The sequence below is a fragment of the Clupea harengus genome, chromosome 24 (assembly GCF_900700415.2).
Source record: "Clupea harengus chromosome 24, Ch_v2.0.2, whole genome shotgun sequence".
NCBI classification, from domain to species: domain Eukaryota; kingdom Metazoa; phylum Chordata; class Actinopteri; order Clupeiformes; family Clupeidae; genus Clupea; species Clupea harengus.
The window spans coordinates 12581204-12643403 of NC_045175.1; the positions used below are offsets into that span (position 1 = coordinate 12581204).

Here is a 62200-nt window from a genome sequence, read left to right on the forward strand (position 1 = left end):
TTTCTCCATCTACGAACATCTTCATCTCTTCTCTGCCTCATAAACATCGGATCCGCCAGCACAACCCCTTTTTCCAAAGGACTGGTAAATTAACTGGGTATTTAGCTATCGTAGCTTACTCACAACCTGGCTAAGCATAAGACTGTTTACATGTCATTGTTCATGTGTTTCATCTGTTTTGTTTACTGAACGTAACTATTTATATATTTTCATGGTTAGTTGGTAGTTTGCTTCGCCACACCTTCTAAGGGTTATTGTTAGGATTGCTTATCAGACACACAGGGTATTGCATGCATCACTAACCATTTCCTTTTTCTAACATGGCACCGTAACCACACACGATAAAATATACATTGGCCTTTACATAGCCACACACGCAAAGGGAATACTCGAACTTAGCCCGGCACATAGGCTCCTTTTTCCAAAGGACTGGTAAATTAACTGGGTATTTAGCTATCGTAGCTTACTCACAACCTGGCTAAGCATAAGACTGTTTACATGTCATTGTTCATGTGTTTCATCTGTTTTGTTTACTGAACGTAACTATTTATATATTTTCATGGTTAGTTGGTAGTTTGCTTCGCCACACCTTCTAAGGGTTATTGTTAGGATTGCTTATCAGACACACAGGGTATTGCATGCATCACTAACCATTTCCTTTTTCTAACATGGCACCGTAACCACACACGATAAAATATACATTGGCCTTTACATAGCCACACACGCAAAGGGAATACTCGAACTTAGCCCGGCACATAGGCTCCTTTTTCCAAAGGACTGGTAAATTAACTGGGTATTTAGCTATCGTAGCTTACTCACAACCTGGCTAAGCATAAGACTGTTTACATGTCATTGTTCATGTGTTTCATCTGTTTTGTTTACTGAACATAACTATTTATATATTTTCATGGTTAGTTGGTAGTTGGCTTCGCCACACCTTCTAAGGGTTATTGTTAGGATTGCTTATCAAACACACAGGGTATTGCATGCATCACTAACCATTTCCTTTTTCTAACATGGCACCGTAACCACACACGATAAAATATACATTGGCCTTTACATAGCCACACACGCGAAGGGAATACTCGAACTTCGCCCGGCACATAGGCTCCTTTTTCCAAAGGACTGGTAAATTAACTGGGCATTTAGCTATCATAGCTTACTCACAACCTGGCTAAGCATAAGACTGTTTACATGTCATTGTTCATGTGTTTCATCTGTTTTGTTTACCGAACGTAACTATTAATATATTTTCATGGTTAGTTGGTAGTTGGCTTCGCCACACCTTCTAAGGGTTATTGTTAGGATTGCTTATCAGACACACAGGGTCTTGCATGCATCACTAACCATTTCCTTTTTCTAACATGGCACCGTAACCACACACGATAAAATATACATTGGCCTTCACATAGCCACACACTCGAACTTCGCCCGGCACATAGGCTCGTCCTTGCCCCCATCACATGTATGTTCATGAACGTGCACACACATGCACGTGGAACTGCCGTGATCGGACAAAGGAACACACACACATTTCTTCTGGCGCGCTCCTAACAGCGCAATCCCGAGCCCACAAGCTCACACACACACACACTCCCTCTCTCTTACACATCCCCACACTCCTTCAATTCATTAGTTAGTTACATTTAGCTAGATTACATATTGTGTGTTATTTCTTATCATTGTGTAAATAAATACTTTGAATATATACGCTGGTCTATTTAATGTTACACAAGAATAGACGTTGCCAACCTCATCTATTCAGAATTCTAATGACCTTCAACCTTGCTATTAATAAGGGAACTTTGTTTGTAGATATCAATTTAATTATAATTCAGAGTTCCAAATTGATAGTTGTATATATTTTATGAGACTGTTATTTTTAATGAGACTGATTTGTGGATTATCTTTATTTTGACCACCGTGGTGGATACTACACTTTGTGTGGCGCCCCCTAGGTGTTCAACTTAATTGATCTGACCTTGTGTTGAATGGTTGATGCCTGTCCAATCTGGTGAGATTACCAACATATTGTTGCTGTTGCAAGGACAGCACCAGTGTGTCTTGGGGGCCCTCGCTAAAACGGTATCACAATTTACACACAATTGCACCCACATTTACCCGGCGCCTGCTCACAGGGTAAGGTACCTACATAGTCTTGTACTCCGATGTGAGGCTGGTACCAATTTCACCTACATACCTTTGTTTGTGTGTGTGTGTATGGCATTGAGTTTTATTTGACACGATGACATAACACTGCAGTTGTATTGAAATGCAGGGACTATGTATGGAAATTGCTGCAATTCCAATTCCAATTATGATGTAAATACAATCACACAGAGCTCTAAATAGTTCAGCAATACAAAGAAAAAAAACTCTGGTGCTGTAAGAGGTTTAGTAATGGATTAACAGTTTTCAGATTTACGGAGAAGCAAGTTGTAAAAGAAATAAAGCAATGCAACTTCAGTGTGCTTCTCAGTGTTGGCACAATCACACACAGAACTGTCCACTTAAAAGAAGGCACTCCTTCACGTCAACACACACACCTTCCCCACATGCACACGGACTGGTCAGATGTCAAACATGTTTCGCGATGAGCATCCCCGCTCAAACTGTACATTGTCCAAATCTGTTCAACATTAGTTTGCAGGTTTTGTTTTCCATGTGTGTTTGTTAATGATTAAAAGCAGTTACCTCACTGTGACCGCACTCACTTCTATAGCCTAATTACATCATATAAAACACCTGTCACAAACTCCAACCACTCACATCAAAATCACATCAAAAATGCACTTCATAGCACAGCACATTTATTTAGAGTAATCTCGACATGGATAAATAGTTGAAGAGTCCGTGTCTAAAACAGGTGTCTCAGTTGCTGAGCTGACAGCACACAGATTAAGGCATGACAGCTGTATGTTTCCTGTGGTGAGAGTAGACCAGGGGGCCTAATCAGGCAACACCCTTGGCGTTATTTCTACATGCATTTAACATCAGCCATTTTGCAAGCTTGAGCATTAACAGGAAAACTGTGAAGAAGCATGACACAAAATGGTGGCCAAGAACCCTCTATTAGTTTTTGTTGCCAGAGTAGACTACACCAAACATGAACACATCCCACACAGACCCAACCTGCACTAACTCATTCTGGGGCCACAGGAATGTACGGGAAATTATCCAATGTGTTTAACTGTGCAGCCTGTGGGCAAACTTGGATTAACTGGTGCAGACAAAAGAAGGCCCATCTGTAGATCTAAAAGGGTTCAGTTCCCTTATGGGATCCAAAGTGTGGATCCCTTGTGGTTTCACTTTTCAGCCCAGTACAGGTTGCCCAAAATGGGAACTACTGCTAATATGGCCATACTGCAAAGTAAAAGTAAGTGGAGCTGTTGTAGTTCCGCAGTTTGTCTGTATGAATAATAAAGTCTGCATACATATATATATATATATATATATATATATACAGTACCAGTCAAAAATGTGGACACACCTTTCATTTTTAAAGTGTTTTCTTTACTTTTATTATTTTCTACATTGTAGATTAATACTGAAGACATTTAAACTATGAAAGAACACATATGGAATGATGTACTAAACAAAAAAAAGTGTTATCTACCATGTAGAAAAATGTAAAAGTAAAGAAAGAACTTCTCAAAAAATGACATTCATAGCACAGAAATATTCATAAACAAAGAGATGGAAAAGATATCTCTTACCATCAGATTCATTTTCTTGACTGGTATACTTTATCCTGAGCAGTGTGTTTTTATCTAAGATGAACATAGTCATTTCAACACCAATTGTTGTGTCAGAGAGAAGAAAGCCTCTGTTAAAAAGAAGATCTTATAGAACATAAAAACCACAGCAACACCCTTGTCTCTCACCCACATAACTGGCCAATCAGATCATGCTCTGAATGAAAGAAACCTACAATCATCAAGTTATATGAAATGCAATGCTCAGTTTGACACCGTTAGCCTAAAGAATCAGGCAGCTAGCTTGCCTGCCAGACAACCAGCCCGTTATCACATGCTAATTTTTTGGTAGGACAACTAAGCTACATGTCTGCTGATGGTTAGTTTCCAACATTTCGTTTTAACAAGAAGAAGAAATGATGGAAGTAGTTCATCACATGAACTATTTCATTCAAAATGGTTAAATGCCTAAATTCTATCACTGTTTTGGGTGTTGTTAAGTGTTGAGTGCGGTAGAGAGTAGAATGCCCATGGAAAAGAGAAGGATTCAGAAGAGAGAGAAGCAGCTAAAGGAGGCAGCAAAGGGGAGCACATGTTTGCAGAGTTGGTTACAAACCAGCAGGTGAGACAGAGACATTGCATTGTGATAAAGATGACAATGTGTAGGCTAATTAATTAATGTGAAACAGGCTCATATTTTCAGATTAATACTTAAGCCTACTAATGGCAATTCATTATAATTACATTACATTTAAGATGAGGAGCAACCACAAGCCTCCAGACCAGACCAGGAGACACAAAGGACAGGTAGACCTAAGTGGTGATCACCAAATATGAGATGAAGGACCATGCTAGAAAGTACAGGGATAAAGAGCCATAAGCTAAATAATTGTGATCTTAAAAAAAGTATAGGCTATTTTAGAGATCCTTTCAAAGATCTTGCCTGAGCAGAACAGAAAATAACATACCACTGCTTCTAGTGGGCCTTGTTAGAGTAGTGATAATGGTAAAAACAATAATATATAATATATAATGAGCCAAGTACATCAACTGCAGACAAAGTCAAAGAGCCAGAGCCAGACCCAGATGAGAACAGAACAGACTTGGAAAACAGGGAAAGGAGAGACGACACAGAAAGTCAGGACAGGATGCCAACAAGGGCGGATATTGAGATGGAGAGTGAGGCAGAATCCATGAATACAGATTTCGATTTTTTGCTGAGATTGTTGGATTACTCAGAGCCAGCTCATGTACAGAGCAATAATCTTAAATTCAATCAGGCCTTTATCAAATTGCCACATTCAGTCGGGCCTTGCGGCCCTATTGTGAAGTTCCCAAAAAATGCAGAAGGGCACTCTTTTCAAGCCAAAGGACACCTATGCGTACAGCATGTGTACAGGACATTGAAAATATATCATCATGTTAATTTCGTGATTACACAGTTGTCCCCATTAAATTAGGAAAAGTAATTTAATATGAAGCAAAACAAATTATGTCAATCTACTCAATACCCGATAATGACAAAGCTACACTGTGAAAGGAGGGTTGTTCTACACGTAGACATTGTATGTGTAACGCGGCGGCTATAGCTGAACCCAAATGCACGACTCAAAACATTCAGATTCAAAGGAAGGATTCTTTACTTACGACTGCGGACAACCAGGAAAACTCCAGAGCAGACTGGACTACTGCAGCAAAACAGCGTGAACACGACACGAACAACGTGTTAGAAAAACACAAAGGTTTAAATACAGTACCAGTCAGAAGTTTGGACACACCTTCCCATGGGTTTATTACCCTAAAACACGCCCATTACATGCCGTCTTGGTTTAATCGTCATCCATACGCGCATTTCAAGTTGAGATATTATGCGATAAGACAACGACCCACAGCAGAATAAGTGCAGAAAACAAATGTAATGGTACTGAAGTAGCTGTCCGCTGTTTCACACACACACAGACACACACACACACACACACACAGACATACACACACACACACACACAGAGACACACACACACACACACACACACACAGACACATACACACAGACACACACACACAAACACGCGCGCGCATCTAAAAAAGGACATAATGGCGCTGTGCTGTGACTGATAACAAGAGTAGACCACATGTTAACTGTCAGAAGTTACCCGAACAGAAAAGAGGCCGTGCTTAAGGCGTCAGAAGACAAAGGGGATATGGTGACAGTCCTGTGTCATTACCCCTCCTATTATGTTCAAATTTTACTCACATCTATTATGCTTGGGGTCAATTTGACCCCAGCAATTTAAACCTCCAAAAAATGATTATAATATTTTGTTTTACCCAAGTTTATGTGTCAGGTACTTTAGGTTTGTTTGTTGACTACCTAAATAGCCCTTAAAAATAAAACAATACCCCCACCCACCCCCCTTATACATCCAGAATACATGTTACGCTATTATGGAGAAATATGCAGATCACCATCAAATCTCACTGATTGACTTGTAATTGGAAAGAGATATCCTTCTGGTGTTTTATGGCTTTATATTGTTGATATCTACATTACATATGTAATAGAAAACTATTTCTGTTATCAAGAATAGTAACAATGTGATGAAAAATGTTGATATTTCTTATATATTTTATACAATTAAAACAGCCAGTTTAGACCAGACCTTGTATGTAGAAGATGAAACAGTCTGTCTTGAAACCTAATTGTGACAACAGTTTAGTGGGAGAGGCTTCGCTAGCGTGAACAACAGGAAACACCTGCGGTATAAGGCCACTGGGGTGAAGCCGACACGGCTCTGTGCAGACTAATCGATGCAGACATGTCAGTCAGTGTTTTATCTTCTTTTAACTGACTGCAATAAATATGGTTGTGGAATTATGAGAGGGTGGCTGGTTTTCGCCGCGACATAAGTAATAAAATATGTGCTACTGTGGGTTACTTTAAAAATGTTTTTTCATAACTGATGTTCTTTTAGCATGAGCACCTGCCAACAATGTCTGTGCACGGCCCTGGATGTATGTGAGCGAGACAAACTTGCTGGTTGCTGTGTGCGTGTGGGGGTGGGTTGTGGGGGTGTGCCTCTGTGTGTGTGTGAAAAAGATATGGGTAGGCTGAAGTTGTTATCTTCGCTCCTGCAAGAAGAAAGAGAAAAACAAAAACAAAAGAGAGAGAGAGAGGCAGAGGGAAAACAACAGAGTGAAAAGAAAAAGAAAAGAAAACAGATGGAGAAAAAAAATATTGTTGTTCAGGAAGGAACTTGAGGTGAAATGCTAGCAATAAGACAACGACCCACAGCAGAATAAGTGCAGAAAACAAATGTAATGGTACTGAAGTAGCTGTCCGCTGTTTCACTCACACACAGACACACACACACACACACACACAGACATACACACACACACACACACAGAGACACACACACACACACACACACACACACACACAGACACATACACACAGACACACACACACAAACACGCGCGCGCATCTAAAAAAGGACATAATGGCGCTGTGCTGTGACTGATAACAAGAGTAGACCACATGTTAACTGTCAGAAGTTACCCGAACAGAAAAGAGGCCGTGCTTAAGGCGTCAGAAGACAAAGGGGATATGGTGACAGTCCTGTGTCATTACCCCTCCTATTATGTTCAAATTTTACTCACATCTATTATGCTTGGGGTCAATTTGACCCCAGCAATTTAAACCTCCAAAAAATGATTATAATATTTTGTTTTACCCAAGTTTATGTGTCAGGTACTTTAGGTTTGTTTGTTGACTACCTAAATAGCCCTTAAAAATAAAACAATACCCCCACCCACCCCCCTTATACATCCAGAATACATGTTACGCTATTATGGAGAAATATGCAGATCACCATCAAATCTCACTGATTGACTTAAAATTGGAAAGAGATATCCTTCTGGTGTTTTATGGCTTCATATTGTTGTTATCTACATTACATATGTAATAGAAAACTATTTCTGTTATCAAGAATAGTAACAATGTGATGAAAAATGTTGATATTTCTTATATATTTTATACAATTAAAACAGCCAGTTTAGACCAGACCTTGTATGTAGAAGATGAAACAGTCTGTCTTGAAACCTACGTGTGACAACAGTTTAGTGGGAGAGGCTTCGCTAGCGTGAACAACAGGAAACACCTGCGGTATAAGGCCACTGGGGTGAATTCGACACGGCTCTGTGCAGACTAATCGATGCAGACATGTCAGTCAGTGTTTTATCTTCTTTTAACTGACTGCAATAAATATGGTTGTGGAATTATGAGAGGGTGGCTGGTTTTCGCCGCGACATAAGTAATAAAATATGTGCTACTGTGGGTTACTTTAAAAATGTTTTTTCATAACTGATGTTCTTTTAGCATGAGCACCTGCCAACAATGTCTGTGCACGGCCCTGGATGTATGTGAGCGAGACAAACTTGCTGGTTGCTGTGTGCGTGTGGGGGTGGGTTGTGGGGGTGTGCCTCTGTGTGTGTGTGAAAAAGATATGGGTAGGCTGAAGTTGCTATCTTCGCTCCTGCAAGAAGAAAGAGAAAAACAAAAACAAAAGAGAGAGAGGCAGAGGGAAAACAACAGAGTGAAAAGAAAAAGAAAAGAAAACAGATGGAGAAAAAAAATATTGTTGTTCAGGAAGGAGCTTGAGGTGAAATGCTAGCGATAAGACAACGACCCACAGCAGAATAAGTGCAGAAAACAAATGTAATGGTACTGAAGTAGCTGTCCGCTGTTTCACACACACACAGACACACACACACACACAGACATACACACACACACACACACACAGAGACACACACACACACACACACACACACACACACAGACACATACACACAGACACACACACACAAACACGCGCGCGCATCTAAAAAAGGACATAATGGCGCTGTGCTGTGACTGATAACAAGAGTAGACCACATGTTAACTGTCAGAAGTTACCCGAACAGAAAAGAGGCCGTGCTTAAGGCGTCAGAAGACAAAGGGGATATGGTGACAGTCCTGTGTCATTACCCCTCCTATTATGTTCAAATTTTACTCACATCTATTATGCTTGGGGTCAATTTGACCCCAGCAATTTAAACCTCCAAAAAATGATTATAATATTTTGTTTTACCCAAGTTTATGTGTCAGGTACTTTAGGTTTGTTTGTTGACTACCTAAATAGCCCTTAAAAATAAAACAATACCCCACCCACCCCCCTTATACATCCAGAATACATGTTACGCTATTATGGAGAAATATGCAGATCACCATCAAATCTCACTGATTGACTTAAAATTGGAAAGAGATATCCTTCTGGTGTTTTATGGCTTCATATTGTTGTTATCTACATTACATATGTAATAGAAAACTATTTCTGTTATCAAGAATAGTAACAATGTGATGAAAAATGTTGATATTTCTTATATATTTTATACAATTAAAACAGCCTGGGGTCAAATTGACCCCAAACAACACCTATGCGTAAAGCATGTGTATAGGACATTGAAAACATATCATCATGTTAATTTTGTGTTTACCAAGTTGTCCCAATTAAATTAGGAAAAGTGATTTAATATGAAGCAAAACAAATTATGTCAATCATTTATTTAGAGACATTAAACATTGAATGGGGTCAAATTGACCCCAAAGATAATAGGAGGGTTAAACAAGTTCAAATGAACTTTTCCCCTCAACAATCTACTCAATACCCCATAATGACAAAGCTACACAAACATACAGACAAACACATAGACAGAAAGACTGAATGTTAACAGTAAGAGAGGAAGATTCTTTTTTTTTAACAGCTAAAGAGGTTACATCTTCTCTGAGAAATTAAGTGCTGAATGTACTGTATGCGAGGGAGAGCAAGATACATGCTCGTTGCTCTGTGTGTGTGTGTTTGTGTGTGAGAGAGAGAGAGTGTGTGTGTGTGCACAAAACAGAGAGAGAGAGAGAGAGAGAGAGAGAGAGAGAGAGAGAGAAAGAGGAAAGAGAAGAGAGCAAACAGAGAAGAGAAAGACAGAAGAGAGAAGACAGATACAAGACAGAGAGCGAGAGAGAGAGAGAACAGACAGATAGAAAGAGACAGAGTGAGATAGAAGAGAACAGACAGAGAGAGAGAAAGAGAGAGAGAAGAGAACAGACAGAGAAAGAGGAGAATCAACAGAGAGAGAGAGTTAGAGAATGACAACATCAGGCAGACATCTAAATGACACACACTGATTCACAGTACAAACAAACAAACAAACAAACAAATAGATCAACAGCACACATAAACACACACATACACACACAAACACACGCGCGCATCTAAAAAAGGACATAATGGCGCTGTGCTGTGACTGATAACAAGAGTAAACCACATGTTAACTGTCAGAAGTTACCCGAACAGAAAAGAGGCCGTGGTTAAGGCGTCAGAAGATAAAGGGGATATGGTGACAGTTCTGTGTTGTTGAGAACTGTGGACAACTGGCTTCAGTTGTCATTCGTTTTTTGGGAAGGAAGGAGGGGGAAAGAGTAGCCAAATATTTGGGTTCAGATGTTTAATAGTCTACTGTCTAGATGCATAAGCATAGTCTGCTTTGTATGTAGCTAGCTTGCTAGGTTTAGACCAGACCTTGTATGTAGAAGATGAAACAGTCTGTCTTGAAACCTAATTGTGACAACAGTTTAGTGGGAGAGGCTTCGCTAGCGTGAACAACAGGAAACACCTGCGGTATAATGCCACTGGGGTGAAGCCGACACGGCTCTGTGCAGACTAATCGATGCAGACATGTCAGTCAGTGTTTTATCTTCTTTTAACTGACTGCAATAAACTTCATATCTACACGTGGCCTTTTGACTCTTGGTTGTGGAATTATGAGAGGGTGGCTGGTTTTCGCCGCGACATAAGTAATAAAATATGTGCTACTGTGGGTTACTTTACATTTTTTTTTTCATAACTCATGTTCTTTTAGCATGAGCACCTGCCAACAATGTCTGTGCACGGCCCTGGATGTATGTGAGCGAGACAAACATGCTGGTTGCTGTGTGCGTGTGGGGGTGGGTTGTGGGGTAGTGCCTGTGTGTGTGAAAAAGATATGGGTAGGCTGAAGTTGTTATCTTCGCTCCTGCAAGAAGAAAGAGAAAAACAAAAACAAAAGAGAGAGAGAGAGGCAGAGGGAAAACAACAGAGTGAAAAGAAAAAGAAAAGAAAACAGATGGAGAAAAAAAATATTGTTGTTCAGGAAGGAGCTTGAGGTGAAATGCTATGGGGGTGGGCAACTTGACATATGTCATGCAGGTATCTAAAAGACACACACACACACACACACAAACACACCCAAACACACCCAAACATTCCTTTGACCAGCAATTAGAACAGGCCACGTGTCAACCATCAGAAGTTGTCATTAAAGATAAGAGCCTGGGAAATTCGTCAGAAGAACAAAAGGATATGACAACAATTATGTCTTGTTGAGAACTGTGGACACTTGACTTTGGTTGCTATTGCTATTAGTAGGAAGGAGTTGTTGAAAAATGGTTATTGGGGCGGGTCGATTTCTGTAGGCGGGCATTATCAAAAATGCCCAACGCCAAAATACAGCATATCTGCAAACATGAAGGCGGATCCGCCCAAGTGTCGATTGGTATCTGGGGAGCAGCCTAATATTTGTGTTAGAAAAATAATGTGGAGAAAGAGACATCAAGAGTAAGTGTGTGTGTGTGTGAGAGAGAGAGAGGTAGAGAGACATTGATACGTCTCCTGTCAGGGCCTGGTGTTTGGTGACGGAAACTCAGGCGAGTTGTCTTAAACTCCAACGATAAATTCCAACTTCTACCAAGGCATGAATTTTAGATATACAGTGCATTCAGAAAGTATCCAGTCCTCTTCATTTTTTTACAGTTTGTTATGCCATATATTAAACAACCTGAAAAGAAGGAACAACCAGACCATAAGCACCACATCACACTGAAATAATGGAACTCAAAATGAGGCGCATAACTATGTTTAACTATGCTGAAATAGGCTGGATAATTTGAGGTCTATTTCTGAATCTGCAAGTTCATTTGAGATAAGGAAATAAGACTTTTAAGCTTCATACTATGTTTAACTTTGAAGTTAAATCTTCAAAGTTGTTCAGTCTCTGTGTGTTGTGTTCTTGCTACACTCCCCCTCCAGTAAACCAGGAGCCAGAACAGTAGTTCCATCTAGTGGTGAAAGGAAGTCATTCAGACACAGTGATGATGAACGGAGAGAGAGAGAGAGAGACAGATTTTTCTTTTAGAAAATGTTTTAATGAGTACCACAAAAAGACCCGTCTCATAGACCATCCATTATTATTATCCAAGAAGCAACAAGTATTTCATAATTTAACACAGAAAAAAGAGCACCATGACAACACCACTGATCCCCAAAGATATCAACTGCACTCATTAACTTATAAAAACGAAAATCAATTCTTGACTTAATTAAATTCTTGAAAATTGGTATAACATATCCTTATTTCTGCAGTATCTTATTTTCCGTGCTGATGTAAACTGCGAGCTTGGCTTGACTAATAATTAAATTAATAAGTTTACATTTTGATTTCTCTCTCTGATTTGACATGAAACCAAGAATGATATGCTAAGCCAATAAACACTTAGCATATTAAATACAGGACAAAGTTTAAAACAATCTAAAACAGTGATTAATTGTTCCTCTTTCAGGGCAGATTGGACTCCTGTTGCTTATTGTGGGATTTAATACAGAGGTTAGGGCATTAACAGCAATGATTAGATTTACCAAGATTTACAACCCCAGACAACTTTCAAAGAAACCTTTCCACATTCTTTTGTGGATTTTACCCGTAAGAAAGAGGCTACTGCCTGAGCATTTTGTAAAATACAACCCGCCTTGTCAACAATACGACGCAGTTGCAAGACTTTTTTGGTGCAGAGCAAACCTGTTAGACCAGGCGTGCCAATGCCAAACACGTCAAATCGAGCCCCAAACACAATAGGCTCTTCAAGCAGCCAATGAAGGGATGATAATGCATCACGCCACCGATGACTTAACAGTCCCCAGGCTTTAAAAAAAGCTTTTGTAAAGAGATGGCACTCCCCTATAATCCCATTAGAAAAAAATCTTCTTGGTGTACATCTTTTAGCACTTCATTAACTTTATTGTCTTCTAAAAGGCACTAAATGTTGTAGACGGTTTTTACAACCCAGCGGGATTTTCCTGATGGATGAAACCAGCCGACCATACCGTTGCAGTTCCCTTATAATTAGTTCATCCTTAATGAACGGTGGTATGTTTGAAATTATGATTTTCTTTGAGGGGGTACTAAGTGGTATTACCTTACAAAAGTGCCTTACAAAATGGAGGAGGCTTACTGGAACTCAAAATTCTGCATACCAATCCGAAATGGCCCCCATTATGGAGTTTGACGTTGACTAAGGGCCCCCCCCCCCCCCCCCCCCCCCCCAGTAAACGCTCAATTCTGCCCAACCAGAATTAAACAGATCTTTAACGACCAATCACAAGTCACTGACATTGCTGGTATCTAGGCAGACAAGGACTCAAGAGGTTAGATTCATTTTAAACAGCAGTTTCAGTTTACAGTGCATTGAAAACAATAAACTCATAACTTTTCAACCATGTATGCTATTATATACATAGGAGTTTCAGGTATATTCATACAGCACAATATGAAAAATAACTTTTAACTGTTACACACACATGAAATCACACAACAGAGAAAAGAGGCTCCGCTGAGATAGAACAAGAAAACAAACAGCTGGTCGACCCACATAATCATCCAGAGAAAAGCTATCAAACATAAAGATGAGGAAAGTGAACGTGACATTTGTCAGGTCAATTATGACTATTGATCAGTCTGATCACCATCCTTTCATTTGTAGAATACACATCTGTGGAACAGAGACAACCACACACACACACACACACACACACACACACACACACACACACACACACAACTATATAGACAGATTTGGAAACAACTGCCTTAACCTACTCTAAACCCCTACACTGTCCCCTGGGGGGTGATAGAGTGAGCATCTATATCAATAAAACCACCACTGGAATATTGGGAGCTATCGCCCTCTTGTGGGTGTTATACAGTTCAACTATGAGATAAGAAAACAAGCAAACAAAACAAAAAATAATAATACAAAAAACTAAGCTATTTGTGCCAATATGAAAACCTTTTTTTCCTTAAGAGGACAGTCAGAGTGTTTCTTTTTTTTTAGCAACCCACAGACTTTTGCACACAGCAGCAACACAGACTTGCCTTTGCTCACAGCACCAACACAGACAGCCTACGATGTGATACAGCTTCATGATGCACCTTTCTATTACCCAAACTCCACATGTAGAAAAGAGGGGATTAGTTATGAATGTGAGAGTATTTATACTTATGTTAGTAAGAGAGTATTTTACTATTGTGATGAACCTTTAGTTATGTTAGTTAGTAAGAGAGTATTTTACTAGTGTGGCTGAGAGATGCCTGTAGCCTGTGAGTAAGATGTTGAGATGTCTGTTGAGATAAATCATGGGGGACACAGAGGCATCAATCTCTGTTTTCAAACATTTATTCAATGTTTTATTACATTTGGACACACATTTTCAGTGATATCATTCTCTTCAGTCATTGGTATGTACTATACATTTCCACTCTGTGGTCGACAAATTATATATACTGTATATATATTTTTTTTACATTTGCAATGAGTAACAGTTCTGGGAGGAGACAGAAAAGTAAATAACCAGTGTTGTATAATAATGTGATATGTCTCATAATAGTTCCAAACGTCTCCAAATTTCATCATATTTACACATCCAGTGTTTACACAAAATAAGACCATGTGACTAATGTGTCGCTTCCATTTGTCTGCGGAGCAGAAGGCTATTTGACAAGACGAGCTGCATCGATATTTACTATTTACAAATCTACTATTTACAAATCTACTCTGTAACATGAGTGCTTGACTTTATTACTTTACTTGTCGAGCTCTCTCATGGATTATGTACAAGGAATCCACTTTAACACATGCTCCATTATTTATCTTAAATGTGGTATTTCAATTATCCAAGCACCACAATGATTTTTGTAAATCAGTACTCATATAAAAGATAAAGAGCCTATAAAGAATCATGAGATGTTTTACACATTTAACAACACAACATCAGAGAGTGGTGTTTCTTTTTTTTACAGGGGTGTCTGACTCTTCTGCAAATGCTACTGTCCCTGCACCTAGTTAAGAAGGACTACACTTTGTTCTTTGCCACCTAGTTAAGAAGGACTAGGTCTCTTTCTTTGCCACCTAGTTAAGAAGGACTAGGTCTCTTTCTTTGCCACCTAGTTAAGAAGGACTAGGTCTCTTTCTTTGCCACCTAGTTAAGAAGGACTAGGTCTCTTTCTTTGCCACCTAGTTAAGAAGGACTAGGTCTCTTTCTTTGCCACCTAGTTAAGAAGGACTAGGTCTCTTTCTTTGCCACCTAGTAAAGAAGGACTAGGTCTCTTTCTTTGCCACCTAGTTAAGAAGGACTAGGTCTCTTTCTTTGCCACCTAGTTAAGAAGGACTAGGTCTCTTTCTTTGCCACCTAGTTAAGAAGGACTAGGTCTCTTTCTTTGCCACCTAGTTAAGAAGGACTAGGTCTCTTTCTTTGCCACCTAGTTAAGTAGGACTAGGTCTCTTTCTTTGCCACCTAGTTAAGAAGGACTAGGTCTCTTTCTTTGCCACCTAGTTAAGAAGGACTAGGTCTCTTTCTTTGCCACCTAGTTAAGAAGGACTAGGTCTCTTTCTTTGCCACCTAGTTAAGTAGGACTAGGTCTCTTTCTTTGCCACCTAGTTAAGAAGGACTAGGTCTCTTTCTTTGCCACCTAGTTAAGAAGGACTAGGTCTCTTTCTTTGCCACCTAGTTAAGTAGGACTAGGTCTCTTTCTTTGCCACCTAGTTAAGTAGGACTAGGTCTCTTTCTTTGCCACCTAGTTAAGAAGGACTAGGTCTCTTTCTTTGCCACCTAGTTAAGAAGGACTAGGTCTCTTTCTTTGCCACCTAGTTAAGAAGGACTAGATCTCTTTCTTTGCCACCTAGTTAAGAAGGACTAGGTATCTTTCTTTGCCACCTAGTTAAGAAGGACTAGGTCTCTTTCTTTGCCACCTAGTTAAGAAGGACTAGGTCTCTTTCTTTGCCACCTAGTTAAGAAGGACTAGGTCTCTTTCTTTGCCACCTAGTTAAGAAGGACTAGGCCTCTTTCTTTGTGAGTGTTAAACTGAAGTCTGGCATCAGAAACATAAACCCAGGATAGACAGGATCAGTGAAGGTTGCGTAGATTGTGTGCAGGTGGGTGCGTTTATCAGGGAAGATACTGAAGAAGGACAATGTGCCTGCTGGCCAGTCCAGGTACACCCCCAGCCTTTTGGAGCGGATAGACTTGGGAGAAACTACCTTTGAACCGAAGATGTTAAAACCATCCATACCACCATCACCATCACCATCACCATCATCACCAATATAACCTATACACAGGCTCCAGGACATGTCGTTAAGTCCAAGCATGGTGCTTGTAGATATCCCTTTCCTTTGTAAGCATTTATATGCCACACCTATAGCTCCACGAACATCCTCAATTGTATTACAATCACTCCAATTAACTTCCCAATAACAGCGTCCACACAGGCCATCTGTGCACAACACTTGAGGAACATGCTGAAATCTCTCTGGGTGTTCAGGGTACGGCATCTTCTTCCTCGCTGCTGTCACCTTTCTGTTTCCTTCAGAAAGAGAGAGACCAACGTGGGCTGTGTTTGGGTCCAGCGTGAGTTCACGGGCGTCTGAAACATGACAAGAGCAGAAAACAGACAGAGATGAGAAAATATCATAGTCTTTTCTACACTAAACAGAGAGATGAGCAGTGGTGGAATGTAACGAAGTATTTTTACTTCGTTACTGTACTTAAGTCAATTTTTACGTATCTGTACTTTACTTAAGTAAAAATAATAGTGCATACTTTTTACTTTTACTCCATTAAATTTTTTAGCTATTATCTATACTATACTTTTACTAAACTTCAGTACTTCCTCCACCACTGGAGATGTGGTAATATCCTAGTCTTTTTTACAAAGCAAAGCCAACAGCAAAGTGGGTGTAGACTAGCTATGATGCCCAAGGTAGTTTCGGATCATGTCATCAGGTTAGACTAGCTATGATGCCCAGGGTATCTATGGAGCACGTCATCAGGTAAGACTAGCTATGATGCCCAGGGTATATATGGAGCATGTCATCAGGTAAGACTAGCTATGATGCCCACACCCAGGGTAGCTAAGAATAATTTCTGGTACATTTCCGGAAAACTTTCCATGGGAATTTAAGCTCTGGAATTTTGGATATTTTGACAATTTTTTTGGCAAAGCCTATAACAGGGAGTTTAAATGTAGTTGAAAACAACACTATGCAAGCCTAGATCAGCTGGACCCTGGATGCAACTAGTTGGGAACATTGGGCCGCATTCTCAAAACATTTTCGGAAGTTTCTTCTGAAATGTTTCTTACAGACTTCGGAAAACCAACGTAAGAAAAACATTTCTGCCAGATTCATGGACGCCTAAAAATGTGTTCTTGCGCAGCAGAAGTGTTCTGAGCTGTGCTCCCCCGGAAGAGGTTTCTTAAATTGAAAGCGTGTTCTCGTGCACCTGAATTTGCATACATACATGCCCCAACAGCTCCTTATAAGGGCACGCAACCGTTGTGACGTGTGCAGTCGGAATCGACCGAATCCACGCGAAGACAACTCGAAAGCGAGTCATGTCAAAGCGGAAAGCGAGCACCGGTCGAGTAAACACAGAACTAACTTCACTGGTGCAGAGGTGGAGGTACTGTTGCAGGATGTAGATGTATCCATTCTATTCCACAATGGCAGTATCAACGCGATTGAGTTAAATGCTTATTTATTCACTTACATTTGCAGTGTTTGTGTAGTCCTTTTATTTATTTTAGGACATCACGATGCCTCGTAGAATCATTTACATTTACACATTTAGCAGACGCTTTTATCCAAAGCGACTTACAAGGATGTATACACATTTTTACATTTACATTGATGGCACACTGCACATCAGGAGCAATTAGGGATTCAGTGTCTTGCTCAAGGACGCTTCGACAGGGAATCGAACTAGCAACCTTCTGATTACTAAACGACTTCTCTACCTCCTGTACCACTGCCGCACATGACTATAAATGTGAAACGTAATTGTTAATGATATAAATATTCTCGTATTTATTATTATTATAATCCGAGGATGTCTGTAGAGTTGATGTGAACGCAATCACCAACGATTTCTCACAAATTCAGCCCTAAACACTTCTAACACGGAGCCGCCCAGTGGGGCATCTTGTGGTTTTTTGAGGAATCGCATTTGACAAAACTCATTTTTTACACGTTCTGAAAGTCTTCTGAAGTTCAGAACAAATCCCAGATGAGAAAACTTTCATGAATGCCAAATTTGTTCGTAAATCCACCGGAAGTGGAGTTTAGAAGAAATTCCTTCTTAAATTCTTCTCAACTGTGTTCGAGAATGAGGCCCATTGTCTGCCAGAAACGTAAACCTAGCATATTGATTACTTGTTACACTGAAGCCATGTTCATTTTAATACCAAGTTTATTTGTATACAGTTGGTTAACTTTTTACAGCAGTGAGAGTAGGATGTATTTATGCCCACACAAAAGTACACCATCACCTCGATTACTGGCAGCTGTTGGGGTCCATCAAAAAAGCGTGATTTAGGCGACTTATCGGAAACACAAGTAATTACTGCAAATTAAAGGGGTGAGCAATAAAAACCTCATTCAAAACTCTATTTTAAAGATGTATGGAATGCAGCACACGCTGTGTTTCTTTGCAAAGGATGTAGCTAGCTATTATAAACCAAATGGACAAAATCAATGGATTAATTAATTTTTCTCCCAACCCGACATGATGAAAGTCTGAAGTCCTCTTGTCCGAGAAAGTACGCTGTATCCATTATCGATTGACAATGCAAACAGGTGACTGTATTTATAGTCCACAGGAACAAAATTGTCTAGCTGGCAAGTGGCTAACGTTAGCAATCTTAGATCTTGCTGCATGATCTTGGTTAAAACAATGAATTGAATTTCAACCCTGCGCTGTCCACTACAGGACACTGGGAATTGTCATATATTGTCATATATGACAAGGTAAATACAGTTTGTATAAATTACCCCCAAATTTCCAGTTTATTCCCGTTAATTCCAACTTTGAATATTCCCGGAATTTTGCAACCCTAATCATGTCTTCAGGTTAGACTAGCTATGATCAGGGGCGGAGATCCCATTTCATTGTAGGGGGGGACAATACATGGTAACATTTCGGAGAGTAATTCCGGGGGGGGGGGGGGGGGGGGACATGAAAAAATTGCTTTCAGGAGAGCTAGCATAACTCAGCTGCTAAATACCGAATTCTCAATAACAAACAATACAAATTTACAAACAGAAATTCGAAGTCATTTTTTAAATCCTCTAACCGGCATTAAATGTACTAACTCAAAATATCTACTCACAGACAAATAATGTCCAAAGTTCAAGAGAACTTGATGCTCAAAATAAGTTCTAAAAAAGTTCAATTTGACCTATCAATAAGCCCCACCACCAATATTTACTGTTCCTAACTCGGACAAGTTATCAGAGCTGACTAGAGTTTACAATGGCAGCTGTCAAAATGATATCCCAAGAGGCTCTAGACAACTTTTGGAGACAAAATAACCTGATTTCGCCTAGAAGCCATCAAAAGGGCCTTCATACTGCAATGGAGGGATATGCATAACATTTAAAACTAGATATGGTGGATAACAAGCTTACATTTTCGGCGAGAATTTACAGATTACCCGCCCGTTGGAAACAGCATGTGAACCAAACCACTTTGAGGAATAGGGGGATCATGATTTTTCAACACTTAAAAAAACACATTGTTTTACGTTTATAATTAGCACCGCTTGTGTCGTCATGCATTTATTTCATATTACTATATTTTTCAAAAAAAATTGTTTTGTTTCCAATGATTGTTGGGGGGGACAACTTTATGGTAGGAGGGGACACGTCCCCCCCGGGATCTCCGCCTATGGCTATGATGCCCACACCCAAGATTGTTATGGATCCCACTGGCCAATGTTTCTGCTCTCAAGTGCTTCATGGCCCCTCCTCTTATATAAAAAGTAAACCGATTTCAGTGGCGGCCATGGTATACGAATTAGAAAGATAACCCCAAACAGGACTCACACACACACAGATAGACAGACAGGTGGAGGCCATAGTACAGACACACACGCACACACACGCACACACGCACACGCACACGCACACGCACACGCACACCAGCACCTAGTGAATAAACAGAAGAGGACACATTTTATGGTCTTCTTACATTTCTGTGGGCCAGTTTTCAGCATGTCTGGTCCATTATAGGCAAAGCTACAGGAACAATATAAAATATAAAACATTTAAAGACAGACATGGAGAGCCTAAATGCTATTCATATATGCATTATAAAATGGTAAATAGTCCCTACAGTTCAGTACAATTCTGACATTTCTCAAAGTTTAACCCATCCACACTGAAAATGTGTTTACAATCTTTAATTTACATCTGCCTTTGATTTGGAACGTAACTATCAAATGTCATCAACGCATTTCATAATTTTTCTTTCTAGATTACCGAAATAATTTTTCAGAGATGAATTATTTTCACTGTACTGGACACTGTTAATGTTTCATTAAAATATTTGTGTGCATACATGTATAACAAACATGATTATTAAGAGGGTAGGATCATTTAAACCTAGGCAGCAATGAGAACTTGAACGACTTGTCCACTTGAAGATTCTAGATTCAACTCTTTAACTAAATGTGTTCCCAAGTGGTTCCAAATTCCCCAAATTCCCCAAATAGTTTCCACAATGTAAGGAGAAACAATACAAATATAATTATATTACTTTGTGTATGTAAATGGAGTCTGTCTACACAAACACACATGTGACAGTCAGTGACTCCAATATCAAAACCAGGGTTTGAATTAAAGGTACAGTTTTGAAATCAAGTACACCTTACCTGAGTCTTTTCAGTTTGTACTTTTTGAGTAGGTCCATGCTTTTGTCTCCTGAATGGTTGTAGGACAGATCCAGCTCCTTCAGTGTGCAGGAGGGTGAAGTGAGCGCCGAGGCCAGAGCCTCACAGCCTTCATCTGATATGCAACACCCAGAGAGCCTACAAGGAAGGAGAGGAGGAGAGAATGAGAAATGGAGAGAGAGAGATTGAGAGGGAGAGAGAGAGAGGGTGAGTAAAAATGTTTTTTTTTTTTTTCCTTGGGATGACAACTATAGGGACCACACTAAGACACTTCTCATAAACCATCGGTTATGAAACGAGCATCAACTATTCCAGAAAAGGAACAAAGAGTATTTCATCATTTAATGCAAATGCAAACATGTTTAATGCAAAGAACATCACAATGGTCAGAGAAAGCAGTCTGCAAGATTGTTTAATGCAACATCACAATGGTTGTAAGATGTGGCAAGACAGTCTTAAGATTTTAAAAGGTTAAAATGACGCTTGAAAACATATATCCTGTCTAGCCACGATAAAGCGATGTAATTATCTCTAATGTGAGAGGTGGGTTTCCATTCAGCTCGTTCGCATTAGCTATGCGCATTCACAGTGATTCGCACAAACCAAATGCGCATCAGCGACCGTTTCTAATCACTTAAGTCCTTAGTCTAATTTGGAGGAAGAGTTTTGTGTAGGCTATAATGTAAGCCCTCCTCTCCGCAGTCAGAATCATCAATGCTGTAGCTATTGAGCTATTTACTTTAATAGCTGCTAGAAGGAGAAGGCGTAGAATGATTTTACATATTTTACGCTCTCAGATAGCAGCGAATTCCATACCCACACAAACCTGTACATCTGGGAACGAGCGCGGTCTAGGGAGTTTTTTAATTTGGTGAAGGCCCACTTCACTGATCAGCTGTGGGTCGAAAACTTCAGGCTAACCAGGTCAGGATTCAAAGAATTGTGCCAACTGATAGGCCCTGCTGTGTCGCCTGCAAGTGTTTGCTGCCGAAAGCCTGTCCCCACAGACGAGCGCATTGCTATAGCGCTTTATAAACTCGCAAACATGCGCAGAATACCGTGTTGTGGGAGAAACTTTTGGCGTAAGCAAGACTACTGGCCATAGATGTGTGTATGCAGTATGCTTTGCCATCCGTGAACAAGCCAAACAACATAAAGTTACCCGACCTTGGCGAGGCCCAAGAGATTGCTGACAACTCTTCAAGCCCTTGTTGATGATTAATTGATATTTAGAGATCTCTGTGTTGGAACACCAGGTAGCGCGCACGATGCTGTGTTCGCCTCCTCCTGAATTCTCAGGTAGGCTAAAGGTTTTTGAACCATTTGTTTAATTTGATATGATAGTAGTAGTAATAATAATAATAATAATAATGATAGCCTAATAATAAAGGTGGGCTACAGTTAAACAATATCCCTTTAAAGTTTGCACGTAAATCAAGTTTATCGGTTAACCTACAATAAACTAGGTGTCCATGGGCAATGAGGGGAAACAACACACAGAAACCATAGATATATTATACTAGTATATAACAGCAACTGCATATGCTGCATGAGGTGTGGTGTATTAGCTGGCAGTCTGAGAAGCAGTAGGAACTTCACATTCGGGGCAGCCAGCAGCACGCTTGTCTCTCACTGCAACAGGACGTAGTCTACAGTCCAACTCCGAACATAAACATAAACACAAATGACGCGAATCGCTCAAATAAACTGTTTCCATCTACGTTGAGCGCATTAACTAATTTCGAATAGCTAGTTAAACCACCTCCCTCTGGCGAATCGAATTTCTATGCGCATTGGGGACGTTAATGCGCATCGCATGCGTTTCCAACTAGGATTAAATATTCGCATAGAGAAAATGCGCATAGAAATACGATGCAACTAGTGGAGGCAGCAAGGTGCTCAGTGTTGCCAGATTGGAAATGGCGTATCGTATCAAAGACTCAAAATGATTGTATTTGGAGGATAATTATCATATCTGGCAACACTGGGAAGGTGGTTGACCAATGACAGTTCTCTCTACAGTCAGAGCTCGCGCAAGAAGGTGGAACGTAAGGGAGATACCCTTTCCAAAACTTGTAAGGACGTAATAACTAGTTTGTGAAAGACCCAGAGAAACACAAATATCCGACGTCTGGTCACCCTAGTAAAAGTGACTTTAGGGGAGTCAGTAGCAAAATATAGCAAATCTCACATAATGGGGCTTTGAGTTTTGGTCTACAACTGCTGCGCGAACTACCTAAAAGGCAAGCAAAAACCTTAACACAAACATTAGAACAGTTGGCTGTATACTGTTTCCTTAACACTAACCTGTTTGGTTCCTTTTAACTTTTTTAGGGGGAATACAACATTAAGCATGGTGATCCTACAGCACTACAGTAAGTCAATGTGGGCCAAACATTATAATAAAAAAATACCTCAGTGTTTCAAGTTTGCAGTGTCCTAAAGCTACTGACAACAACTTCACTCCAAAATCCTTCAGGTCATTATTGGAGAGGTCCAAAACCCTCAGCTGAGAGTGCCTTGACTGAAGAACTGATGCAAACCTTCCACATGATTCTCCTGTGATGTTACAGCTCACGAGTCTGCAATCAAAGCAAGAGGCAACAGACATACACTCATTTGTACCAATTTAAATACTTAAAAATGAACATTGTGTCATGTCCATCAAAGAGCAACAAAAAAACAATTACAATAACAACAACTACAAATAATAATAATAATAATAATGTGTGTAATACCATATTTTGTTGATGACAATGGTTATGAGACAAATAAGTCAAAGACAGTGGGAGTATCTACATAATAGCATGATGCACATCATGTAACAGTTTCATTTTTTGATGTGCAAATATTTTTTGCACTTTGTACACAGACAAACAGCACACAAACAAGTTGAAGCCCCATTGAATTTAAGGAAAAAGATACTTCACTAATTCCTTGTAAAAAAAAGCATTCCTTACTGAAGGAGCTAGCTCTTTTGGTTTCCATACTTTCTATGTTACTAACCTCAGTGTTTTTAGTTTGCAATTTGGGTGGTCCAATCCATCAGACAGCATCATAACTCCTGAATCCAGAAGGTCATTGAAACTTAAGTCCAGCTCTTTTAGGATCGAGTTCTCTGACTGGAGAGTAGATTTGATAGTCTTATATGATCTGCTGGTGAGACGAACAGCTAGCTAGTCTGCAAAGACAAGCATGAATGTGCCAGGTGAGTGTTTAAGCTTTTGAACATTTCTTTTTTCAAAATAATAATAGTGGATGAAAAGCAGAATGAAGGTCAACCTCAGTATCTCCAGTTTGCAGTTTATGTGTGTCAACCACTTAGACAGAGTCTTCATTCCAGAGTCCAGGTCATTACAGCTGAGGTCAAGATCCCTCACGCATGAAGGTTTGTAAACAGCTAATGGCACACAGGAGTCAGCTGTGAAACAGCTGCTGACGAGTCTGCAACATATGGGGCAGGCACATTTGACAAATGATGAAAAAGCAGTAAGAAAGTATAGACCTTGCCAGTTCTCAGTTGATGATATGTCAACATTCTTCATGGACAAATCTGCCTCATTCACATCAATCCCTGGATCGAATACAGTGAAGTACACCTCACAGAGAGACATACAAAAATGTACTGTTCCTCAAACATCACTAACCTCAGTGTCTCCACTTTGCAGTCTCTGTGGTATAGCGCTCGAAACAAATTACAAAAGTCAAAATATTTCAAATTAATATAACTTAAGTCCAGCTCTCTCAAGTATGAGTTTTTTGACTGAAGTGCAAAGGTCACACTCTCAAATCCATCAGATGAAAGCAAACAGCCAGAGAGTCTGTAATTCAGAAAACAATTACATGGTTAACAATATACAATATGCAAACACACACACACACACACACACACGTGTGTAGCTTTGAAAAGATTCTGAGTTTGGTGGCCCCTTACTTAGCTTTTCTGCATCCTCTCACTGCAGTGACAAGTCTGTTATTGCCCTCCAGAGTTGTGTTGTACTTATTCAGGTCGAACTCATCCTGTATGTCCTCTGATGCCAGCAGAATATAGGCAAGTGTGGAGCATTGTTCAGGTGAGAGTTTTTGTCCCGATCTCATATACTGTTCCATGTCTTTTTGAAGTGAGCTGTCTTTTAATTCAAGCAGGCAGAGCAAAAGATTAAGGCATCTCTTGGTGGATCTGTGTTGTTTGCTTAAAGTCTTCTTGATGTACTGGATTGTCTTTTCAATGCTCTCTGAGCTACACACGGTCTGTCCCAGGAGGCCTTCTAGAAGTTTCTGGTTGGATTCCAGAGAAATGCCCAAAAGAAAGCGAAGGAAAAGGTCAAGTTTTCCGTTTTTACAAAGCATGGATTCTTTCACTGCCCTCTTCAGCAGGTGATTCAACTTTCCCGCTTTGAAAGGTTGGTCTAGGTTTCCTACGACTTCATCTTCATCCTCAGATACGTCCTCATCCTCAGATGTATCTTCGTACTCATCCTCAGATGTAGCTTCATCCTCAGACGTATCTTCATCCTCGGGTGGCTCTTCATCCTCAGATGCTTTGTCCTCAGATGCTTTGTCCTCAACACCAGACATGTCCTCATTTTCAGACCCTTCATCACTCGAATCATCCTCAAACATGAACCCAAAGAAAAAGGCCCAATGGGTATCGATATCGTCAGAGTCTTCCTCGTCTTCAGAATCCTCGTCCTCTTGTGTTTCCTCTTCCTCAGAGTTTTCTTCATCGTGAGATGATTCTTCATCCTCACTTTCAAATTCCTCTTGATTTACAAATGAGTGAAACACAAAATAAGCGGCCAAGAACTCCTGAATGCTCAGATGCACAAAACAGTATATTTTTTTCTGGTTGATGACCAGTTCCTCTTTAAAAATATCTGTGCATATTCCTGAGTACACAGAAGCCTCTCTGACCTTAATGCCACACTCTTCCAGGTCTTTCTCATAGAACAAAATATTGCCTTTCATTAGCTGGGTAAATGCAAGTTTAGCCAATTTCACAATGATATCTTGAGGGTCCCATTGTGTGCCCTGACTTTCTGGAGGGTATTTCTGGCGCTGAAAGTTTGTAAGTATGAGCAGGAAATGGGAGAACATTTCAGTCATTGTTTTAGGAATTTCCTCAACGCCACGAAGAAGTAAGTCTTGAAGCACAGTGGCTGTGATCCAGCAGAAAAGTGGTATATGACACATGATGAAGAGACTTTTTGATGTCCTAATGTGTGTGATGATACTCCTCGCTTGGTCGGGATCTGGGATTTTCTTCTTGAAGTACTCTTCTTTCTGTTCGTCATTGAAGCCTCTTATCTCGGTCATCTGGTTGATGTACTTTGCCGGAATCTGACCTGCCACGGCTGGACGTGAAGTGATCCATACAAGAGCAGAAGGTAGAAGTTTCCCCCAAATGAGGTTTTCAATCAACTTGCCCACTGGTGCTTTTGTGGACACGTCAAATGGTTCTTCGTCATCAGATGAGAAATCAACTTCGAGTCTGCTTTCATCCAAACCATCTAAGATGAACAAAACCGTACAATTCTCATACATATGTGGGTCTTCCAGCTCAGGATAGAAAGCTTCCAAAACCATGTGGAATGAATACTTTGTATGTTGCACCAAGTTTAGTTCTCGAAAGGGAAGCACAAATATGAAGTCTATATCTTGATTGGCCTTTCCATCAGCCCAGTCGAGAATGAATTTCTGCACAGACACCGTTTTCCCAATCCCAGCAATACCTTTAGTCATGACAGTTTTGATGTGGCGTCTTTGTCCATCTGAGGATTTAAATATGTCATTGACACTGATTGGAGTGTCATGGCTCTGTCTTTGATGTGACTTTGCCAACTGCTGAACCTCATGTTCCCGGTTTACATCTTCACTCTGTCCTTCTGTGATGTAGAGCTCTGTGTATATTTTGTTGAATAAGACTTTTTCTTTTGCTTCAACATGACCTTCATTTACTCCATCAAACCTCCTTTTCATTGCAGCTTTATGACTCTTAATGGCATTCAACAGGTCTTCATCCTCTGTGGAACAAAAGAGTTAGTGAGACAGGGTTATAGGTGTGGTGGTGAGACAGTAAGGGTTATAAGTGTGGTGGTGAGACAGTTAGGGTTATAGGTGTGGTGGTGAGACAGTTAGCGTTATAAGTGTGGTGGTGAGACAGTTAGGGTTATAGGTGTGTTAGTGAGACAGTTAGGGTTATAGGTGTGGTAGTGAGACAGTTAGGGTTATAGGTGTGGTGGTGAGACAGTTAGGGTTATAGGTGTGGTGGTGAGACAGTTAGGGTTATAAGTGTGGTGGTGACACAGTTAGCGTTATAAGTGTGTTAGTGAGACAGTTAGGGTTATAAGTGTGTTAGTGAGACAGTTAGGGTTATAAGTGTGTTAGTGAGACAGTTAGGTTTATAAGTGTGTTAGTGAGACAGTTAGGTTTATAAGTGTGTTAGTGAGACAGTTAGCGTTATAAGTGTGTTAGTGAGACAGTTAGGGTTATAAGTGTGTTAGTGAGACAGTTAGGTTTATAAGTGTGTTAGTGAGACAGTTAGGTTTATAAGTGTGTTAGTGAGACAGTTAGGTTTATAAGTGTGGTGGTGAGACAGTTAGGGTTATAAGTGTGGTGGTGAGACAGTTAGGGTTATAAGTGTGTTAGTGAGACAGTAAGGGTTATAAGTGTGTTAGTGAGACAGTTAGGGTTATAGGTGTGGTGGTGAGACAGTTAGGGTTATAGGTGTGGTGGTGAGACAGTTAGGGTTATAGGTGTGGTGGTGAGACAGTTAGGGTTATAAGTGTGGTGGTGACACAGTTAGGGTTATAGGTGTGGTGGTGAGACAGTTAGGGTTATAAGTGAGACAGTTAGGGTTATAAGTGAGACAGTTAGGGTTATAAGTGTGTTAGTGAGACAGTTAGGGTTATAGGTGTGGTGGTGAGACAGTTAGGGTTATTAGTGTGGTGGTGAGACAGTTAGGGTTATAAGTGTGGTGGTGACACAGTTAGGGTTATAGGTGTGGTGGTGGTGGAGAGTCAGGAGTAGATCACAGATGTAATTTCCTGTTTGACAGAGTTGCTGCTACCTGCCATGCATTCTAGCCTCGGACCGCTGCTAACTGCTTCTGAACTCAAGTATCTTAGTGACTGCGTTCACAACATCGACTCTGGGAATACCTCCCTAACTGAATTCTCTATCTATTCTCTGTCATTCCCCACTAAGTAGCTGGCTAGCTGCTCCTAATTGTCTTCCAGTGTGTGCCATGGTTTCTCTGCTAGCTCTGTCTATTGCCTGGCATGTTATACGTTTGGCAACTCCCCATCCTCCTTAAGCGGTCACAATACTTGTAACAAATGTATGGTTGAACAAATTAACAAATACTTGAATCTCATCTCCTCGATGTAGACCGTATTAGCTTGTTAGCTCTAACTAGCGAAACCTACGCAGTGGATGTGGTAAAGTGCACTGCTAACCCGAGTTGTATCTCACATGAAATATCAAGCACCTCAAGGCTTAGTGCTTAGTCCCCCATCCTACCTGCTCAGGTAAGATTATCTGATAGCATGGATTCTCTGACCATTATTCAGTCCACTCAGCTGCTTGCATTAAAGTAATTAATACGTCTTTATAGAGCACACACTATTCGATCCAGACTTGTCTGTATTAAAAGTTGAGAAAATTTGTACTGATCCATTTTGATATCAAATTTCTGTCAGTTTTTCTCCTCAGCAATTGCACATTATATTTATCTGTGTCAGAAGGTTCAAAGGCTAAATTTGTAAATGTTTTCCATGTCATCCAACAGAACTTGGAATGCAATCATGAGAGACTTCTGAGGGAAAGATAACTAGTTTAAATTCCTCCCCTAGATTATCCATCAGGAAAAACCAAGCCCCTTCCGGACTCACTTGTCATGCCGACCAGCTGAGAATGTTTACTGAAAGCATGCTTGTAAAACCACCATAGTAACGAGGAGAGACAAGGATGAATATAATATTAAATAATAAATATTCTAGTCATCAAATTTTTCACTAGTACTACATTGCACGGCCTTCAACTTTTTCCACCACCATTTTCAATTTCAGACTTCAATTTCATGACAGCCTAGTCTGTTCATAGTGTACACAAAGGAAAGGAACATTTTCATTACCAGACCCACTTGTCATGCCGAACGGCTGAGAATGGAGTTGTTGGCGGACTGGATTTGGAATGCTCAACTGCTCACTACCACTGGACGTTGTGTTTTCGTGTGGACTCTGAGTTTGTGTGAACCCACTGTAGAACATCAAAATAACAAGTATGTAGGGCACATTCCTTTGTAAACACAAGCAGGTTACATTTAGCATATCTCTTGCATCTCCCATAGGTTTCAATGGCACATTATGAATCCTGAATTATGTAAAAAAAAAGGTTAGTTCATCTTTAGAAAACAATACAAAACTAGCCTTCTATGGGCTACTGGTGTATATGGAACCTCAGCACCTGTGGATGTGATTATGGTCAACACCAAATAGTCAGAGAGAACAGTACTATGCAGGGTAGAAAGAAGAGTGGGAGGACCCAGTGTTGTTCATACTCTTTGGTTTCAGTTTCAGTTTCACTGGTAGCATAATGGTGATGCCCACAAAGCATGAGTCTTATCTAGAAAGAAGCCAATTTGGTATAGAGTCACTTTCATCTTACAACAGGACAATGGCCCAGAGCGCTGCTCCAAATTGTGCAAGACCTGTTTAGGGAAGCACCTGTCACACTGTCATTTTGTTAAGTTTGTAATTGTTGCAAATGGGTGATTCTTTGATGAAAGTACATTTTAAAGGGACAATATGTAATGAATGAACTGTACTGAATCATAACATGAACATGACATCAGAGATTAAGGAAACATGCTAAACTGAAATACTGGCTTCTCCGACAACAATGCTACAGCCAGTATGTTCCTTTTAAAATTTCTGTTCCGAAGCAGAACGTCTGTTTGTGTTTTGGCCAGTGTGATTCCACCCCTGCCCATTTATCCAGTACAATTTTGACACCTTGGGTTGCCAGATAAGAATGCAAACACAGCGCGCGACCGCCATGAAGGTAAGCAAATGAACTGGACCAACAGAGATAACATTTGAATCTACCTGCCCGCCTCAGCATCCTTCTAAAAAGTTACATGACCAGACACGTAGTAAAATGCTGATAAATATTGGAGAAGCATTTGAAAGATGGAGACAGCTAAGAGCCCTGAAGGATTTTATGAAGGATGTCAAATTGGCAAATTTTCTCCTGAACAGGTAAGCAATGAGCTTCAGCTAAAGTTAGCTAACGGCTACTAGTAGGGATGGACATTTAAAGTAATTGCACATTCATACTCTGTGTAGGCTCTCTGCGCAGCTGGGTTATCAAGGCAGCGAGTATTTGAGACACAGCTGGTGAAGTGATCCCAAGCTGATGCTAACACACGCTAATGTGTATCATATCATTCAAATGCTATCAGTCCAGAGGAGTGACATGTCACGGCTGTGACAGTGTGACAGAAATATACGACAGAAACGGCAAGTTCGGCTCTAAATTGACTCAATTTACAAACGCAATTACTCTATTCATTGAACGAATACTGATGTCCAAACAGAGTAGCGCTACTCATGCCTATCCCTAGCTATCAGCTATTGATCTATCTCATTGAATAGAAACCATATGCCCGTTTTAGAAGAGTTTATTCCGGTTTGTGACAATCAATGGATGTGGTATAACTTCGCTAGCTTTAGACACTCTCTCTGTACTCTGGGTCTTGGACCAGGATGTTTTCAACATTTCTCAAGTCTCATGTTTTTCACTCCCAATAGCACAGAATAATAACTACAAACCCATTAGACTGCTGAGTGTCAGACTGCCATGTTTGCACTGTGCGGCAGACCAAGACTATGTCTGTGTATCAGTTTTAGGCTATTAGTAAACAAAGTTTCATGCTTCGCCGTACCTTGATCTCATTATTTACCCACCTCTTCTTTTGCCACTACACACTGGTTGTTCCTTTTTCTTCCACAAGGGGCATTAAGTGTATGCCAGGGGGCAAAATAAGTTTTTTCTTTTAGTACCCTCCATCTGATGGCTATTTTAGATCATTCCGGAGCTTCTGGTGTGCACTGATTGTACCTGATCATTTACCCACAGGCCTTATCCCAAATGATCCCAATTATCCCAATTATCCCAATTATCCGAGTTTTGAGTGGCAATCTCACAGGGCTCAGTCATGACTTCTGTAGTGTGATAAAGAGTTCACCATCTGGAGACAGCGTGGCAAAAACTGCAAACTAGAATCATGAAAAAATCGGGAAGGCTGATCTCTAAATTTAGCATTTTGGCCAAATGCTCTCATTCCTCTATCATGTCCTGGGAACAGGATACATTTTTAGTCAGTTTAGAAAACTCAAATGCCATTAACTCTGCAATTGTTTCAGATAACATTTTTCCACATATTACCTTAGTTATTTGTGCATGGACATTTTACAGTAATATACTGCAGCACTATGTTTTGTGTATGTTTCATGAATAATTGTTCCTTTATGTTCTATAGTTTAGCATTACCCATGTCATCAACCATCATTAGACAATGAAATTAGTCTCTGACCTTGGATCAGAGGGGACATGTCCTCTCATGTTTGGACGGCCTCCAGTGGAGTGATCGCTCTTCATGGACACACCGCTGGGCACTGGAGATGGTGGTCTGTCTGACTTCAATCTGAAAAGAAGGAACAACCTGACCTTAATCACCACATCACACTGAAATAAAGGATCTCAAAATCATAAGTATGTCTAACTATGCTGAAATAGGCTGGAGAATTTGAGGTCTATTTCAAGTGAATCTGCAAGTACATTTGAGAAATTAGAGTTTGAAGCTTCACAGTCTGTTGCTGAAGATGGAATGAGTGTTTCCATAGGTTTTGAGGTGCAATCTTTGGAGCTTTGTATTTAACCACAGGCTTTGTCCCAATACTTACTGTATATACTAATAATTAAGACCTTTGTCAGGTTTATAATGGCACACACGACACACTGGAACACACACGTGCATATATGGAGGCGACACAGGACACACACACACACACACACACACGCAGGTAGGCCTGAGGTCGTGGTGAATTTATTTTCTGCTTTTTCCCATCTGGGACCATCCTTCCTCAAGGACCCCCCAGGAGCAGTGGGCAGCTTGTAGCGCCCGGGGACCAATTGAAGTGAACTGTCCATCTTTGGTCAGGGATGGACATGTGTTCTGTTATTATATATATACTGTATGTCATATATATATATGTATATATGTCAACCCTCTTTCCCAGTTTTCTCCAGTATTGTAGCTTTCTTTCTGGCTGTCCGCTAGTCATTTTTTTTGTGTGAATCTCATATTTCTTAACGTTTGTTAACATTAGACCTACATAACCAGGCTGTTCAGTCTCTGTGTGTTGTGTTCTTGCTACACTCCCTCTCCGGTAAAACAGGTGGCAGTATGTAGAACAGTAGCTACATCTAGTGGTGAAAGGAAGCCATTCAGTGATAGAGACATTTAATGAGGACATTGGCCCTCATTCTCGAACATTTTCTGAAGTTTCTTCTGAAATGTTTCTTACGGGCTTCGGAAAAACAACGTAAGCAAAAGACATCCGCCAAATTCATGCACGCTTGAAAATGTGGTCCTACGCAGCAGAAGTTTTCTGGGCTGTGCTCCCCCGGAAGAGTTTTCTTAAATTGAAAGCGCGTTCTCGTGCTCCTGAATTTGCATACATACACGCCCTGCCAGCTCCTTATAAGGGCACGCAACCGTAGTGACGTGTGCAGTCGGAATCGACCGAATCTACACGAAAGCAACTCGTAAACGAGTCATGTCAAAGTGGAAAGCGATCACCGTCGAGTAAACGCAGATCTAACTTCAACTATATATGTCTATGACTTGAACGGTGCAGAGATGGACTGTTGCAGGATGTAGATGTGTCCATTCTATTCCACTATAGCTATATCAACGTGATTGAGTTTAGTGCTTATTTATTTATTCACTTACATTTGCAGTGTTCGTGTACATTACATTTAGTCATTTAGCAGACACTTTTGTCCAAAGCAACGTACAAGGGATAGAACAGTCAAGCTACGAGCAATAGAGACCTAGTGTAACAATAAATACTACTTTACATAAGAAATAGAAAAACGAAATAGGAAATAAAAATGAAGTGCAGGAATGTAACTGCTATAAGTGCAAGTTAAGCACTAGTCGAAGTGCCAGTTAGGAAGGGAGGTGCTCTCTGAAGAGTTGGGTCTTCAAAAGCTTCTTAAAGGTAGAGAGGGACGCGCCTGCTCTGGTAGTGCTAGGCAGTTCGTTCCACCAACGTGGAACTACTTCAAAATTCTGGATTGCCGTACTTGCACAGACGGCAGTGCCAAACGACGCTCACTAGACGAGCGCAGCATTCCGGTGTAGTCCTTTTATTTATTTTATGACATCACGGTGCCTCGTAGAATCATGACTATAGGCCTACATGTGAAACGTAATTGTTAATGATACTTTAATCCGAGGATCTGTAGAGTTGATGTGAACGCAATCACCAACGATTTCTCACAAATTCATTAACACGGAGAGTTTTCTTAAATGCGATTCCTCAAAAAACCACAAGATGGCCAACGGCCCCGTTGGCCATCTTGTGGTTTTTTAAGGAATCGCATTTGAGAAAACTCTGGCCGAGTTACGACTGCTATTTCGAGTTCGGAAAGTCTTCTGAAGTTCAGAGCAAATCCCAGATGAGAAAACTTTCATGAATGCCAAATGTTGTCCTAAATCCAATTCAGAAGAAATTCCTCTTAAATTCCTCTTAAATTCTTCTTAACTGCGTTCGAGAATGAGGCCCATTGTTATTGTATTTGAATCTGCTTGCTTATCCTGTTTGCTGAGGCCTACTCTCTTGCTGAGGCAAACCACCTGTTTTTTACTGATAGTCATGCATACCGTTCTTCTTTCAAGGACATGTTCTGAGATCACTGCTGTAACTTCTGTAGCGATGGGATGGGAAAATAACACCCCTTGTCTGCTCATGAAACATGTTTTTTATACTCACATAAAGGCTGGCTGTGCCCAGCTTTTCTTTGGAGTTTGTTTATGATATTTGGTTGTGACACTCTCCCTCTTTTGCAAAAGATAAAGCGCTGACATTCTGATTGCTGGTCTCTGTCTCATTAATATTCACATCTTAATATAATTTATCTAACATTCAGACATAGTGATGATGGACGAAGACAGAGAGAGAGAGAATTTTTGTCATCTTTTTTTTTACATATTTGTGCATGGGCAATATGAAATTGAAAGGGGGGCTTACTTTCAAACAGGTATCTGAGCACATAACTGTAGTAACTTAATTCATGTAGGAGATAGTTAACCCAATGCCTGTTGATATTTGAAAGCAAGTGGTTGCCTAGTGGTGGTTTCAGGGTACACTGTGTGCACAAATAAAAAGCTGAAAGGTGGGAGAACAGTGTGACTGGATTATCCAGCAATAGCCACTAAAATGAGTCACTGACCTTGGAACAGAGGGGACATGGTCTTCTCTCATGTTTGGACGGTCCCCAGTGGAGTGATCACTCTTCATGGACACACCGCTGGGCACTGGAGATGGTGGTCTACCTGACTTCAGCCTGAAAAGAAGGAACATAAACACCTCTTGGGAATCAGCTCTTAAGAAAACAAAATGAGACTAATGGCTTCTAATATGTCATGTGTCACAGTGGTAGAAGTTGAAGTTACAGGACAGCACTAAAATGAGTCTCTGACCTTGGACCAGAGGGGACATGGTCTTCTCTCATGTTTGGACGGCCTCCAGTGGAGTGATCGCTCTTCATGGACACACAGCTGGGCACTGGAGATGGTGGTCTGCCTGACATCATCCTGAAAAGAAGGAACATGAATCAATGAAAACAATGAGATACTAATGGCTTCTTATATGTTGTGTGACACATGCCCAGTGTAGTGAATGTACATGGTCAAATGGCAATGCTTTAGTGATTATGGAGTAAGGAAATGTTGATTATGTTTTTGCATAGATTCAGTGATAAGTAATTATAGTATTTAATACTAATGCATATTCAGTGGTGATATGTTACTTCAGTAAGTATTAAATACTTATACATGTGTAAATATAATGTAGCCTCTCAAATACTAATACATATTCAGTGGTGATATGTTACTTCAGTAAGTATTAAATACTGATACATATTCAGTGGTGATATGTTACTTCAGTAAGTATAATTTCGGGAAATATCAGACTGAGGCTTTATATGGCATTTTTCGCTCCTTTCATTTTGCAAATTAAAAGAAATGGTAATTGTTAATAGAAAACATGTTGTTTTGTTCAGCTCTCAAGTCTTCTCACAACACAATGTGTTTCAGGTGTTGCGTAGCAACCAATTACTTGCTAACTTCAAGTTACAATGATCAATAGAAACCGGACAACACGGCTCAGCTGAAATGGCTTTAATTTACAGTAAAGTAACAACACAAGATATTCAAACTATAGTTTCTAGTCTTCATCATCACTTTCAATAACAAATTTTTGCTGCTTCTGAATCTCTTCATGGCTGTTGATGTCTATCAATATCGCTAATTTTGAAGATGATGTCAGAGGGCAATAAGGATCCGTATCAGACCGGCGAGAAGGGCAATATGCGGCTGGCATGACTACCCATTAGCCAATCAAAACGCTCGTACTGTCGTTGCCATATAATAATAAATACTTATTAAATACTTATACATGTGGAAATATAATGTATGTAGTCTCTCAAATACTTTACATATTCGATGGTGATATGCTACTTTGTGAAAATAATATGTAGTCTCTCACCCAGGTTCAGAGTGGATAGCCTCTTCCTTTAAGGATTTGTCTGTCTTCATGGACACACAGCTGGGTGGAGCAGGGAGTGGTTTTTGACTGGCACCCTCCACTCCTCTCTCAGTGGACAGATGTGTTTCAGTGTCAGGCTCCATTGGTGGTTTTCCAGAGAAATCAACCTCAGGATTGGTGCGGTCTGATATCTAGGGATGAATACATGCACAGATTATGGCATGCATTATTATCCCGATAAGCAGGATATCATCAGAGTTGCTCTGGAGTTTACATTATTTAGATGCCTATTAGATGTGTGGTGATCAATCAAGTTCAGACAAACTCAGAATGGTTGAGAGAACAAGGCACTTTACCCACAGCACCGGGAATGCATCATCAAAGCAATTGCTAATAACGGCCTTAACTGTGCCCTGGCCTGCAATAAAGTGAATAATTATGATATTTGTCAGGTTAATTATGACTATTGATGAGTCTGATCACCATCCTTTCATTGATAGAATAGACATCTGTGGAAGAGAGACAACCACACACACACACACACATTTAAATTCTTTATTTGAATCCACCAATCATATTCTTTACCGAAAGGATTCAAACATTTCTCAGCGGTTGAATACAGCTTAGTGACTCATGGCTACAAGAAACATCTCCTACGCCACACGCACGCACACACGCACGCACAAAATCTCAGCCCTCCAACTGTTATCAGTCATCTCTAATCTTTATTTATTTTAAACGCTCCAACCTAGACGACCAGATTAATGTCCACACACTGAATGAAACGTAAAACAAGGGGAAAAAATCCAATAGTCCAAGGTCTGAATTTCTGGCTCAAAGTTTTCCCTTGGATTTTGAAAAAAAAGAAAAAAGAAAACCACTACAGCTATTTGTGCTGTGATGGACGAGTGCCGCATTACCGTCTATAGATTGGTGTGGCCAAAAGCTCAGTCGTACGAGTTTATTAAAGCTTGACAATGATCAAGCAAACCATAATTCCAACACAAAAATGCAGATTAGGAAACCCAAATAAAAATCCAATACAAAAAAAGATATTAATACAAATAAAGAAAAAAAATCCAGATTCAAAATCTCCCCCCAAAAAAACCCTCCTAAGCCTCTAATTCAACAGAGAACAGAATTCAGCAGCCTCAAGGTCCACATACATTCTCATACCTGACAAAGAACTAACCTCACCAGACAGAACAAGTGAACATTTATAGAAAGGTGGCCAGCACCATTTACAAGTAAAGGTGTATACACACAAAGATCAATTAATACACATATCACATTACAGACCCTGAAACACAAATATTATATTCCTCAGTATGCTAAACACGGATCAAAGAGATAACTACGTATGTAATGAACCATACTCCCAGGCATGCAACAAAAGACAGAAGAACTTACAGAAGACCATTTCTATTGTCCCTACAGTCATTACAGGGAATCACCACCAGTCTAATTACCATGGAAACCAAATAAATGTTTCACCAGTTCCAGAAGCTAGACAATGACACGACATAATCCCAAGTCGGTATTCCATTCTATCAAATATTCAATGACACCAAGTTTGTGCACCAACTTGGTTCACTAAAATAAATGATTTAAAGCAAGAGTAGTGTCATAGACTCCTTTGTAAAAGTTTCTTCAAACCGGTGTGTGCATGGTATAGCAGTCTGTATGTGTATGCATGCATTTGTATACAAGTTCATATGTGTTTGTTTGTGCTAGCGGTCATAATTACGGGGCAGAACGGTGTCTATCATGTGCAGCCGCACCCCGGCCGTCACATGTGCCAATATGAAAACCTTTTTTTCCCTTAAGGACAGATTTTTTTATTTTTTTTAAAGCTAACCAGCCATAGACTTGCCTTTGCACACATCACCAGAACAGACTTGCCTTTGCACACAGCACCAAAACAGACTTGCCTTTGCACACCGCACCAACAGCACAGTTGGCACTGGTAAAAGCTGAAGAGTTTGTTTGTGCTTTGACAATTTTGACTATGCTGTGCTGGAAAAGTTCTTACATTTTGCTTAACTGAACTAACCTACCCAGTAAGTAGAACATTTTCCCGATGTTTAAATATGTATAAGGCTCTGGTAGCAGAAAGCCTAAATGACAGTCTTTTTTTCAGTACATTACTTCATCACAAAAGCCACAAACGTTGACATCGTTTTTTTTTCCTCGTGTGCCATGATGATACAATTACCTGCTTGAAGATCTGCGTATGGTGGGATCAGTGAAGACGAAGACGAGAAAAGCTAATTTTTCAAGAGGTCTGCCCGCTCCTAGAGATCTGCGCACTGCCACGTCTGCACACACAGATGTAGTCGAGGTTGTGGTTAATCTGTAATCTGGAGCAGGACTTTGTCCTCTCAGTAGAAGAGGAGAGTGTAATGTTTGGTAAATGTATGAAAGACCGATGCACACCTACGCACACGCAGGCACGCAGGCACGCAGGCACGCCCAAACACCTGTACTTCCCGCCCCCGTGTCAAACGGATACTAAAAGATCGGTCCCCCTACCAGCAAATCAGAGACACGTGTCTTATTGCTTTTATTTATTTGTTTATTGTAAAATGTAATTCTCAAATTAGACAGCCTTACAGCGCTGACAAATGCCAACGAAGTGATGTAACACAAGACAGCTTTCCATAAGACCTGAGCTTGTACATACCCCTTATGTATTGGGAGAAAACATACCACAGTATTTTCACTGTTTTAGAGAAATAAGTATGAAAATACAAAAATAAAGAACATAGATTACATCTTACATTCTGCATGTCCATAAAATACAAAACCAGTAATATGCATCAAGAAGAGGCACACAAATGCATCAAACCAGACACCTGAGTAGATCACAGCAAACCAAATACAGGAACAGTGTAAGGCAAATACTGATGAGCCTCAAACTACGTGATGCTACATGAACCTTAGCAACAGCAGCTCTCCAATTCAAAAGGTCTTTTTAGAGAACACGCTCAAAGTGAACACACAGGCATGTTCAAATCAGCCGTCTAAACACTAAACTACATACATAGTGCAGTCAACACTTGACATAAGGTCATGACATAGTGCAGTCAACACTTGACATAACGTCATGACATAGTGCAGTTAACACTTGACATAAGGTCATGACATAGTGCAGTTAACACTTGACATAAGGTCATGACATAGTGCAGTTAACACTTGACATAAGGTCATGACATAGTGCAGTTAACACTTGACATAAGGTCATTTGAACTCAGGGCAATAAAAGTCATTGCAATTAAAAAGGGGAAACAAATAAAAAACATGAACAGTCTAGTCAAAAATACCTAATCTGTTCATTATATCACAAGCAATTGGTAACAACGGCACACACACACACACTCTCACACACACACACACAGAGATTTTGAAACAACAGCCTTCGCCTACTGTATGTTCCTACACTGGCCCCTGGGTGGCGATGAGTGAACAGGTATATCACTAAAGCATGTGAACGCGACATCTGTCAGGTCAATTATGACAATTGATGAGTCTGATCACCATACTTTCATTGGTAGAATACACATCTGGGGAATGTGGAAGACACACACACACACACACACATACACACACACACACACACACACTTCTTTTTAAAAAAAGAACCAAATGTGTCCTTTCAATTAAATTCAATTCAATTCAATTCAATTCAATTCAATACAGATCCTGGTCTCCCTTCGAGCGCCACAGCAGTTACATTTTTTTTTGTTTGTTTGTTTGTTTGTTTTGGCACCAATGGCGATCATTCCACCTGGCACAGGGAGGCGGTGCACTTCCGGTGAAGCCAGAACCCTGGGTAGAGGGGCTCCAAGAACCCCGGACGCGGTGGATCCCCGACCCTGGAGTGGAACGTGTGCAGATGGGTGAGTTTCCCCGACGAAACGGCGTAGAAGGACAGAGTTCCGGCCGGCCAGTCCAGGTACAGCCCGACTCGGCTGAAGCCCGAGCAGGCGGGCGTCAAGTCCGTCTTGTTAATGTCGTACCTCACCACGTAGTGGCCGTCTTCACACCACAGGCCATAAGACTTGGTGTTCAGGCCGATCTTGCAGATGGCACCGTGGGTCTTCCTGCGGATACTCCGGTATGCTGCTCCGATGACGACCTCGCTCCCCCTCCACTCCGCCTCCCAGTAGTGGCGGCCAGTCAGGCCCTCCAGACACAGGAGCTGGGGGCAGCAGTCGAACCTCTGGGGCCGGTCAGGGTATAGCTGGTCCTCCTCCACCCTGGTGACCCTCTGGTTGTTTTCCGAGAGGACGAGCTCTGGGTGGGCTGTGCTTATGTCCAGCGTGAGCTCACAGGCATCTGCACAAGACCCAGGAGACAAAATGCAAAATAAATAAACTATACACTATACAATAAAACTCTTGTCTCTGCGTGTGCGTGGGTTCATACAGACACAGATACACACACAAATACAGACACACACAAACAGACACACAAACACACTCACTCACTCATATTTCTGTAGAGCTGGTTTCATCCAGCGTTGTGCATTATTATCAGACAGGTACACAAATACTGACAAACACATATGCACACAGACACACAGACAGACAGACAGACAGACAGACAGACAGACATGCACACACACGCACACACACACACACACGCACACACACACACACACATTTTTGTAGAGCTGGTTGTATCCAGCGTTGTGCATTATTATCAGACAGACAGACAGACACATACACACACACACACACACACAGAAAGACAGACAGACAGACACACTGACTCACATTTCTGTAGAGCTGGTTTCATCCAGCGTTGTGCATTACTATCTATGCTATAGGGAAAGAGGAAATTATGAAAACTTTTCACAACAATGCAGTATCAAAAGTATCAAAGAAAGTCATATGTAAATAAATAAACAATAATAACAATAAATAAACAATATATATAATATTCAGTTCATTTCAATTTTATTTATATAGCGCCAAAGCAATAAAATTGCCTCAATGGGTAGAGTATGCATTTAACAATGAAAAGATTTCAAGTCCCAGACATCACACTTGTTGACACAGTGTTGTCAGTTGCTATAATTATGTCAAGTAAAGTAAAATATATATATATATATACTGTATATATGTTTTTATCATTGATGGGGCACGTAAGCACACGGGTTTGGCTTTTAATTGGCTGGAGGTGTATGCTGGATTGAAATACTGTCACTGTTCAATTCATCAGCACGAAGTTTGATTTTCTTTTATTTTAACGTTAAATCAAGTTGCACAAAAGAGGTCCACAAGTGCTACTTACTTAAGTTGGCACCCCTCTCGTTGAAGTTTGGAGCGCAGACTTACAGCAGAGGCTCCCATATGATTGTAGGTCAGGTCGAGCTCTTTCAGGGAGGTGGGCTTTGATGTCAGGGCCGAGGCCAGAAGCTCACAAGCCCTCTCTGACACCAGACAGCCAGAGAGCCTGTGAGACAGAAGAGGAGTGAGAAAAGGAAGTAGGACAAAAGAAAAATGATGACATGAATAATAATGTTTGCAAAGAAAAACAAAAAAATAAAGAAAACAAACATTGATTACAAAACATGTCCTTGATGCTATGATACATAAATGACTGTAGAAAATGTTCTCAATGCCAGCGATACATACTTCAGTATTTCCAGTTTGCAGTCCTGATGACCGAGCGCAACAGACAGCTGGCCCACTCCCAGCTCGCCCAGGTCGTTGTTGGTCAGGTCCAAGTGTCTCAGGTGGGAGTTACCTGACCGCAGACCTGCAGCCAAAGGGCGACAGGACTCTCCAGTGAGGTAACATCCAGCCAGACTGCAATGACAGCAAGAGGAAAGATAATCTTAAAATATAATGACCTCATGTTCGCCACATCTTCAGACATCCTCAAGATGTGCCCTGATGCAAGCAGTATAATATAATATATTATAATATAATATAATGCAATACAATACTTTAGAAAAGATGGGTGAACTATTTTTCTACGTTCTATGTCAGCATTACCAGTACGCACATCAGTGTGTGAAGTTTGCAATTGGGGTGACTCAATGCAGGAGATAATTCCTGTACTCCGGCAGCTGCTATGTCGTTGTTGGTCAGGTCCAGCTCCCTCAGGTGGGACTCTGATGCCTGCAGAACCAAGGCCAGAGTTTTACAGGAATTTCCAGTGAGGTTGCAGCTGGCAAGTCTGTCAAAAAGTAAAAAAGTGAAAAGTGAGTTTATATCATATTTTTATTTGATTTATGTACAAATAATCAGGGGTGAGTAACGATGGAGGTCCCTGCTGAACGACGGTGGTACGCTGGAGCGTTGGCTGGAATACCAACCCTCATGACTGTTTTTCAAAACCGTAGCTGTTGCGTCGCAAATCGTTATCGTTCAAACCACCAAAGCCGCAACAACGTTGTGAATGACATAATGCCGAATTTAGTCCTACACATTGATCAGAGCAGCTGATGGATAGAACTATGCCTTCGAGAAACACCAAATCGGTGAACAACCGACCAAGATTGAGATGGTGATTAGACAACAAAGCTTTCTAGAGAAGCATCCCTGGTCTAAACAGAGATCAGTGACTATTTTTATGGTTTTATCTCATTTACTTATGTATTAACTCCGTCATTGAAACTTACCTCAAACTCATCTTTTTTTATTTACATTAAACATTAACTCATTTTGTCCATTATGTCGGTTCCGTTTTTTTATAATTATCATTTGATAGACCAGAATACAATCTATTAAAAACAAGAAACCAATGTTACCCTTTTCAAACACTGCAGTTGGTGATACTTGAATCCTGAAGCTGTTCATACACTTACACATCCATTTTATTACCAACCTCAGTGTCTCCAGGACGCAGTTTGCATGGTTCAGTCCCTGTGACAACATCTGAACTCCGGCATCTCGCAGGTCATTGCAACTCAGGTTCAGCTCCTTCACCGGGGAATTATCGGACTGTAGAGCAGAAGTTATGGTTTCGCAGGAGTCTTTGTTGAGACCACAGCTGACCAGTCTGCCAAGCCAAATGACAGCAAAGAGACATGGATCAAATGTGTGATGTTATGGTTTTAAGGTTATGGTCTGTGGTTCTTTTTCCATGTGCACATATTAGATTTACATTGTCCGTATGTTTATGTATTCACTTTAACTTAACAGTCTGCAGCAGGAGTAGTGAGTCAAGGGTTTGACCCAAGCATGGAAACTGTGTTTGCCCACAAAACTTCTACTTTGTTCATGAATACAACTCTTTTATAATCAGATCGCTATAGCACGGTCACTCACCGACCCTTTTTGCAGTTCCTGACAGCAATCACCAGCCTCATTCTCCCCTTATTTGTTGTGCTAAACTTCATCAGGTCAAACTCCTCCTGCGTATCTTCAGACACCAGCATCATGTAGGCCAGGGTTGAGCACACAGCAGGAGAAAGCAGATCCCCTGACTGCACGTATGCTTGGACTTCTTCATGCAGGGAGCAGTCCTTCAGCTCCAGCAGGCAGAGCAGAAGGTTCATGCATCTCTCTGTTGACTGGCCATGTCTGCTGACGGTCTCCTTGATGTACTGGACTGTCATCTTGACGCTCTCTGAGCTTTCCTGTGTGGGCGTGAGTAGCCCTTCAAAAAGCTTCTGGTTGGGCTCAAGTGAGATGCCTAGAAGGAAGCGGAGGAAAAGGTCCAGGTGTCCATTCTGGCTCTGCAGGGACTTCCTCACAGCGCTCGCCAACAAGTCGTGCAGCTGCTGCCCTTCCATGGCGAAGGACTTCAGCACCTCAAAGTTTCTGGAGGAGAATGAGTGAAACACAAACAGAGCTGCCAGAAACTCCTGAACGCTCAGGTGCACAAAGCAGTAGACCTTCTTCTTGAGGATCACAGTTTCTGAGACAAAGACTTCTGTGCACATGCCTGATTTCTCCATGTCTTGGTGTAGGTCAATTTTGCACTCTTTCAGGTCCTCCTCTGAAAAGAGTACATTGTCCTTTTCCAGCTCTCTGTATGCCAACTCCGCAAGTTTCAGGATCACGTCTTTGTTGGACTTTAGTACCTGCCTTGTATCTTTTTCTTCAAGATCTTCATTCTTCTGCTCCTTCCTCGTAAGCTGAATCAGAAGGAAATGAGCAAAAATTTCAGTCAGTGTTTTAGGGATGTCTCCCTTGTCCCTGGTCCCCATCCTCTTCAGCACAGTGGCTAAAATCCAGCAGAATACAGGTATGCGGCACATGATGTAGAGGCTCCTGGAATCCCTAATCTGTTTCACGATTCTGTCAGCTTCGATTTGATCCTTGATTTTGTTCCTGAAGTAGTGCTCCTTCTGTTGATCTTTGAAACCATGGATCTCCGTCCACCGATCGATATAATCCCGGGGAATCTGGTGTGCTGCTGCCGGACGGGACGTGACCCAAACGGAGGCCGACGGCATTAGATTCTCCTTCAGTAGGTTGACGATCAGCATGTCCACTGACGAGGTCTCCGTTATTTGTGACAAAGTCCCCCTCTCTCTAAACTTTAGGCGAAATTTACTCTCATCCAGACCATCTAAGATGATTACTATCTTGGCTTCGTCAAACAGCTCCATGTTGTGGATGTCTCGTAGTTCGGGGTGAAACTCGAGGAGAAGTCTGTGCAGACTGTACTGGTCATCGATGCACAAATTCAGCTGACGGAAAGGCAGCATGAAGATGAAATCGACATCTTGATTGGCTCTTCCTTCTCTCCAGTCCAGAATGAACTTCTGCACTGTCACGCTCTTCCCAATGCCAGCAATCCCTTTAGTCATGACTGTTCTGATTGGTTCTCCTGGTTCCGGTGACGGTTTGAAAATGTCATTGCAGTCGATGGCATCTTGTGTAGAGCTTTCCCTTCGGGACTGTATCTCCATTTGTCGAACCTCATGTTGAGTTTTCACGTCATCGCTCACTCCATCTGTGATGTACAGCTCTGTGTAGATCTCATGGAGTTTCTTTTTTCTGTCTTCTGTACCTTCAAACAGGTATTCTGTACTCTTTAATCTTCTCTTGTTTCGTTCACTGGTCTTCTTTATGGTGGCGTCATCTATTTAAAAGAAGAAAAAAAAACAAAAGTAGTGTTATCCATTATGAGAGAAATTAGTCCACTTCTAGGAGAAAACAAGCATAGATGTGTGTAGGCCTGGACCTATGGGGGTGCATGGGGCTTTGTGTTTTGACTTCTAATAGTTGTTACCAAGGCCGTAGTGACGGATAAATGTACGCACCTCCTACATTGCTGAAATAGCGTTTATGCCCCCAAGATTCGTGTTAAAGAGTTTTCTATTCTTTTCGCAGCGCAAGCGGAAGCACATTCAAAATGGCATGCACTAGTAATTACGGTATCTAGACTGTCTGTGACCAATCACGTCGTCTTTTACGGTATCTACACTGTCTGTGACAAATCACATAGTATCTTGCGCTAGTTGGGGTCACGTAGAATGGGGCTTGATTGCTAGGCATTCATCTATCTATCTAAATTTGATTAGCCTTACATGTCTGGATTGATATCTGTGCTACTATACATAACACATCACACCTCTAAACTAGGATTGAAATAAAGGGCATATAAAACATTCCAATATATAGTAGCCTCCTCAGACAACCTGCAAGCTATGTAGCCCTCACTCATGCATTTGTTCTATTTTCGCTCATTCATATGTGCTATTTTCACTCATTCATTTGTGCTATTCTCCGAGAATGAATAATGGGAGACCACCTACTAGTACAACATGTCCTACAGGACCAGCTACTGGTTTGGCCTGCTCACAAACAGGTAAAGAATGTAATCTAATCCCTCAAGTTAGATCCTGGTGTAGTGGCATCTTTTCAGCTGCCACTTCTGAGAGCGGAAATAATCCACAAAATGCAGGTCTTAAAATATAGAGTGGTTAACTCAAACAAAGGCTCTCCATCGCATTGCCGCTGTTAAAAAAATAGTTTGCCACTTCCGCTCTACCTGTCTAGACGTGGCGCGGCCCTATATCCCACGTCAATCCCTACTACTGGTTTGGCCTGCTCACAAACAGGTAAAGAATGTAATCTAATCCCTCAGGTTAGATCCTGGCATGTCAACAAACAAACAATAAAACACATAATAAACAAACAAACGACTTTACTCTCTGACCTGTAGCAGTAAGTACAGTTCACATTAGTATGGCTCTCATACCTGAACTGAAGGGAAAGGATTCTGGCCTTTTAGAAGTGATGCTGAAGGAAGGAGAAATGGCTCCAGAGCGGGCCGGGGTAGAGGACGAGACTGAGTCTGAGTCATCGTAGGAGGTAGAAGGACCCGAGGCTGACCCATAGTAATAGAGCGGAGGGACTTATTGAGAGATAGAGAGAGAGATGGTAAGGAGAGAAAAACATAGAGTAGACATTGAGAGTAGTGTACTGAATGTACACTGCTTATCACCATTAGTGTTACAGTACCATACTGTACTGTGTAAAAGTCAACATAACCGTATGAGAGTTAAAGTGGCATTATGTAGGAATTGTACTTCAGGGTTAGGGTTAGGATTGGGGCGCTACAATGACGTTTAATATGGAGAATTGCCGCCGTGCCATTGCCATACCAGGGTCCGTAGGCATATTACTGCGTTATGCAAGTTTGCCTGAAGCCGCCCGGTTACTACTGTCTGCCAAACTAGTAAGTAGCTTATTTGCCATCTTGCTTTGTCTTGTGTTGCACTTGCTTGATGTTTGACTGTGTTAGGAAGTTGTTGACTCACTAGTTTGTCATAGTGTCAAAGTAAGCAAATTTCAAGAGGTTTCGCTAGGTTTAGCCGCTAGCATCTCATTAGCAATTAGCAATTCCTCCATTGTGCTACTTTAAACATACAGCTAAATATAGAGTGATCCATTGCTTTTGTTCTTATTTAATGAAATTATAATGATTTCTAACATTACAAATTCAACAATAAAATGTATAAATTCATGGTTAAAGTAACACTATGGAGTTTCTGGAGCTGCCAGGTAGGGGGCTACTTTCTGTTGGACTATTCAGTAACTTATTTGTTTACTTGCTTTGTCTTGTGTTGCAATTGCTTGAGGTTTGACTGCGTTAGGAAAGTTGTTGACTCGCTAGTTTGTCATAAACAAAGTAAGCAAATTTCAACAGGTTTTGCTAAGTTTAGCCGCTAGCAAGACATCTCGTTAGCAATGTTAGCAAGCTTGTTATAACACGCTTGGACATTGATGCTAGTATGATACCAGAATTTCCCCACGGGATGAATAAAGTATTTATCTATCTATCTCTATCTATCTAGTAATAAGTGCTCTCGCATCTGCTTCTTTGTAATGTTATTGTGATAGCTATGTTGGCTAGCTTGCCAACATCTTTCCTAACACAGTCAAACATCAAGCAAGTGTAACACAAGACAAAGCAAGACTGCAAATAAATTACTGAATAGTCCAGCAGAAAGTAGCCCCCTACCTGGCGGCTCCAAAAACTCCATAGTGTTACTTTAATGTTATTGCTGGTATGCAAACATAAAATATAGATTCCAAACTTTTAATTGCATCTTACCAGATTTATTCCATGGTTCAGCAACAGGCTCTCTGTTGAAAAGTAAGTACATTTTCAATTAGCATTAGCAACACTGATGGTGAATTTAGAATTAGTAACACTGATGGTGCCATTAGCGTTAGCAGCATTGATGGTGCCATTAGCGTTAGCAGCACTGATGTTGCAATAAGCATTAGCAGCATTGATGGTGCAATAAGCATTAGCAGCATTGATGGTGCATGTAGCGTTAGCAGCACTGATGGTGCAATAAGCATTAGCAGCATAGATGGTGCAATTAGCATTAGCAGCATTGATGGTGCCATTAGCGCTAGCAGCACTGAGCATTAGCATCACTGATTGTGCCATTAGCATTAGCAGCATAGATGGTGGAATTAGCATTAGAGCATTGGTGGTGCAATTAGCATTAGCAGCGCTGATGGTGCAATAACCATTAGCAGCATTGATGGTGCAATTAGCGCTAGCAGCACTGAGAATTAGCATTAGCACTGAGCATTAGCATTGAGCATTAGCATTAGCAGCAGAGATGGTGCAATACGCATTAGCAGCACGGATGGTGCATGTAGCGTTAGCAGCATTGATGGTGCAATAAGCATTAGCAGCAGAGATGGTGCAATTAGCATTAGCAGCATTGATGGTGCAATAAGCATTAGCAGCAGAGATGGTGCAATTAGCATTACCAGCATTAATGGTGCAATAAGCATTAGTTCAAGTTCAAGTTCAAGTATTTATTTGTCAGATGCACAGAAAAACAGTCAGACTGGGCACTGAAATTCTTAGGACAAGACACCGCACAACAAACTACCATAGCATAATATAAATAACATAACATATACCGTAAGTACTCTGAACACAGATTACACGTATAATAAACATATAATAAATCTACAAAATAAATCTACAAAACAATCTGCTAAACATATAATACACATATAGTAACCTATACTAACCTAATATACCTATACTAACCTAAAGACAAATCAAATATGCCTGGTATCAGGTAGTGCAATATTACTGATAGTGCAAACAGTAGAAAACTGTAACATGTAAAGTGTAAAGTGGCGAGACTGTATCACGGTCCATTTAAAAGCCTGATGGCCCTATCTACATCTGCATTAGCAGCAGAGATAGTGCAATTAGCATTAGCAGCAGAGATAGTGCAAGTAGCGTCAGCAGCACTGATGGTACAATATGCAGTTTTTCTCCTGTCTTACTATGCTTTGTTTAGAATCTGTACATAGCAGAAATTAATGAATAAATAAATGAATGAATCAGTTAATAAAAAAAAAATATTGACAAATGTTTAAAACAGTGAGTGTTATGTTTCTCAACTAACAGATGCCAATCTCATTGTCACACGTAAGGGCTATTACGGGAGGCTATCAGAGTGTGATAAATAATGAAATGCAGTACAAAATAGTAATACATCAATAAATAATAAGCAATAAAAGTAATAAACAAAAATAAATACGTATCAATACACGTATGACAACGTTTATAGTATAAAACTATTGGACTGAATGTCTACAGACTGTGCAAACATGTTCCCCTGTTCTCAGCTTTCTCTGCTAGCGTACCCCGGTGTTCGAGAGTGACTCCGCTTCCTGTTGCTGGCTCGTGTCTCCTCCATTTGTTTCTCCAGTTTCTCTGCAAGGTCATTTTGTTTCTCCAGTTTCTCTGCAAGGTCATTTTGTTTCTCCAGTTTCTCTGCAAGGTCATTTTGCGAGATTTGCCTTAGGATCCGCACAGTAACCTCGAGAGCGCGTTTTTCACGGTAGACGCTGATCATCTTCTCTGCGATGTCTGTGGAACAACAATTCTCCAGAGATCCAGCAGGAATAGAATCACGCTCTCCCTGAAGTGCGAGGAACATCCGGAACCGCTTCAATTCATGTGACTTCAGGTTGTCTAGGGTGCTAAGGAGGAGGGTCAAGTACTGAGCCATGTCACCTAAGAAAGCAGCAAAAGAAATATATTGCAGTTCATAAATCTTTTAACCCTAGATACTTTGTACATTATCATAATTTTTTCTTTTACCGAAATGCATTTGGACATTTTGGCCCTAGTCTGGTAGAGCAAAGATTTAATCTAACCTACATTATGAGAAACGCATTCCTGCACCTTTGGGAACAGGAGGTGGACACGCAAGCAAAGACAGCATTAGACTGTGAGATTTGGGTGAATATCATATCAGACTATAATTTTACCTACCAGACAAAATACCAATTCAACCCCCACAAGTTAGTTTACACAGCACCAGGCTAGAGCCATCAAGGCGGCTCCTGGCCTTTTGTCTGTGTTGATGAGCCATCAGACGTGGTTCCTGGCTTTTGTGTGTCTTGGAGCCAGAGCTATTAGACTCTGATTGTTGGCTTTTGTCTACAGCCTCGACAAGATGGCTGAAGCAAAGACATTAGCATCCATACTTGGTATGACCACATATGGCCCTTGGTCATAGCTCTGTGCCCACTGGTAACTGTGTGTGTGTGTATGTGCATGTGTGTGCATGTACATGTTTGTGCATGTGCATGTGCGTGCATGTGTTTGTTTGTGTTTGCATGTGCATATGTGTTTCTTTCCCTCTCTGAAGGCTTTTGAATTCATACTATTGTTTGATTTGAAGGAAAATCTTATACATGACCCTGGAAAAATGGACCTGTGTTGTCGAGTCCTTAATCCAGTGCGTTTGTGTTCAGCTTCTCTTCGGTTGCCACACACACACACACACACACACACACACACACACACACACACACACACACACACACACACACACACACACACACACACACACACACACACACACACGTGCATCTAAAAAAGGACATAATGGCGCTGTGCTGTGACTGATAACAAGAGTAGTGAACAGTCAGAAGTTACCGGAACAGAAAAGAGGCCGTGGTTAAGGCGTCAGAAGACAAAGAGGATATGGTGACAGTTCTATGTTGTTGAGAACTGTCTTCAGTTGTCATTCATTTTTTTTGGGTAAGAGGAGTAACCAGATATTTGGGTTCAGATGTTTAAGTATAGTCTACTGTCTAGATGTTTAAGCATAGTCTGCTTTGTATGTAGCTAGCTTGCTAGCTTGTATATCCAGAGAGAGAGAGCGAGAGAGACCAAAATGTTTTAGACCAAAATTCCATAATGGCGTTTTAGAGAGATAACTATGAAATGGTGGACTGGAACACCCTTCTCTATCACCCTGCACACTAGAGTAGCATAGTAACTATAGTAACTATTGCCATGCCATTTCAACAATGCCAGTAGCTGTTTACCTAAAGACCTGAACGGGTTTCGGTGTACAGTCACTGTTAGGGTATGGTCTCTCTCTCTCATGTTACTGTCATACAACGAGATAAGAAACACAATCGTAGCCAAGCCACAAAATAAAAAAAAAAGAAGAATAGTCTGTCTTGAAACCTACGTGTGACAACAGTTTAGTGGGAAAGGTTTTGCTAGCGTGAACAACAGGAAACACCTGCGGTATAAGGCCACTGGGGTGAAGCCCCAGGCTCTGTGCAGACTGCAATCGATGCAGACATGTCAGTCAGTGTTCTATGTTCTTTTAATTGCTCATGATATTTTCTCACTGATTGAATGTGAATCACATTTGTTTTTTTTTATAGGGCTGCAACAATAGCCGCATCATCACTATACCGCAGTACTAGCAGGGGTACCGTAAAGTCTACACGTATCCAGATTTTTTCAAAAATTCAGTTTTCTAAAGGATGATGTCCAAACGAGAACGTCATAACGATTCTAAAAACACCCAGACCTCATCACTGAGCAAACACATAACATTTAGCAGGTGCATCACGTCATTGTAACCTTCTAGTCAATTGACCATTAAAAACCCAAATCAAATATGTAAATATTGCATTCAAATTAATTTGAGTATGACATGTAACTATAAGTGGCTGTTTCGTTCGTGATTGCAACCAATCCTCATGACTACACGTGGCTACTTGTTAATTATGTGTATTTGTGACGCCTTAAACTGTTTCAGCTCAACAATGTTAATATTTTGATATTATTACATATTAAGTCACGTCTTTTTGTTAACTAGTTGAATTAACTAACTTCATGTGCGTGTGTGTGTATTTATGTATTTGTGTATTTAATCGTGTGTATGTGTGTCCATGCGTGTATTTGTGTGTTCAGGTGTTTGTGTGTAAACAACATTGTTTGCATCACCTTGGAACAGTGTTTCCCTGTGTTGTTTTCCCGTCCTTAATCCAGTGTGTTTGTCTCTAGCCTTGGGTTTTCTCTTCAGAGTTGGATGTCTGAGTTCACAAACATACAGACAAACACATAGACATAAAGACTGAATGTTAACAGTAAGAAAGGAAGGTTTTTTTTTTTTTTTTTCTTTTTTTTTTTTAAACAGCTGCAGAGGTCCTTCTCTGAGAAACTAAGTGCTGAATGTAAGTGAGGGAGAGCAAGACAACATGATGGTTGCTCTCTCTCTCTCTGTGTGTGTGTGTGTGTGTGTGTGTGTGTGTGTGTGTGTTTTGTGTGTGTTTTGTGTGTGTGTGTGTGAGTGGGAGTGTGTACGCAACAGAGAAGAGAGAGACAGAAGAGAGAAGACAGATACAAGACAGAGAGCGAGAGAGAGAGAGAGAGAGAGAGAGAGAACAGTCAGAGAAAGAGAGAGAGAGAGAGAACAGACAGATAGAGAGAGACAGAGTGAGAGAACAGTCAGAGAAACCCTCTCTAAAGTAAAACACTAACCCAAATACGGCCTGGTGCCAAACAAAGGCAAAGGCCTCTTTAAAGATCTGACGCCTGGTTTCTTCTTGGAAATCAAACGACCTGCTATCAGTGAAAATAATTGGTGAAAAATAACCTAGGCAATTTACACAAATAAATACAGACTAGGCCTACAACGGTAATCAATCATACTTGATTATCAGAGATGTTAGCCTATGGGTCACCCCTGTGACTACGGGCTGAAAGCCTATCCTCTGACATGTCAAATAAATTATCAGGTTGATAGGTCCTTTTTTGATTGATTGTTATGGGTCATTGTTAAAGGCATGTTAGGCTAAAGATAGACATAGGCCTTCTTGAAATGTTTAATTACGTATAATATTTTTATAGTTGGTGAACATGGATTAACTACTAAGTATGAAAAGACTCACTCAAAATGGCTGACAAACAACACCAAACAGGCTGACTAATAAGAGGCGGACAGCCAGGCTGTAAGCAAGATGAATTGACTTCGCCACGAGGATACCAGGAAATGGAAGTGGTGCCGAATACACAGACAGAGAGACAGAGACAGAGACAGAGACAGAGAGAGAGAGAGAGAGAGAGAGAGAGAGAGAGAGAGAGAGAGAGAGAGAGAGAAAGTTAGGATAAGGTAAAAAGTTAGGGTGAGTTCTACGTAATTGGCCTTGGAGAACAGCAAAACACAAGAGCGTGGGAATAACTAAGTTGCTTTAAAAAGACTGACCACTCATTCATACAGTGAGATCATCCATGCATCTTCTTATTGTGCCTTATTGCCTGCAATACATTTAATTTCTACACACGTGGCCTTTGGACTTTGGTCGTGGAATTATGAGACTGGTTTTCGCCGTGGCATAAGTAATAAAATATGTGCTACTGTGGGTTACTTTACTTTTTGTTATTCATAACTGATGATGTTCTTTTAGCATGAGCACCTGCCAACAATGTCTGTGCACGGCCCCGGATGTATGTGAGCGAGACAAACATGCTGGTTGCTGTGTGCGTGTGGGGGTGGGGTAGTGCCTGTGTGTGTGAAAAAGATATTGGTAGGCTGAAGTTGGTTTTTTTTTTGCTCCTGCAAGACGAAAGAGAAAAACTAAAACAAAAGAGAGAGACAGAGGAAAAAAACAGAGTGAAAAGAAAAAGAAAAGAAACAGATGAAGAAAAAAAATATTGTTGTTCAGGAAGGAGCTTGAGGGGAAATGGTATGGGGGTGGGCAACTTGACATCTGTCAGGCAGGAATCTAAAAGACACAAACACAATTGCTGACACTTTCCTTTAACCCGTAATGAGAACAGGCCACCTGTCAACCATCAGAAGTAATCAGAAAAGATAAGAGCCTGGGAAAGTCTTCAGAGAACAAAAGGATATGACAACAATTCTGTCCAGCGGAGAACTGTCGAAACTTTACTTTGGTTGTCATTGCTATTAGTAGGAAGGAGTTGTTAAAAAATGGTTATTGGGGCGCTCGATTTCCGTAGGCGGCACATATTCAAAATGCCAATGGCCAAAATACAGTAGATCTGCAAACTTGAAGGCGGATCCGCCCCTCGATTGTTATCTTGGCGGTCTGGCGGCGAAAACTCGGCGAAAACATCTTATTCCGATCAGGCGAGTTGTCTTGAACTCCAGCGATAAATTCCAACTTCTACCGAGGCATGTGTTTTAGATATACAGTGTATCCAGAAAGTATTCAGACCTATTCGCTTGTCTACAGTTTGTTATGCCATATGCTAAACAAGTTCAAATGAACTTTCCCCCTCGTCAATTTACTCACAATACATAATAACAAAGCGAAACCGTGAAAACAGGGTTGTTCTACACGTAGACATTGTATGTGTTTGCACGGCAGCTAAAGTTGAACCCAAATACATGACTCAAAAAGTTTAGATTCAAAAGAAGGATTCTCTACTTACTACTGCGATCAACCAGGAACACTCCGAAGCAAACAGGACTATTGCAGCAGAACAGCATGAACACGACACGAACAACGTGTTACCACGACAAATATTGACAGACCAAAACAATTTGAAAACACGAAGGTTCAAATACATTGGATGAATACAAAGCTTACTGCCTGAGTCCTCCAGCCGCGAGAACAATATCCATTTGCGTTTCCACTACCAGAACAACAGCTCCGCAGCATTACCCTTAAACACGCCCATTGCATGTCGTCTTGGTTTAATCGTCATCCATACGCGCATTTCAAGTTGAGATATCATGCGATAAGACAACGACCCACAGCAGAATAATTGCAGAACACGAATGTAATGGTCCTGAAGTGGCTGTCCGCTGTTTCCAATTTTCGCTTTGTGGAATTTAGGCTACAGTTAAAGCAGCACTACGGAGTTCTGTTCCAAAACTATTAAGCTAACTACCTAAAAGGCATGCAAAAACCTTGCAAACACCACCAACAGCCCAGCTGACACTGATATAACCTTGCCAACACACTAACTGGTGTCTTTGGGCAGTTTAGCTGGAAATGTCATGGGTGTGAAAGCTTTTCTTCCTTTTTGCAGAGTGTACCAGCCCGTTACACAGAACTACATAGGGCATATCCTGGACTGCAGTGTAGCAACTATAGCTATACAACCAGCTAAACTCTGATGCAAAATGACGACGAGTCTTAGTGAACGTTTTCTTGTTGTTTACTGTGGCTTCAAACATCAGCTTACATGACAGAGTGAAAACTGTAACAAAGGAATAAAGTTGGACTATTTTAGCATACATTTCGTAATGGAATATACCTGTACATATATGTAAATAAAACGTTGTAACCATGTGTAGTCCTTCCTTTTAAAACAGTATTTTAACATTAACTTATTAACATAAAAATGACTTTGTACTTACGACATTGCCTCTAGTGCTGACAACCGATGGAATTGACGTGCATACATTGTCCGTTTACTTTCTACTCTACCGGAAAATGGCAGTTTCTAACACCAAAACTCCCGGACAGCTTGTCAAATTAAAAGTCCCGTAAACATTTTGCCTTAATGGCAACACACTTCTCACTAATTGAATTTGAATCACATTTTTGCTAGGTGACGGACCTGATTGCAGGATTACTGCCCGTAGGAGGATGTGGCCAAAAGCTCAGAGTGAAGGTTCAAAGTCATAAGGGTTTATAAAAGCTTGACAAGGACCAAACCATAAATGCAACACAAAAATGCAGATTAGGAAACCCAAATACAAAATCCAATGTTAAATGGTATTAATACAAATAAAGAAAAATCTAATTTCAAAATCCCCAAAAATGTTCAACTCACATGCACATAAGGACAGAGGACTCCCCCCACTACACTGAACAGGATAGTGCACTTCATAGAAAGGTGGCCAGCACCATTTACAACAAAATGGTTATACACAGAAATCAATAAATACACAGACCACACGACAGACCCTGAAACACAAATACTATGTGTGTGTGTTTGTGTGTGTGTGTGTGGTGCGTGTGTGTGTGGGTGCGTGTGTGTGTGCGTGCGTATGTGTGTGTGTGTGTGTGTGTGTGCGTGTGTGTGGGTGCGTGTGTGTGTGCGTGCGTATTTGTGTGTGTGTGTGTGTGTGTGTGGGTGCGTGTGTGCGTGTGTGTGCGTGGGTGTGGGTGAGTGTGTGTGTGTGTGTGTGTGTGTGTGTGTGTGTGGGTGCGTGTGTGTGTGTGTGTGCGTGTGTGTGGGTGTGGGTGCGTGTGTGTGTGGGTGCGTGTGTGTGTGCGTGCGTATGTGTGTGTGTGGGTGCGTATGTGTGTGGGTGCGTGTGTGTGTGGGTGCGTGTGTGCGTGTGTGTGTGTGTGTGCGTGGGTGTGGGTGTGTGTGTGTGTGAGTGTGTGTGTGTGTGTGTGTGGGTGTACGTGTGCGTATGTATGTACCCGCAAGTGAAAGAGACAGAAAAAGAGAAATGGGAGGGCTGAAATATTAGCTCTTAGTTTCTCTCGCAAAAAGAGAGGAAAGAACAAGAGACAGAACAGAGAGATAGACAAAGAGAAACAGAGATATAGACAAAGAGAGGGACAAAGAGATATACAGAGATAGAGAGAGAGATATAGGGGGAAATAGATAGAGAGACAGAGAGAGTGAGATAGACAGAGAGATAGACAGAGAGCCCCTCAGTGCGGTGTGAGAATTCAGTGTGTGTGTTTAGGATGTGCATGTGTTTTCTAGCCTGTGTTAATGTTAATGTCTATATTTATTTTACCCATTTGAGTCTGTGTGCCATGTGTATTTGGTTATGTGTGATTTCTCTATCAATCTCTCTCTCTCTCTCTCTCTATTTATATATATATATATATATAAATGGTGCATTTAGCTGAGAGACTTTTAAGAACTTTCCTGGGGGAGGGTGCCCCCTGCCCCCCCCCCCCCCCCCCCCCTACAGGTCTGGGCTAAACCTGAATGATTTTAACCGCATAGATTAACGCGTTATATATATATATATATTAGGGCTGTCAACGTTAACGCGTTAATCTATGCGGTTAAAATCATTTTCACGCAGTCTGACTGAGACAGAAACAGCGGGCCTAAAAACAGACCATGGCATGTAGGACTCACATGACTGTCGTCTGTCTGACTCACATGAACATTACAATTAGACCACACTGCTTGTCTACCTGAAAACTCTTTTATGCACACTGACACGGGACATGTACTTCGTCATAGAAACCGTGTTGATAACGGAGAAAACATTCAGAAGGTTTTTATAGACAGAGATTATATTTCATGTGAACATCTCAACTGATTGAATATCAGAAAACAAAACAACTTTGTTTTGGTCACACTTTCACACACACACACACACACACACACACACACACACACACACACACACACACACACACACACACACACACACACACACACACGCACACAGCTGCACTCTGACTCTGGTGATGGGAACCATCTCTGATAAGGTTAGCTGTTTGGGTTCAGGAATCTACTGGAACTGATAGCGCAGCCACACACACAAACATACACACACAATCTCTCTCTCTCATACACATACACACACACACTCTCTCTCTCTCACATACACACACACTCTCTCTCATACACACACATACACACACTCTCTCTCTCTCTCATACACATACACACACACTCTCTCTCTCTCTCACATACACACACACACTCTCTCATACACACACATACAGTGGGGAAAATAAGTGTTTGAACCCCTGCCGATTTCGCAAGTTTGGCCACTTGCAAAGAAATGTGTGACCTATAATTGTAATAGTAGGTGTATTTTAACAGTAAGAAACAGAATATCAACAAAAAAATCCAGAAAACTGCATTTTATAACATTTATGACATTATTTGCATTTGATGCAGAAAATAAGTATTGTGGTGTAACAGTTATCCTGAACATTCTGTTACCACTGTTGCCTACATTACTCATCCCCCCAGCGATTACTGATGGTAACTCTCTTCAGATAACAGTAACACAGCAAAGTATGATTCCACAGTGGATACATGGAATCCTAAATGACAGTTATGTAATATTCAGGCTATGGAGAAAACAAACGATCAAGTGAGGCCGGAGCGCTGCACGGAAATGGAGTGCGCAGGGGCGCGAGAGAAAACAGAAAACAAGAACAACCTGGGAGCTTTTTTTATTTTTCCAATGTATTTCAACCTTCGTGTTTTATCATTTCTGGTCTGTAATGTCCGTGTGTCGTGTTCACGCTGTTTTGCTGCAGTAGTCCTGTTTGCTCTGGAGTTTTCCTGCATGCTCGTAGTCGTATGTAAAGAATCCTTCTTTTGAATCTAAACTTTTTGAGTCGTGCGTTTGGGTTAAGCTATAGCCGCCACGTTACACATACAATGCCTACGTGTAGAACAACCCTTTTTTCACAGTCTCGCTTACTTTTTGTTATTTGTATTATGAGTAGATTGACGGGGGGAAAGTTCATTTTAACTTGTTTAGCATATGGCATAACAAACTGTAAATAAGTGAAGAGGTCTGAATAATTTCTGAATATTTAAAACCCATGCCTCGGTAGAAGTTGGAATTTATCGCTGGAGTTTAAGACAACTCGCGTCATTGGAATAATATGTTTTTGCCGATTTTTCACCGCCATTCACCAGGTCTGAACAGGAGCCTTGTCCATGTCTCTCTCTCTCTCTCACACACACACACACACACACACACACACACACACACACACACACACACACACACACACACACACACACACACACACACACACACACACACACACACACTTTCTCTCTATGTCTCTTTCTCCACATTATTTTTCTTTCTTCAGATTATGCATTAACGTCCAAACCCAAATATTCGGCTACTCCCCAGATAGCAATCGACACCTTGTTCTTCTGAAGACTTCCCCGGACCTTTATCTTTAATGATAACTTGTCAACTATTGGTTGACATGTGGACATGTGACATGTGGACATGTGACAGCAATCTTTTTTCTCAACCATCTGTTATCTTCTCTTTTTCTTTCCCTCTCTTCTTGCAAGAACTTACAACTTCAACCTTCCCATCTATCTTTCTATCTCTTTCACACACACGCACACACACACACACACACACACACACACACACACACACACCTACACCTACACCCCCCCCCCCCCACACACACACACACACACACACACCTACACCCCCCCCCCCCCCACACACACACACACACACACACACACACGCACACACACACACACACACACACACACACACACACACACACACACACAGTGACCAGCATATTTGTCTCGCTCACATACATCCAGGGCTGTGCACAGACATGGGCACAGACGTGAGCAGGTGCTCATGCTAAAAGAACATCATCAGTTGGTACATGTGTAGATCTGACGTTTAGTGCAGTCAAGAAGGCACAATAGGCCTTGGTTTCTTTAATATGATACAGTATGTGATATGAATTAATAGGAATGAGCACACAAGGTTTCTCTGCAGTCATTGGCAACACTATAACAATATGTCCACACAAGCAGCAATAACTATACTGGCACCTTTAACTATTACAATGACCAGAAAAAACTCAAATTTTTCAATATTTGTTTAATATCAATTCATATTGTTTTAATATTAGTTCATTAAATGTGTTTATTTCCAAACAAAAGAAGCCTGCATGGGATATTCAGCATGTTGTATAAAAACAGAAAAACAACAAAGGAAGTAACAGTAGCATTTTCACCAGAGATGCACTTAAGGAGTTAAGGTTACTAAAAGGCCAGCGTTATTCGTGTAATAACACACCTGTGAAGTACATAGAATGCAATAAGGACATTAAAGTAGGATGGATGAATGCATCCCAGCCTTCATGGAACACGGAACACAGACCACGGAACGTAGAGCACATCAGGGGAACTCAACAGCTCTGATGTTAAATGTGTATATATATATATATATATGACAACACATAAATTGGGGTAGATTGTATAAGGCGAAGAAAGTTGTTGAGGGTGCTACTGAGATTTCCTGCCACAGCTGCAGAACTGCTGTCGGTGTGTGTGTGTGTGTGTGTGTGTGTGTGTATGTGTGTGTGTGTGTGTGTGTGTGTGTGTTTGTGCGTCATTGAGGGTGCTACTGAGGTTTCCTGCCACAGCTGCAGAACTGCCGTCGGTGTGTGTGTGTGTGTGTGTGTGTGTGTGTGTGTGTGTTTGTGCGTCATTGAGGGTGCTACTGAGGTTTCCTGCAGCAGCTGCAGAACTGCCGTCGCACCTGGGTAGACAGGATGAAAAGGTAAGTGTGATCGTGTTTGTATGTATGTTAAATGGATACAACAGGTACTGTGTGTGTGAGTGTGTGCGTGTGAGTGCGTGTGAGTGTGTGTGTGTGTGTGTGTGTGTGTGTGTGTGTGTGTGTGTGTGTGTGTGTGTGTGTGTGTGTGTGTGTGTGTGTGTGTGTGAGTGTGTGCGTGTGAGTGTGTGTGTGTGTGTGTGTGTGCGTCATTGTGCATGTGTGTGTGTGTGTGTTTGTGTGTGTGTGTGTGTGTGCGTCATTGTGCATGTGTGTGTGTGTGTGTGTGTGTGTGTGTGTGTGCGTCATTGTGCGTGTGTGTGTGTGTGTGTGTGTGTGTGTGTGTGTTACCTCCTGATTGAAAACACAGTGTAGTAGGAAGACAAAGGTTCCCTGTTGGCTGTTGAGCACGAGGAAGAGAACCTGCAGCCCCTTGCTGCCTCTGGTGAAGAACCCCAGTATCCAAGGGAAACCGATGATGAGGGACTGGATCAGGGTTTTAAACACCACGGTTCTAAAAGGGAGGACAATTTCTGTTGTTTTACAGTGTGAATGTGATTTTCCACATTATCTGCATATATTAAATTGTGTTTGAGTCTATGCATGAATACTTTTTAATTAATCAGATTCATGAAACAACAATGATTAATAATAATAAGTATTATTGTTTCTGTTTCACCAGATTCACTCTGATTTTGTTTTACCGTTCCCACATCTGCTTTTATAAAATTCCCCTCTGGACCCCTAGTGTGTGAATCACCTGCCAACGTACCTGACTAAGTTATTGTGTGTGGTGCCGTGCTGCATCCGTGCCAGGGTAGTGCGAAGGAGGATGAGGATGATGAAGAAGAGGATTACGTTTGTCTAAATTGGGTGACAAGTGACACATGAACGCAGAATTGCGCCATTCAGACATTCAGTTGCCCCACACTGATTTAGTTCCACACTTGATTTCCCCCTGCCCCATTTTGCCCTGCCCCCACCTCCCCCCGCCCCATCATCAAAGTTGCCCCACCACCACCATCCTGAATACCCATCCCACTGTTTTTATGAACTTGATTAACTTCCCAACTTACTCCAAGGATGCAGCACACAGGACCGAGAAAACTCCAGAAGAACCCTTTGTCATAATTTAACCAGCACCTATAGAGGTATAACATAACTTGTATAATTTGTAACATACACAATCTTGTTGTTTAGTTATTTACACCATTATCACAGAATTTCAAATACTGTCTTTCAGACATAAAAGGATACATTTCTGAAGATCTAAAAGTACCTTTATGCTTTCGTGGGATGAGATACATCACGCCACACTTTGCAGCCTTTTATAATTTTAAAGGCACATTATGTAGATTTCTTTTTAAAAAGCTCATTCATTTTCGATGGCATATGGTAGTTCCCACTAGCCACTCAGGCTATGTTGTCTCATGATCCAGATCAGAAATACCACAAAAATGTTTTACCATCGTCAAATACAACACTAAACTAAAATGGTTAGAATGCTTGCTACCTTTTATCCTAATGAAATATTTTTTTCTTAGTGTTTGCAGAGCAATCTGTTGGCCTATAGACAGTTAGCTTGCTAATTTGAGATGAAAAACATCTTACTGCTGTTTTAATGTGTGTTTTATTGGTACTAGATACCTAGGCTATCCACTATGTTATATTTAGCTAAACATCAGATACCCTGCCAAAGTATAAGAACAAATGTTCAGCAATATATTTCACCAAAATATATCAGTTTGCAAGCTAACACGCTAGTAAGTTTTATATCAGTTTGCAAGCTAACAAGCTATTACGTTTGCTATCAGTGCCAACTCTTTTGGTTTCGGTCACAAGTCAAGTCTTTTAGCTAATATCTAGTTAGCCTACTAATTAAACGTCATTGCCTATTGTTTCTTTAAAATATCATTATCTCTAGAAAATAGAGTCTTGTTACCTAAAGACCTTGATGAAGTTACCCTTAAAAGGTGTAATTTGCTGATTGTGACAGAAAGTGTATTTTTTTAGAATCACAGACTGCACATTTAACACTCATTCACATCTCCCTCACTTGTCACTCCCGTAACCCTCAGGCACAATCCCTGCTGATATGGCAGCAACCGCGAGTGGAGCTCCATAACCAATCAGGCACTGGTATCTCCAGTGAGGTCCCGCCCCCCTTGTGGAGCTGATGTCTTTGAGCCTGAGGACTGAATGTAAAAGCCAGATGGTCTCCAGGAGCATCCACACGAAACAGCACAGGAACAGGAAGTGAAGCACTCCTGATAGCACCGTGCACAGGACCTGCACGTAGCACAGACATACAGGAACAGGAAGTAGAAATCCTTTATGTCAGCCATGGTTCAGTGGATGATTCTGAATGCATAGCAAACACTATGGACTATCATGGACTATATATATATATATATATCTATATAGACAGTCAGATAGATGGATAGATAGATAGAATAGACTTCTTATGTAAAGTATGTAAGGACTAGTTTTGTTTGTGTGTGTGTGTGTAGATGTGTGTGTGTGTGTGTGTGTGTGTGAGTGTGTGTGTGCACTGCAGA

The 62200-nt window shown here is 40.9% G+C and overlaps 3 protein-coding genes and 1 long non-coding RNA gene across 4 annotated transcripts in view; all 4 read right to left on the reverse strand.

Moving 5' to 3' along the window:
• Window positions 1–5644, reverse strand: part of LOC116219235 (NLR family CARD domain-containing protein 3-like) — a 15938-nt gene extending 10294 nt beyond the window's left edge. The window contains exon 1 of the mRNA XM_031562367.2: window positions 5343–5644. The gene's annotated coding sequence lies outside the window, so the exon portion shown is untranslated. The remainder of the gene's footprint in view (window positions 1–5342) is intronic.
• Window positions 5645–15790: 10146 nt separating this feature from the next.
• On the reverse strand, window positions 15791–31863 carry LOC105906195 (NACHT, LRR and PYD domains-containing protein 12-like). Its single transcript, XM_031562360.2, is given in 11 exon segments — window positions 15791–16523; window positions 20126–20172; window positions 20808–20963; window positions 23240–23407; window positions 23832–23989; window positions 23991–24006; window positions 24108–24269; window positions 24473–24646; window positions 24760–26848; window positions 28960–29084; window positions 31423–31863. Coding segments are annotated over 11 exon segments (3750 nt in total). The 5' UTR covers window positions 31488–31863; the 3' UTR covers window positions 15791–15933.
• Window positions 31864–34111: 2248 nt separating this feature from the next.
• On the reverse strand, window positions 34112–39278 carry LOC116219291. The gene is made up of 3 exons (XR_004163134.2): window positions 37881–39278; window positions 35666–35856; window positions 34112–34713 (listed from the first exon to the last, which is right to left on the reverse strand). It is a non-coding gene; the product is annotated as an uncharacterized LOC116219291 (long non-coding RNA).
• Window positions 39279–39335: 57 nt separating this feature from the next.
• LOC105906193 (NACHT, LRR and PYD domains-containing protein 12-like) lies at window positions 39336–48848 on the reverse strand. Its single transcript, XM_031562361.1, has 10 exons — window positions 48769–48848; window positions 47195–47226; window positions 45836–45991; window positions 42949–44713; window positions 42506–42679; window positions 41681–41854; window positions 41308–41481; window positions 40964–41125; window positions 40444–40490; window positions 39336–40003 (listed from the first exon to the last, which is right to left on the reverse strand). The coding sequence occupies exons 1-10, from the start codon at window positions 48819–48821 to the stop codon at window positions 39444–39446; spliced, it is 3297 nt and encodes a 1098-aa protein (XP_031418221.1). The 5' UTR covers window positions 48822–48848; the 3' UTR covers window positions 39336–39443.
• Between the last annotated feature and the right edge of the window lie 13352 nt (window positions 48849–62200).

Excerpts from the sequence above, each read along its gene's own strand:
- LOC105906193 (XM_031562361.1), bottom strand. The coding sequence starts at position 48,821 with ATGGAGGAGACACGAGCCAGCAACAGGAAGCGGAGTCACTCTCGAACA. Across the intron at positions 45,992-47,194 it reads TGAACCATGGAATAAATCTG|TCCCTCCGCTCTATTACTAT; the intron begins GTAAGATGCAAT and ends TCTCTCAATAAG. Across the intron at positions 42,680-42,948 it reads AGGAACTGCAAAAAGGGTCG|ACTGGTCAGCTGTGGTCTCA; the intron begins GTGAGTGACCGT and ends TTGGCTTGGCAG.